The sequence below is a fragment of the Rhinolophus sinicus genome, chromosome 15 (genome assembly GCF_057876585.1).
Source record: "Rhinolophus sinicus isolate RSI-liver-muscle chromosome 15, RSI-T2T, whole genome shotgun sequence".
Classification (NCBI taxonomy): domain Eukaryota; kingdom Metazoa; phylum Chordata; class Mammalia; order Chiroptera; family Rhinolophidae; genus Rhinolophus; species Rhinolophus sinicus.
Genome location: NC_142515.1, coordinates 129,708,792 through 129,779,260, shown reverse-complemented (window position 1 = coordinate 129,779,260; position 70,469 = coordinate 129,708,792). Strand labels below are relative to the sequence as shown.

General features: G+C 44.1%; 3 protein-coding genes and 1 long non-coding RNA gene across 12 annotated transcripts; 2 read left to right on the top strand and 2 right to left on the bottom strand.

Annotated features, from left to right (window-relative positions):
• The first annotated feature begins 5,038 nt into the window (after positions 1-5,038).
• Positions 5,039-10,193, top strand: LOC141572764 (uncharacterized). The gene is made up of 3 exons (XR_012498245.2): positions 5,039-5,243; positions 7,302-7,483; positions 7,633-10,193. It is a non-coding gene; the product is annotated as an uncharacterized LOC141572764 (long non-coding RNA).
• Positions 10,194-25,118: 14,925 nt separating this feature from the next.
• On the bottom strand, positions 25,119-52,626 carry LOC141572763 (uncharacterized). Of its 9 annotated transcripts, none has more exons than XR_016019096.1 (5): positions 47,353-52,626; positions 44,833-46,882; positions 34,284-34,360; positions 29,866-30,020; positions 25,119-25,995 (listed from the first exon to the last, which is right to left on the bottom strand). XR_016019096.1 is itself a non-coding variant. In XM_074338549.2 (5 exons), exons 1-4 carry the CDS (start codon positions 52,487-52,489, stop codon positions 28,870-28,872), a joined length of 342 nt encoding a protein of 113 aa, XP_074194650.2. In that variant the 5' UTR covers positions 52,490-52,622; the 3' UTR covers positions 25,119-25,995; positions 28,845-28,869. The 9 variants fall into 9 exon arrangements, 2 of the variants coding, with proteins under 2 accessions (XP_074194650.2, XP_074194652.2); XR_012498240.2 differs by lacking the exon at positions 44,833-46,882 and having other exon boundaries at positions 51,017-51,119; positions 52,253-52,586; XR_012498241.2 differs by lacking the exon at positions 44,833-46,882 and having other exon boundaries at positions 51,017-51,119; positions 52,405-52,584.
• Positions 52,627-52,668: 42 nt separating this feature from the next.
• EXOSC9 (exosome component 9) lies at positions 52,669-64,094 on the top strand. The gene is made up of 12 exons (XM_019741403.3): positions 52,669-52,854; positions 53,152-53,246; positions 53,920-54,039; positions 54,144-54,246; positions 55,132-55,269; positions 56,873-56,955; positions 58,267-58,399; positions 59,683-59,771; positions 60,415-60,561; positions 61,158-61,342; positions 63,546-63,624; positions 63,949-64,094. Exons 1-12 carry the CDS (start codon positions 52,789-52,791, stop codon positions 64,031-64,033), a joined length of 1,323 nt encoding a protein of 440 aa, XP_019596962.1. The 5' UTR covers positions 52,669-52,788; the 3' UTR covers positions 64,034-64,094.
• Positions 64,095-64,537: 443 nt separating this feature from the next.
• On the bottom strand, positions 64,538-70,190 carry CCNA2 (cyclin A2). Its single transcript, XM_019741405.3, has 8 exons — positions 69,990-70,190; positions 68,957-69,200; positions 67,561-67,673; positions 67,141-67,364; positions 66,258-66,465; positions 65,715-65,828; positions 65,183-65,316; positions 64,538-64,855 (listed from the first exon to the last, which is right to left on the bottom strand). Exons 1-8 carry the CDS (start codon positions 70,188-70,190, stop codon positions 64,807-64,809), a joined length of 1,287 nt encoding a protein of 428 aa, XP_019596964.2. The 3' UTR covers positions 64,538-64,806.
• Positions 70,191-70,469: the final 279 nt, after the last annotated feature.

The following is a 70,469-nucleotide window of genomic DNA, read 5'->3' as shown; positions in this document are numbered from 1 at the left end:
TTTTGCGGGAAGAGACAGTCACTGCGGCCAAGGACAGCGCGTCTTTGACGGTGGAATAGAAAAAGCGTGAAGCGTTGCGGGCCGTATCCCAATTTGTTTTCAAATTTCGGGTTTTCTTTTTCAAGTGTCCGCGATTTCTTCCTCTCTTAAACGTATAGCCGTTTGGTAACTTACGTGGGAAATTTCAAAACCTCTGCCTGGGGTCAGTTTCTATTTTCAAAACCAGCCTAAAACTTTAATATAACTTAAATTTGATCCGTGCCCTGCATTAGTTCCATAAATATAGGAATATTTCCATAAACACTTAAAATATATGAGAATATGAAAGAGAGAGAGAGAGAACTACAGGATATTGGACGAGGCTGGTGCAGAAAAGGCAAAGCTAGAAAGACAGCGCCCTTCTCAGACGTGCTGGTGTGTGTGTGGGGGGAGCCACCAGGGCCCCGCGACAGGACTAGAGGACAAAAGCTTGCAACGCTAGACACGGTTAAGATATTCTAGGATAAACGCAAAGCTCTGTGAAGATTCGGATTAAGAGAGAAGACTCTAGTCTGCTTTGGGGACTAAAGAGGAGGTTTTGGAGAACTAGTGTGGCTCTTTGCATGGGACTCTCCTTTGCTTACACGGGTGAGCCGCTCGCGCTTGGCGGGGCCTCACCAAGTCACAGCTGAGTGGGTGTTTACTGGCAAGGGAGGCGAAATCGCAGTGTGTGGAGCTTGCTGCATCTCTCTGCCTCCTCTGCTTGCATCACTTCTCCATCCCAGCGGAAGGTAGTGGCTCCCATCCTTGCCCTTTAGATTTAAAGTGGTCATAGTGTCCTTAGGAGAAATACCCGGTAGGTCCACGTGTACTTCACAACCGCATCCTGAGCCAACAGTGTCAAATTACTAGGAGGCTCTTTAATCCTCAGAGCTGTTAGTAAAAAGAAGCCGTAATACTAGTACTGAGCCCACTTATAAAAGGAGAAACGTCTGGTCTCCTGTTTATCGCTGCAGCCGCTGCACGTAGCACTGAACCCAGCACTTAGCAACTGCTCATTGGATGTTTTCAGTGGATGAATGCATACGTTGTGGTGTGGGTTTTTTTTTTAACAATGGTTGCTATTAACCATTTGCAAACCACTGATATTCAGAATGATGAGAAAGATGTGAACAAGAGTTCAAGGAAACCTTGTAAAAGAGAGGTACCAGGTGAATATAGGTATATGCTCAACAGGGATTCTGGATTCTGGACAGGACTCGGGGGGGGGGGGGGGGGGGGGGGGGGGTGTCAAGTTGTATTTTATGATCTTACTGCTGTGTGACCTTGGAGTATAATTTAATTTTTCCTAATTAGGGGCGGTGATTAGGATTAGATGAGCTCACTTGTTTAATGCCTAGAAATAGCAGGAAGACTGGTTTTAATTTCTCATCCCTCTTCTCCTTCCAAAGAGTCTCACCACTAAACCCCACCCTCATCTTCCATGTTGGTGTCATCCCCCACCCACCCCACTCAGAAACCAAAATGCAGTCCCTATGATCGCACTGTTCCACGGCGCAGGCCTGACTTGTCAGCCAGCTTCTCAGCTCTCTGAGGTCAGTTTGTGGTTCTCTCAGCATTGGTTCTTTACTTGGGGTTTTTCTTCCTTCATTCAACAAGTGTATTGTGTGTCAGACCCTGTTATAGGCACTGAGGGTACAGTGATTAAAAAAAAAAAAAAAGATACACAGAATCTGTCCAGTTAGAGCAGTCTGCAGAGCAAATGGGTGACATGGCAGAATTCTGTTAACTTCAGGCTCAGAGGTAAGCGAGTGGGAAGGAGGCTTTGCACAGAAAGCCTTGGGTGGGTGGGTGGGCATGGGTGTACCCATCCCAGAAGTCAGCCTACCAGGGAAGGAGGCGTGTGACGGGCGGAACTACAGTGTTCACTTTTTCTCCTTTGTGCAATCCTGTGATTTGGATGAGATGAGCATGAGGGTTCGTTCAAGGAAGAGGAAAACTGAGAGGAGGGGATGAGCGGGACTCAGTGTCTGAAGGACAGTGAAGGACATTGTGTAATAGTCACTCTCACGTACGCTGGGCACTGTCATTCTCTGAATGGTTCCTCCTCTAAGATCTTAAACAATCTGAAAATCCCACTGCCTGAGTGCCTACAGCTTATTAACCTGTAAGAATGTAATACATTCCAACTCACCAGGACCCCCCCCCACACACACACACACACACACACACACACGGATGTGTGCGTGTTGTATTTTCCCTGGGTGTATTTTCCAGCCTCCCTTCTGGAATGCTGTCCCCTCCCTGTCTGGTCCCGTTGTTTTCTGTCTGCAGCCCTCTCCACATGGGACTCCCCTCACTCTAACCCTACACATAGGATGGCCAACGCGTCCCAGTCCCAGGGACAGGCCCAGTTTTAAAGCTGAAAGTCCAACATCGGGCCCCCCGCAAGCCCAGGCGGAGTGGAACGACTGGTCAAGCTGCCTGGACGTTCTTTTGTCTCATTCCTGTTTTAGGTCCTGTTTCCTGGATCTTCTTTCTTCTCGGTTTATTTCCTTATTTTGTGGAACTAATTCTCTAGTATTTTCCTAAAAGGAAGGTAAATTTTTTTTTTAACTTGCCTGTCTGAAATGTCTTTAATTTGCCTTCACTCTTGTTAGAAAATTTGACGGAGAACAGAAAACAAGATTTGAAATCATTTTCCATCTGAATTTTTAAGGGATTTGCCACTGACTTGTAGCTTTTCCATGTGGGCGGTCAGTGGTCTGGTGCCCTTCTGATCTGGAGCTTTGTGTTTTTAATCTCTGGGAGTTTGTAGGATCTCTCTGTATCTCAAAGGTTCTGAAGTTTCACAATGGCATGCTTTAGGGTGAGTTTCTGTCTGTGCATGCATCATGCAGGGCACTGAGTGAGCTCTCTCAGTTATAAACTTGGGTCCTTCTGCTCAGGGAAATCTTCTTGATTATTCTTCAAAAATATCCTACCCTGTCTTTATGTATTCTCTCTTTCTGAAACTCCTGCTTATCAGGTATTGGGCATCCTGAACTCTTAATATTTTCCTTTTCCATTTCTTTACATTTGATTGAGTTTCTGGTAGATTGCCTCAAATTAATCTCCCAAACTTGCTTCTGGAATTTTCTGTTATATTTAACTCCAAACAGCAGTATTCTGCTCTCTGAATAGTTCCATTCTATAGCCTTCTCTCGTCATTTCCCAGATGTGCATTTCTTGTTATCACATGAGAATGTTAACTACAGGGTTTCTTTGATAGTTTTTTAAGTTTCCTTCTGCTCCATATATAGTTTCTATTTTCTTCAACTGTTGGTTTGATTTGGTTCTATCTGTCATGGCATAAGCTTTCCATAAATGTCTGGTAGTCCTTGGCTATCTGCTCATATATTAAAATAGAGTAATAAAATAATAATAATAAAAAAAGATGAACAGACTGGTACACATCCATGTAGGGTAACCTGGCGAGATTGTTTTACTGCTGCTTGTTTCTTTGTTTCTATTTTCAGCTAGCTTCCCATAGGAGACTCAACCCCTCTCTCACCTGGAAGGTAAAAGCTCGTTTATTTCTCTTACAGACCTGAAACTAATCAGCTCTCCCAGTGTCAGCACCATGGCACCCTACTCCAATATTCCTAAATATTTCTGAGACCCTGTAGTTAAACTCAGCCTTCTCCGCTTTCCTTACCGCCAGTTTCGGTTTCAATTGTTAAATCAGTTTTGCCACTAGTCCATCTGCTTCCAGTTCCCAACATTCCATCGCTTACATGCGCTTCATTTTTCTGCCTAAAAAAATCCTCTTTACAGTCACTTTTACGTCATTTCTGGAGGGAGGTGAGTAAACGTGTGTTTGCTCCGGCATATTTAACCCGAAGTCTTGAAATCGCCTTTCTTTGTGTGCGTTCCCCATTCGATCTGGAAGCCGTATCTATCCATCATGACTGCCAGTGTCTGACGGGCGTACATCAGAAGCTCAACGAGTAAGTGAGGGTTTATTGAATGAATGCACAGAAATTCTAATCAAGGTTTTGCTTTGTTTTTCTCGCCAGTGTTTCATTTTCCCCCTTTCAGCTAGGCTAATCTGTTATCATTGCTTCAGGGGATGCATGAGATAACATGCAGCAAACTATTCCTGGATTTTGAGCTTCAAAAACCTAGGTATTTAGTAAAATTGAAAGAACTTGTGGCATAAGCAACATGTTGGAGCAAAACACTGTGAAGCATACGTCTATGTCTGCCCCAGGACTCGAAGACGGATCCAAAAGCCAGTCAGAGCTCAGCTCCAATGAGGCAGCAAAGCCCTACAGAAAAACATAATGTTCCTGGACACATGGGACCATTTCATCCAGCAAGAATGGTTCAGGCGCACTGGAAAGTTCCCTTTGCATTAAAGAACGGAGGCAGGTACACAGAGAAGCCAGTGGATCGAAAGGGGCCTTGCAGATAAGACGGTCAAAAGGTGCTGGACTGGACCACTGCATGGGGAGGCAGGAGGATGCCCAGGGGACTTGTCAGGGGCAGATGACACTGGACGTTAGATCCCTCCCCAGCCCTGTGCCCTGCGCTCTGTAAGTCCCTCCTTACTTAAACACAATTCTAGGGAAATCCCCAAATTCACCAAGATTAAGTTTCTGCCATTTAAGTAAAATCGGAGCTCAAGATTGAAATTGAGTTATAAAAAAGTAAAATTACATTTCCCCAAATCTCTATTGGCAAGTTGAAATTCACATATGCTACACAGATATGGTGATTATGACTACTAAATATTTATTTTAAAATTCATATAAAATTCCTAAGTATTTACACGACAGGTGATCAAATACATTAACTAGCAATGTGCTAAATTGAAGTACAGATTTATGTTTGTGAAGGACAAATCATCCACAAAGTCAAGCCTGTGGAGAGTGGAATAGGCAGATGGTCGGCTCAACTGTGTCTATTGTTTGTTAATCTTAACAGCTAAATAGGGAAACACAGCACCTCTGTCAGGCGCGTGTCAGGGCCTCCGCCCTCCCGCAGATGAAGGGCAGTGAGTGCTCTCACTGAGAATGCGTAGTGAAGCTGGTCAGAGCCCAGAGCAGCGTCTGTCGGAAGCACAGCTGGGGGACGTGGGACTTCAGTGACAAGACTGCAGCAGGAAGCAACGTGGAGGGGAGAGGGGGCGCGGTGCAGCTGGTTTTCCCTTGGGGGATGTGCCAATTCTGAGCACTGGGCAAGAAAGAGCCGAGAATCCAGGCCACAGGTCTGGGCAGGAGGTCAGTAGGGGACAGAGAAGCAGCAGCATTTGGCATTTGGGGGAGCTGGAGAGAAAAATTGGACTCTTGTAAGCTGGGCTGGGCTGCCAGTGAGAGGGGTGGGTAGGAAAGCAAGTCTGACACTTGACCTCTCTTCCCCAAATTCTGATGCTGCGTGGAGCAGGGTACTAAGAAATGAAGCAGAAAGTCTGCAAACTAAAGCTGAGGTGTTGCCCCCTGAAAAGACTCACCAGGAGGGAGGGGCCACAGTGGGCCCTCAGGCGGGACCGACCCTAGGAGGCTATTTTAGCTGGGCCTGGCTGCTGTAACGAAAATATCCTCGACTCGGGCGTAAACAACAAACATTTATTTCTCACACTTTGGGAGGCTGGAAAGTCCAAGATCAAGGTGCAGGCAGATTCAGTGTCTGGTTCAGAGAGGACCATCTTCTTCCTGTGTCCCCATGTGGTGGCAGGGGCAGGGAGCTCTCCCCAGTCTCCTTCATAAAAACAGGAACCCTACGCAGGAGGGGTCCTGAGCAGGAGGGCTCCATCCTCAGGACCTCTTCCCCTCCCGGAGGCCCCGCCTCCCAGTACCATCACAGTGAGGGTTAGGATTTCAACCCTATGAATTTGGGGGGACATAAACACTCAGTCTGTAGCAGAGGGCTACTCTCCAGGATCAGATGGCAAAGAGCCTCACAAAAGCTCTTATGTACTACGTGACGTTCTAGAAAAGGCACAACTACGAAGACACTAGAGATCAGGGGTTGCCAGGGGCGCTGGGGAAGGGAGGGCTGAGTAGGTGGGGCACGGGATTTTCAGGGAGTGAAACTGCTCCGTAGGATGGGTCCATGTCATTATACACTTGCATGTACAACACCAACAGTGAACCCTAATGTAACTACGGACTCGGGGTGATAATGATGTGTCAACATAGAGCCATTCTTGGTTAAAAAGAAAAAACTACCATTCCGGTGAGAGACGTTGAGAACGGGGGAGGCTGTGTGTGTGTGGAGGCAGGAGCATATGGGAACTCTACTTTCTGCTCAACTTGTCTGTGAACTGAAAACTGCTCTAAAAATTAAGTCTAAAAACACCCCAGTGATCAGCCCCAGTTGGTTCCATCTCTGAGTGTGTCAGAGGGATCAGCTCCCTGGGGAGGAAGAAGTAAAGCCTCTGCAGGAAGATTTCACCCCGAAACCTCTATAATTTCTAAAATACAATGCCTGGTATCGGATTAAAACTTACCAGGCATTCCAGGAGACAGAATCAATTACTAAAAACCATAAAGAAAAAATAGAAACGGACACACTGATCCAGATATTTTAGTTACAGAAAAAAAATTAGAATAAGCATGATCAATATACTCAGGAGAAACAGATGAAAAGCATGTATGCTATCAGTTAAAACTAAATACAGATAGGAACTGTGGAGTGCACCTACATCACAAAAGTCAGAATGATCGCATTTCACACGCACTGGGTGCTTGTTTTGTGCCAGGTATTGTTCTAAGTGATTATTTGATTTCTCACAACAATCCTGTGAAATAAATACTACTATGGACCCCCCCCCCCCCCGCAACTTTACAAATGAGGAAGCATTTGTACAAGATGGTTAAATAATAACCAGTAAGTGGCAGAGCTAGAATTTGAACTCGGGTAGTCCAAACTCAGAGCCCTCACTCTTACGAAGTATGCATCTGTACAACTACAACAGCCATAGATAGATAATGTTTTGGTTAAAGAGATTGGTTAAAAACCTGCACTGTTCAAATTATTTAGGTCACCAAAATGTTTTCTGTTTGCTCGTGGCCCCAAACCACGAGAATGTGAGAGTTCAGCCAAAACTGCACAGAGATGTATTCTGGAATCCATGCTGCTCCAAAACGTTTGCCTGAAAGTATGCAAGACTGAGAAGAAATGTGTCTAATGTTAAGTAGACTGAAAACAGAAAATGAAAACAAGTATGCGAGATTTGACCCAAAATAGCGTTCAGTATTAACTACCACCTAAGCTACTTTGTAAACTTCTTCCTGGATACTCTCTAATTATTATAATTGCCATGTGTGAATTTTTAGCTGCAGAACGACAGTTAATTCATTTATCCCATCGGTGGCTACATAACTTCGTCGGAAAATTTCACCACATGCTCAGGGCTCAGCTCTTCCCAGCAGCGCTCCCTGAACATAGCCAGGCTTCGTCCTCAGATGTACCCTGTGCTCGCTGACAGACACACACCCCCGGGTTACCATCTTCCCAGGTAAATGGCTAAGAAGCGTATTTGAAAGGACAGTGGCCTCCACAGCGGGAAATCCCAGCCTGTCTCCAGTACCCCCTTCCCCAATAATGACTTTTCACTGCCAGAAAATTCTACCACTAGATTTGATTTCTCCAATCTCTCTCATGCAGAAAAACCAAGCATCCGCCATCATCTTTACCTTTGTATGAGTTAATGAAATGACTCAATCGCAGCTGGAACAGGGACGTAAGAAGTTGGAGTTTGGACTGAGATGCAGTAAGCAGAAGGCATGACGGTTTTTTGCGTGTAAACTACAGAGTTGTTGTTGTTCTCCTAATTACTACAAAATTAAGATAATAATGTAATCTACCTAACAGAATTGCTGTGAATATCGCATGAGAATGAGGAGCATAAATGCGCCTAGGATACTATTAGGCACAATATTAGGTGCTTAACAAATATCAGGTGCTTCACAAATGATGGCTTTTGTGGTTACATAGAATGATTTTGGCTGTAATTGAGAAATTTAAAGGAATCAAATATATTTCAAAAGAACTGGCAAGACAATTATAGTAGTAGATCCGAAGTTTAATAAAAGAATAAAATTAACCCTCAACTCACAGAGATAGATTGCACTGTCCCACATCATTTCTGCTGCTTTGGATGATGTATAAGACGTGGGAGCATCTTGTGAGCTAACTGTCTAACATACAGGCCTAAATAGTCACAGATTTACAAATCCACTTAACATATTTAAGAAAGTTTGTGGGATCAGAATGTCAAGTGTACAGTTAAAACCTTGTCTCCATTTATTGAGTGACCCCTTGCCTCTTTATCGGCCTATTTACTTGAGAACAACGTGGTCACCTAACGTCATAGGCACCACACAGGGTTAGGTGCACCATTGTTTCTCTCAGGTGAAAGCTGTCTTCCGACTCAGTTCAGCAGGCTCTGCCCACTGAGCTACCTTTTCCAATAACAGCCGTGGCTTGTATGTACATACGACGCCGGCATTTTCTCACTGAGTTTCTTCTGTGACCAGAAGCAAACCTTTCCGTGCTTATTAAGAGGTTTTATAGGAACAGTTTGGCTACAGATCAAACATAAGCCCGTTGCCTCCTGGGACAAGGACTCGGGAGTTTGCGTAATGAGCGCCTGGCTTCTCAGAATCATTTCCCCCGGGCTGGTTTTCTGCTCGGCCTGGTGGGTGATAACACACAGTCACCTGAGAAGTACGGTAGCTACAGATTAGTGTGACTGGAGAGGAAGATCTAAAGAGGCAGAAGCCTCTGTTTAAACTAGGCTACGATGTGGGTGGCAGGCCTGGCTGGAGTCCCTGATGAGTAACTGAGGTCACTGGCCAGTGGCTCTATCACTTACTAGCTGTGCGACCTTGAACAAGGCATTCGTGGACCTTTTCTCACAGGATAGACAATATTGTTAGAGTGGAGGGTTTCTAAATTCCCTTTCTCACCCCCATAGTCTATTAGTCTCACCCATGGAAGAGGAAAGTGAAGTTGAAGATTTTTGTTTCTTTTTTAGAGGTACCACTTTCAGTAGCCAAGATGATAGCAACATATGTGGAGATATAAGATGTCAATGAAAGTAAATGAACAGACTAGTGCAAATAAAATCAAACTCAACTAATTTTCTCAAGAATCACTCTCAAGTGAACCTTCAGTGTCAAATGAATTGCCCACGCAAATATAGTCAACTGATTTTTACAAAGGCACAAAGGCAATTCAATAGAGAAAGGATAGTTTTTAGACAGAGCTGAAGCAATTAAACATCCATATGCAAGAGAAATAAACAAAAGTAGACATGGACCTTACACATTTCACAAAAATTAACTCAAAATGGGTCATAGGAGGTGGAGCATAACTCCTTACCCCTGAAGTGTGGCTACGTGTAGTGACTTCCTTCCGAAGAGTACAGTATAGAAAGGGGGAAAAAGGGAAACTTTATAGCGGAGAAACCGGACGGACACAACCTCAGCCAGGTGACTAAGGTCAACATCAACAGCTGTACGTAATGCTGATAGCATTACTCCTGATACAATGTGTTGAGAACTGTGCTTTACCTCTGCGGTCTTCTTCCAAGAAACTCGGGCTAATCATAAGGGTGAAAAAATCAGACCAGTCCCATTTGAAAGATAAAAATTTACCAATAATTCTCAAAATTGTCACGGTCATCAAAAACAAGGAAAGTCTAAGAAACTGTCATAGTCAAGAGAAACCTTCTGAGACATCATGACTAAATGTAATGCCCTGTTTCCCCGAAAATAAGACCTAGCCCGACAATCAGCTCTAATGTGTCTTCTGGAGCCAAAATTAATATAAGACCCGGTCTTATTTTACTATAAGACCGGGTCTTATATAATATAATATATGATATGATATAATACCGGGTGTTATATTAATTTTTGCTCCAAAAGATGCATTAGAGCTAATTGTCCGGCTACGTCTTATTTTCAGGGTGTTATATCCTGGATGGAATCCTGGAACAGAAAAAGGACATTAGATAACAACAAAGGAAATCTGAATAAAGAAAGGACTTTGGTCAATAACCATGTGTCAATATTAGTTCCTTAACTGTGTCGTATGCACCACACTAATGTAAGATGTTAATAATGGAAAATTGGGTGTGGGGTGTATGGAACTCTCTGTACCATCTTTGTGGTTTTTCTGTAAATCTTAAACCATTCTAAAATTAAAAGTTTATTTTTAAAAAATCATATGAGTTTTTGTGCATTTCCTTGCAAAATGGTCACACCAATAATACTGCCTTGAATTTTTTCTCACTCCTTCCTTTATAGTAAATGATATAGCTGCTATGTAATATACTACCACCCTTTAATATTATTTGTTCCTTTAAGGATCCTTTGGTTTTGGAAATAAGTTACATCCACAGAATTACAGCTTTGAAGGTAAAATACCACCAACCAAAAAATAAGGAGAAAAACAGCTCCCGCTTAGTGTGTGAGCCTTGCATCACAAAACGAGAACAACAACAAACTATCATCTTCTCATACGAATTAAGATGCCTCCTTAGCATCCTTAGGTGCCCTGCTGGTTTGGGGAGGGTCTCCTTCCATACAATGCAGCGCTACAGAAAAGGGGACAGCAGGCTGCCTTCTGCGATGCACGGTCAGTTTATCCTGGTTCCTGTTGATTTGCTGCCTGTTGAGACGTTTCCCAGGACCGGGATCTGGCGTAAGCCCTGCCACCTGAGTGTTCAGAGACTTGCATTTAGTCCTCACTTACCCACCACAACCTGTGTGACACTGAGCCCCACTCTTGTCCACGTGTACATGTGGACTTGGGTTGAGCTGACCCCTGAAACCTCTTCCTGTTTTGTGATTACAGACATAAGAGATACATTGGCTGACAGAGTATCATGGATTTGTTTTTCAGGTTACCTGGCCTCACCTGGCACAGAGTGGGGTCCTGGGGGAAGAGAGTGTAGGATGGGTAAGAAAAAGACAGCTGAAGTTTAATCTAGAAAAGAAAAGTCTTAGAGGGAATCCGACTCTAACAGTTACGTGGGAAGGGAGAGCTGACATGCTCTTGGAAGTTCCAGAGAATTTGGGGCTAACAGACATGTAGGAATGGCCTCCGCCTCAACTAGCACAGCCTTTGAGGGGTGGTGGCAACGGTCACAGACGTCCCAAGAAGAGTGGCCCACTGAGGCATGGCTGGGCAGGGAAATTCCCACTTGCCTGGAAGGTTTGCTTTTAAACCTGCCTTGCCTCCCTTCCTCACCTCATCCCTTTCCTGCCGCCAGCCTCCCAAGCTTCTGATACCCGGCCCTGCAATCATTTCTACTACAAATATTTTGTGTCTGTTTGGGGCAGATTCAACAAAAAGGTTGGGAGGCACTGACCTAAGTCCTTTAACAAGCCTTTGCAATGCTGAGCCTGTGAGGGCAGCAGAAAGCCTCGGCTCTGCCTACTTCACCCCTCAGAAGGCCTCTTGTCCCCAACAGCACCCCCTTTCCAGTCTCTCCATCACATCCCTGCTTATTACCTCCTTTCACAACACACAGCATCGTTCCATGATAAAGGGGATTTCTCCATGCCTGGAATTAGCTCTTACTGGGTTTTTAAATTCTCAAACTCCTACACATCTTAACCCCGCTACCTAGGAGGTCTGTGTAAGAAGTTTCCCCTCAATTCACAACCTTTCTTGGTGGGGAAAGGCCTGTTTTGCCAAGTTGTGACGTCAGCATCCAGGGGCTTATTTCTCCCCTTGGCTGGGAAGCCTCGGGTTACCAGCCCTTAAGTGATGCACTGGCTGAAAGCCACAGTGCATTACAGACGGCCGTTCCTGGAACAAGGGCCGTTCCTCGTTCTCCGAGACCGCGTTCCTTCCAGGCCACCTGTGACATCGAGGAGAGCCACACATGCTTCGTGGGCAGCCTTCCTGAGAAGCCCTGCCATGTCCCATTTCCCCTAATGACTCAGAAAACCAGCGCTCCACCTCACAAGGGCCTCACAGAGGAAGGGGAGGCTCTGAAGCGCTTCTTCCTAATTTCCTCCTGCTCAGAACAATCCTGCAGTCTCCTCAGAGAACAGACACATCAAAGCAGGGCGCTTCTTCATTTTCTCACAACCAGGGGAGTATCTGCTTCACCGTTTGTCAGTTGCCGATAACAAGATCACATAAAAGCAACTGCCGAGCTTCTAAGCCACAGAATCTTTTATGGTTCTTTTCCCTAAGAAGATAATCCAGGCAGTAAAACCATGGGCTGAGTGACTAGTGACAACCTTATATCTCTAGTAGGTTGCGCACTGTTTATCAGGGTTATTGGTGTCTGAGCAGCCACGCCAGCTGCTGTAGACGGCTGGCTGGCTGCTTCATTCATTCAAGGGGGCCCCTTTCTCTGCGGAAGACAAGCCCTCGAGAATCGAGCACCCGCACTTAGGCCTTCCGCTGTATCTAACACCGACCTCTCCTTGTGTTGTTATTCTTCTCACAGTACACAGCAATCATCTGCTTACACATCTGTCTCACATACTCGACTGTGAACTCTTGGAGGACAGCACGTATGTCTGCTTTATCTTCAGAGTTTCACTGCCTGGAGGAAAAGAACTGTTCCATGTGTGTTTGTTAAGCGAGTGAACAAACAATGCACGGCCATCCAACAGTGAGGTGCAGAGGCTGCGCTCGGCTCCCTCAGCTGTGAGTAGTGGGACATGGCGCACGTGACCCGTTTGTGCTTCACTCCATCCGCGAAGTGGGGTTCACAATAGAACTTCCTTCACAGGGTTGTTGAGTTAGCACATAGGAAGCATGTAGAAAAGTGCAGGCACGCTAACGTGGTGGATGTCAGTCATATGATTATTCTTCTAGGCAATGATAACACCCTACTCACAACACTGGAAGAATTTCAGTTCATGGTTCTCTGCACCAGAGCCTTTGAGAGTAAGGAGGCAAGTCAGACATATACCACATGGTGGACGGACAGCCGAATGATGTGTGAACGCACGATGTCATCTGTGCACAACACGTAGGTCGTGCTGGGCAAGTAGGCCCCACAGCCCAGGCATGTATCAGACGTTTTCCATAGATGACCTCTTTTTTACAGACTACTTTCTAGAGCAGTTACAGGCTCACAGAGCAATTGAGGGGAAGGGAAGGCGAGGTCCCGTATCCATCCTGTCCCCTTGCACGTAGAGCCTCCCACTTTACGAACGTCCCCACCGGAATGGGACACGTATTACAGCTGATGAACCTACATGGACACATCATCATCACCCAAAGTCCCTGGGTTATTTCTGGGTTCGCCCTGGTGGTGTACACGCTGCGGGTTGGGACAAATGCACAATGACATGGATCTACCATTATGGGACCACACAGAGTCGGTGCACAGTCCGAAACATGCACTGCATATGACCTTTCCATTTTCAAAACAATCTGAGAGAGGCATTATTATTACTACCATTTGTAAAAGATGAGGAAAATGAGGCTCAGGGACGTTGAACAATTTGCTGATGATCATCCCCTAACAAGTGGGTCACCTGGCCCCAGAGCAGGGCCCATGATCTTTGTTCTAAGCTGCCTCCCAGCAGAACATGCGAGAGCAGATGAAGCTCCGGAAAGTGTTAAGTGTTCCCCAAGGAGAGTCCAGCTAAAGAGGGTGTGGGTCAGTGTCAGCTGCCCTTCAGCCTGTGGTGCCACATACATGCAGCATTATTAAATGATTGCATAGTCATAATTAAATAAGTAATAATGCATGAACTTACCCCTGAGAGTCCTTAGTCAAAGCTGTGCCATGCCTTCAAAACTCTAAGGATCCATTTCATATATTCCAGACCACTGTCAGCTCATTTCCCAAAGAGGCACTAATATAATGGGGTGTTTTTAAATCACAACACTGCCCATAAGGTTGGGTGAAGAAGCCAAATTTTTGAGAGTTAAATGACTTGTCTAGAGTCTTAATAAGAAGCAGAAGATTGAAACTCAGATTTTTCAGCTACCACAGGGGCTCTCTGACAATCAGCCCTTGGCCATTTAGTGTGTAAAACTTTGCAACAGGCGCTACACTGAGTAAGACAATCCCTACCCTTCTTGGGGAGGTAGACCCCTAAATAATTACAATACAATGTAACAATGGTGATAGGAAATACAGACAGGATGCCACTGGAACTCCTGGAATCCTCTACAAAGGGCGTGACATTTGAGCTGGGTGTTGGAGAGTGAGCAGGAGCTCACCCGGAAGGGCAGTGCAGGGCAAGGAGAAGCCACTGCTCGTGCCGAGTGTGCAGGAAACACGAGGGAAGTCATTTCTTGATCCTTGCAGCATTTTACAAGGTGAGACATTTTAAATTATAGTATTCATGATGCAACAGTAATAAACCTTGCAAAAGTGTCCTTTAAACACGTCTGCTTGCTAAGGCTTAGTGTGTGTGTGTGTGTGTGTGTGTGTGTGTGTGTGTGTGTGTATGTGTGTACTAACGTCACGTAAGTCTGGTGTGCTTTAGGACTATCATCTTGATTTGTGTCTTTGTGTGTCTCAGTGGTTCCTGCTGGGGCCATTTTGACCCCAGGGGACATTGGGTAATGTCTGAAAACATCTTTGTTACAACTTGAGGGGACTGGGGGACCCCACTGGCATCTAGCGAATGGAGGCTATAGATGCTGCTAAATGTCCTGCAATGCACAAGCCACCCGCCCCACCCACAACAAAGAAGTATCCCACCCAGAATGTCAATTGCACCGAGGTGAGAATCCCTGCCTGCTGCGTGGAAAGCCACGGATCCCTCTCCAACCACCAGTGGCGGCCAGAACAAGGGCGCCATTAACCAAACCACACGTTTCCATTTCAGAGGAAGCAGCCCTGAGCTAAGGAACCCACTGTGACCTCACAACCTGGCAGGAAGCCTGCTCTGCATTATCTGGGCACAGAGGCCCCACGGAGAAGACAGCACAAAGCAGGTGGGCCAGGGGTCCTGAGAACCATGGTGTCCCTTAAATCAACTCCCTGCTGGTTTACCTAAGAAGCAGAGCCTCCACGCCAGGGTGAAAGGCCCTGCCTCAGTCTGTGAAGTGACACAGGAGCCAACAGTTAGTCCTTTTTCCTGTGTTTCTCTGTCTTTACCCCGCGTACTCCTATGCAGCAGTAACCCCAATGAGTGGCCCTCACTGAGAGCAGTCAGTGTCCCCGTCCCCGCGCGGTGCTACTGCTGCGTGAGAACTACTGACGGCCCCCCCTCCCCCATTGCAATACTACTTTCTCCTGCTGGACACTCGTCCTTAGAATGAGGGAAAACCCTGCAGCAGTCCCTCCGCCCGGGACACAACACAGGGCCACCAACTTTCAGTCATCACACCCGCGAACTGCGGTAACAGTTACTGCGGGTCCCTGTCTGTCAGGTTTGGTGCTATTTTCTCGGGAGGCTCTTACCCCCAAGAAGCCTGCAGAGAAATAATATGTATTTCTATCAGCTTCTGTTCCACAAACGCTCGCAGTTACACATCGTTATAATAGACAAGCCGCTTCCGTTCCTTAGTGATTCCAGACAGGGAAAGTATTATCCTACAAGCAAAGACCTCATGTTCTGGGGAGCTTGGCTTAGTCCAGGCCCACTGCGGGGGCTCAAGTGGGCGGACCTCAGTTGTAAGCGTTGCTTTGTGTGAGAGCTTTAGTTGGGGCCGGAGGCGGCTGCAGCACGGACAGCCACCAAGAAGGAAGCGTGATGACTTCCCAAGGTCCTCACTGTAGCCTGGAAGGTGATTTTCAAGAATTTTTGTCCTTGACTCCAGTGAGAAATGTGTTTTACTAGCTCTGAGCAGAAGTTTCATAAAACACTGTTTACACTCCCAGTATGTGACACACGGCTTTTTCTGTGCTGACTCCCTTTCACTGTCTTTAATCCTGACCTTGAACTAGTGGGTGAGCACATGCCCTGGTCTGTCCAGGACAGTCCTAATTTATGCTTGTTGTACCATGTAACTATATATAATCTCCGTCTTTCACTCTCTAAACTGATTTCATAACCCATCAGCTCACGTTTGGAAAAACACTGCTATAAAAAAAAGAGGCCGCAAGCAGCAGAGGAACGGTTTTCACAAAGAAAAAGAGCTGTTTCAGGGCACACATGGCAAAAAAGAATCAGCTTTGCAAGGAGCTGGCTTCTCCCAAAGTCTAAACCGAGGTTTGGGGTTTGGGGGAACCACCCCTTTGGCGGGGCACACAGGCAGCCGACTGCGGTGCGATGTCTCCCCCACGTGGTTCCTCGTGGGATCGCAAGTAAAGGAGAATCATTGCTTCAATCAGAGCCCCTGAGACACTAGAGAAAGTTTGTGATGGGATTGGGACCTATATAGTATGCAGGTGGGGCAATAATGAAGTTACATCCAGTTATTTCTGGTAATGTTTAAACCCAGACTTTCAAAACATTAGTTACCATTAAGTTTCATAAATACCTGCCTCACCAAAACTATGTGAGAAATAAATGACAAAACAAAGTTGCCTATTTATAACAAGCTATTCAAAAGTGAAAATACAAAAATTTTAGTTTCTTTTAACTTTAAATTTTTCTTATACGTACAAGGTTTTCAATAGCTTCCCTGTGAATAACATTTAAATTAGACACAATTTTAAACACTTTTAAAAAAATGTATTCTCCTATGGAAAGGGGACCTTTTAATTTCCCTAAAATGCTTTGGATATTCTTTTATTTAAGTTCTTCTCCATGTTTGCCCTATCTTAGGATATGTTTGAAATGAGTGAAATCATACAGAAATTATTATGCTGCTGCAATTCAGGAGGAAGTTTGAAAAGCGAACTGACCTATATCCTTCCCAAATATTGTATTCTTATCAAGAAAAGAGTAATTTTTCATTACATTTTTAAAAAGTGATTCCACATTTCTACTTGAAATGACTAACAGCAAAGTATGTCAATCCTTCTGTCTTCCGGAAATATGACTTTTGTAATTCCTGTTGCTGCGTCTCTCTCCCTGAAGTCTTACTTCAGAAAACAGAAAGCCCAGCATAGGCGTGGATGGGAACACATGGAGTTGCCAGGTTATTGTACTTGCTGCTGCTTCCCAGCTGGGCGTGAGCGGCGCCCCGACCTGAACCCAGCGCGGCCACACATTCCTCTGACGTGCTGTGCTAGGCCGTGGGCTCAGGAGAGCACACAGCTTCTGGCTTTGTGTGGCTCTCCAGGCTGGCGTCCAAAACCAACGTGCTAAAATAGGTGTGGTAAGAAAGATAGAAATGGCAGAACTGTGGTCCTGAGCGCTCTGAAATGGCTTCAGGACCGTGGGTCCGTCCTTGCTTGGAAAAATGATAAGCCGGACCTTGACTGGCAAAGTTCCAGCGGGCTGCGGAGGCCACGCGCCTGGCACTCTGCCAGCCGCATTCCGGGCCGGGCCAAGCCCAAGACCTCAGCCCGGGTGGCTCCTTCCGCGTCTCCTCCTGAAGCACTTCCTTCACGTGGCTTCCAGGACTGCCCTCTGCCTGGGCAGCTCCCCTCTCCTGACTGCGGGGTCCCCCTCACTTCCCCACACTCTGAACCCAGAGTGCATAGGTTCCGTCTCTCTCTTTTCTCCCCACGCTCACACTTCAGGTGACCTCATTCATTGTCACCACTCTCACTAAGCCACCTCACTCAGCTCATGTATGTTAATGGTTCCCAAATGTGTAACCGCCAGTGCCTGCCATGGTTTGCAGGCTCCCGGTCCTAGCTGCTGCCTGGACGTGTCACCGGCAGCCCAAGCGTGATGTGTCCGCAGCTGCTCCCACCCCTCCACCTGCGCCTTCACTGTCTCCACCTCCGCCGCCCAGTGGCTCAGGCCTCGGAGCCATCCCTCGCAGCTTCTGCCTGTCGCACTGAAGATGTCGTGACTGAGGCCTCTGGGAGGCCACCCCCACTGTCACCGTCCGGATCCAACCATTGCCATCTCTTCCCTCATAACTGGTATCTCTCTTCCTCCTCTCCCCCTTCGGTCTGTCCTCAACAGGATGGCAGAGATTCTGGAAAACTGTATCACATCATAGCACTTCTCACCTCAAAACGTCCCAGTGGTTTCTCAGTTCACTCAGAGAAGAGCAGACATCTGACAGTGACCTCTAAGACCCTGCATGAATGGTCACCTGTCACCATCTGACCTTATCCACCAACACTCAGCTTCTCCCCCATCTGTGGCATGCGGGCCACTTGCCCGTGGCGTGCCAGGACGTTCCCACCTCAGGCCTGGGCACTTGCTGCTGCCCCGCGTGGGACCATCTTACCCCAGGCTCCTCTCTTCCTTTAGGTCTTTACTCAAATGTCACTGCGTGCTGAGGCCTGCCCGCATCTCACGTCCCAACCATGCCGCCCTCCGTGCGTTATTCTTCCTGTTAGCACATGGCACTGCCCAGAGCTTTGTGAAGGTGGGGCCTCATCCTCCAGGGCCTGCCAACAAACATTCAGATGACATTTACATGGCGCTGTGCCCCCAACAGGTAGATACATACATCCAGGAAGCAAGGGATGGAGGCAGGAATGGCTCGCTGACTCACTCCCAGTGATCTACTTGGAGAATGTGTTTCCTGTCCTGTCACTGGCTTCTGGGCGCTCAGAGGTCCCCCAGGGGACACAGCAAGAGTCCCATAAGCTACAGCTGCCACCCGGGCTCTTCAGGCTGCGTTTGCCAAGCGACCCGCAGACAGGAAACGCAGTGCCAACCTGACTGTGAAATGGGCCCTGATCCTCACAGGGGGCGCAGGAGGAGTTTGTCCCCATCTGGTGACTCAGGCGGGCCCTCTGCCAGGGACAGCTATACGAGCCACAGGCTGAGAAGGGCACAGTTACGAGGGGTGAAACCACGACGCGAGGCAGGCCACGGACAGCAGCGGAGATGCAGGGATGAGCTCCTGTGTCAGCCACACTGACAAAACCTTCAGCAGCCCCGTACCTGCCGTCGTCCGCTAATTCCAGCATCTCAACTTTAGCAAAGAAAGCACATGGGGGTGGGGGGAGGGAAGGGGGGTTTAAAATAAAACAGTAAAACAGTCATGCACTTCTAAATTCACCCAAATGTGTTTAGTCATCACAGTCATTTCTACTCCAACTCGGGCAAAACTTCAGGACCTCTGAGGAAAGACAGGGCCTCCTAGCAAGACCATAGGAACCGACACCGTCCCTGGCTTCCGCTCCTATTTACCACCATTAGTCACCATCACCATAATTATTCACATGATCGTAAACACTACTAGCAGCATAATTAGTATCAATCATGCTTTTCTCTTTCACTCATTGGTGGTGATTTTGTATGAATGTATAGGAGCCATTTTACATTTCTTCTGGAAAAATATGTGGGGCTGAGACATACCTATATCTATATCTATATCATCTATATCTATCTATAGGGGGTGCCAAAAAAATGTATACCCATAACTTGCATTCATCTTTTGTTAACGGTATATATTGAGTATTACAATTTTCATAGTTTTTTTCTGTATATATACAGAGGGTGCCCAAAACTGTATACACATTTTAAGACAGGAAAAAACTGTATTAATATATACCGATAACAAAAGATGAATACAAGTCACGTTTGACTTCCGCAATGGCAAGAGGCGCTCAAAGTGGTTCCCATCAGCGTCCACTACTGATTACGGCGAACTGCTCCTTGAGCAACGTTGACCAAAGTGTTAACATCTCTTAAAATGTGTATACATTTTTTTGGCACCCTGGTGTGTGTGTGTGTGTGTGTGTGTGTGTGTGTGAATAATTCATTTATAAAGTTAGTTTTAAAACAAACAAAAAACATCTTACAGAGTAAACAGTCTTGAAATGAGAGAGTGAAAGAATTAAAATAACCCGGGTTGTCTAAAGGAGTCCGGGCTTTATGCTGACAGTAAGAGTGAGTGGTAACCAGGAGTGGATGAAAGGACACACAAGACCACACTTGTTTGAAAAATAACTCAAATACTCATCAAAACAGATATGAAGGGCCAAGATGCAGAATGAAAGACAACCTAAGCAGCATAAGTGGTCAAACACCAGAGGAGAACACCACACATGACCCCCCCCCCCAGGGAAAAGGATACTGGCCTTTCTAATCCCCTCCTGCCCTTCCAGAAATCATAAAGCCAGGCTCCCAAACTGGCCACATTTTTCTAGCCATAGCCATGTTGCTTAAGGTTATTTTTGTAATTTAAAACACCGATACGTATTACAGAACAGAAAGCAAAATCCGCACACTGGTAAAGTGAAACCTGAGACTTCGAAGGCACGGTTTCACCCATGGGGACGTGTTAGGCCAGCCCAACATGTACACGTTTACTCTTTCCTCTGCCCCTGGGAGCAAGCTGGAGAAGCACCTGTCTAGGAAAGGCTAGTCTCAGCCTTCATGGAAACCATCAGAACTAGTAATAACTGTAAATCTAAGATGAGTGCTAAAGAATGGAGATGTGATTTCTAGAAAATCTTCAAAACAATGCCGTGTTCCTGATATTGCCAACTCTCTGGTATCTTGGAGTAGCTAAAATGTGCTTCTTACGAAAGAAGTTCAGCTTCGATTTCGATAAACATTTTCACTCATTAAAATCGCCAGCCACCTGTTCAAGGTGGATCTCGCGGTCACTGAGTTTATTTTCTGGAGTTTTTTACCGTCCTGTACTGCCACCAGGGGGCCAAAAAGCTCACGTGCCTAACAGAGTTTGGGTCAGGTTGGCAACGTGTTCCCCCAAATGGGCTACGGAGTCCTCTGGTCACAACGGTGGACCCTGGGGCCCAAGGTTAAGGCTGAGTTGGGGACGCATTTTCTGTGGGTGTGAAGCGTGCAAAGTAGGCGGCGTAGGGAAATGCCGGAGCGTGTAACAGCGCCCTCCCGGGGCCTCTGAGTGGAGGAACTAACTGCACATCAGCACGGCGCCTGCTACGCCGGAAACCGTACTGCTATTACAGGCGTTTGTCATCATTACTCCAAGATGAAGACACGTGGTGGGTGCCGGTGCAAACAATCAAAAGACAACCCTAAACCCCACTTTTAAAGGGACCTGTGATGTCTGAAGGCAGATCTGAGAGGTCAGGTGAGATCCTAAAGTTAGACTCCCTCTCCCAGGACAGAAGTGTCACCTAACACAAGAGAGGCTGTGAATTTAAGGAAATGTAATGACTGTGGAGAGAAGCTAGCTCACCTCTGAGGTCTGAGCTCACATCTTGTTACACATCAGACCTTCCTACAGGAGAAAGGACCCACTTAGTATGACATGACACATGTGGCAAAGTTTCAATCATAATTCACTCTATCACAGAATAAAGTTTCTGGGTGTAATGAATGTGAAAACACCCAGTGCCTGCTCCCCTCACTCTTTACCGCAGAACCCACGCCAGAGAGGGAGCTGTGCAGTGACTAGAGCACCTCCTGTCACCTTGCTGGCCAGAAACCTCACGGACAGAATGAGTGTGCAACGCTTCAGACCATGCTGGACATCACAGAGCTCACCTGACATATTTAAAGTCCAACCTTGCCTCTCTCTGCTCCCCAACTACTCAGATACTCATGAGCTCCGCACATGTTTTGGGCTCTTGATTATTTCTAAGTTAGGTCAAGGGGTCTCACAACATCGATCAAATCCTCTCAGGATGACTAACTTCTAATGGTTCAACTGGGCAGATGGAACATAGTTGGAACTCTCCAAATGTCTCCGTATTTTGAGGTTCTGGGCAGGAAGCTGAAGGACCCCAGAGCACAGGAAGTGTTTTTATCTTTCCTTCCAGAAAAAGGCAGTGATGTTGCAAAATGAAGGAGGAAGTGAGAAGTCACCCTACCCTGGCTTTGTTTATGGGACGGCTGAATTTGGATTTCTGCAGAGGCTGGAGAGTTCTTCCTGGCCTGGAAGGGATACACTAGGCCGGAAAGTGCCAACCTGAAATGTGCCTGGAGGGAACGTGCCCAGATAAAACTACATGTGCAGAGACCAGGTATGGCACGAGAAGAACGCTGGCATCACAGTAGACCAATTCGTCCTGGCAGAAAACAAGAAAGTGGGCCAGGTACAGTACTACGAACTCACATGTCTATATATGAATTAAGAAAATATAGGTTATGAAGATGTGAACTTGAAATTTTAGCAAAATGGGATGAATGCTGTGTCCGACAAAAGAAGATACTGTGAAATGGGATGAACAGCTAGAATGCGGGGATGGAAGACGATACACCATGTCGAATAGAAACAGCAGCTAACATTTATGGAGCACTTACTCTGTCCCATACGGCCATGTAAGCTCAAGGTATCCTGTGTTATTATCTGTATGTTTCAGACCGTAGACAGAGGCACAGAGAGAAGATGGAACTAGGGTTTGAATGCAGCCATCTGGCTCTGATGACCAAGACTTAAGCACCACCTCTCGGGCAGATTCGAGCTGCCAACAGAGGCAAAGAATGGGCTTCTTGTGAGATCATTTCAGTTGGGAATAAAATGAGAAAGAAAACTCAGATTCTTGTGTGACAGCCATCCCGCAGGCATCACTTATAATAGAGCAGTTTAACTTGGAGGGAAAATTGGCAGAGACAAAAGTGGTTGTGATTGGTGATTTCAGCTGCCAGGAACTGCTGTCCACACGTCCTCCCTTTCACAGTTGGGTCCTGAGAAGCCACGGCTGGCCAGGGGTGGGAGGAATCACGGGAACAGGGTGGAAACTTTGAGTTTGGAGGCAGGCAAATGGTGCTGTTTTCAAAAAGCAGGCAGAGTGGGTGGAGGTGAGGAGTCTGGGAATTATGAAGGAAGACTGGATGTCAGTCCACATCAAAATTCTCTGTTTAAAAATACAGTTTTCAAATTTAGAAATGAAGCCATGTGAAAACCACTGAATCATACTTCATATTTTGCAGGGGTGGAGAGAATATTCTACATGTAGGTCAGTGGTTTCCAGTTCTCTCAACTCCAGCCTTTCCTGGCTAGAATCTACTGTGCCCGCCAGGCTAGACAGTATAGTTGCCCTTGCTGCATGCTGGGTTGTGTCGGCAATGGGGAATCTGGACTCACTCCTGTCATCGACCAGACACCCAGTGAGCCTAAAGTGAAATTCTGACTCACAGCCTGTTTCTGCTCATCACTGTGTCGGCCTGGACCACATGACTCGGCTTCCAGCTCAGCGTCTCTGCCTTGCTCTCTGGTTCCATGTGTCCTGGACGCTGACCCTCACTCTGATCCACGGGGTGCAGCTTCCCTTCGTTCCAGACACCGGCCTGTTGTAAATGGACTGATTGCCAGATGCCCAGTGCCACCTACTGCACGTCTGCTTGCTTCTCTAAGAGACAGGAAAAGGCAGAGCCACTGCTTACGTATGCCCGCTTAACTGCTCGAAGAAACTGCTAAGTGGCCACGCAGTGTGTCTGCTCAGATCCCCACCCCTCCCAGAGTGGGTGAGAGGACTCGCCAGCCCACGCCCATGCCAACAGCACCCCTTTCAAGTGGAACATTATCACATTGGACGGCATCCAGAGGAGAGCAAACAGAATGGCAGAGTATGGCATCCTCTGAAAGAAACTTCAGATGTTTAACTTAGAAAAGAGCTCTCGTGTGAAAGAAGAACTCGAGTTATGCTTTACCATCTCCAGCGTGGGTGAAGTGCTGCTTCCCCACGTGTGTCCACAGGCAAGTCAGTGCACTCACACCTAATGCTCAACTCCACGGCACCACTCGCCCCAGAAGATGCTACTGACTTAGTTATTTGTGTAACGAAAAGATCAAGGGGCAAAATATCAACTGTGAACCATCTTTCTTTTTTGGTACCATGTTTGCTAAGGAGCTGACTACATCCCATAAGGTAATTGGAACAATGTAACAAGTTCTCGTTTTTTGTTTGGATCCCAACATTAAGACCACATATACTAGATGAAAATTGTCTAAGGGTCAATTAACTTATAAAAAGATGTTCAATCTTATCAATAGTTTTAAACTATAAGTAAAGAGCTTTTTTTATCTATCAGATTAGAAAAGATATAAAAGGCGGACAAAAGCTTTTTGCAAAGGTTTGAGGAGTTGAACACTTTCATGCATTGTTGGGTAGATTAAAAATTGGTATAAGCTTTCTGGAAATAAACCTAACAATGAGAGAAACACAAGGTGTGCACATGCTTTAGCTCAACAATCCTACTTCTAGGAATTCATCCTAAGGAAATAATTCTGGATATACACAACACCTTAGCTGATAAGGACTTCCAAAAAGGTATTCCATTCATTTACACTAGTGAAGACTCGGAAACAAATGAAATATCCACCTGTGTGGGGTTTGGTATGTAAATTCCCGTACTAGGTACAGCGGAATGCGGGCAGCCATCGACGCCTTGAAGCAGATCTGTGTGTGGGTTATTTCCCTTTTGACCCTCCACATCTAGTTTTCACCTTGTTCCCCCGCCCCCCCGCCTTGTGCCCCCAAGGGGCATCAATGAGCTCCCTCGTCCTCTGGCTTCTGGCTGGGTTGGCCACTGGAAGGCACTGGTAAGAAATGAGGAGCTGGGAAGATTGTACCATCTATTTCTTCCCTCTGTTCCCCCACTGCTGACTCACCGTGGTTGGTTGGCATCGGCCCTCTCCTACGTCTACTCCCCTGGGTCCTAGAACCACACTTCCTTTCACCCCTTTAGACCCGGAGCCCTGAGAGCTCCAGCTCCCCACTGCCGCTACCTAAGTTTGCTCAACGAAAGTAGGGGCCTGACCTTACTTCCAGTGTTTCCACAGCATCTAAAACTGTCTAGAACGAAGTTGATACTTAGTAAATATGTTAAGAAAATGAAAAAGCTAGCCACAAACTAGGAGAAAATGGTTACAAAGCCTATATTTCATAAATAGTGTCTAGGATATTTCAAGAATTCCTACAACTCGATAATAAAAGACAACTCAAAACTAGGCACTTGTAAAGAAATAAGATCCAAGTAATGCTCAGTGTAAATAAACAACCAGACATTTGATAAAAGAATGATCCCACTGCCATTACCACCCTCCTGTTTTACACTCACTCTGAATACAATGAAAGAGTCATTTCATATTTTAAAAAGATGCATTAATTGGCATACAGACGTGCCCATTTAAAAGGAAATCTAATATAAAAATAAATATTCCCTTCTATCTACTAAGCTCATCCCAATTAACTCTTTAAAAAATATAAGTGTATGGGTAATAATAATTCACACACACACACACACACAAAGTAACATATAATTATTTTTTTTTTATTTCACAGCCATTTAAAAAATATAAACCACTAAGTATTTTGAAAAACCTACACAAAATAATCATTTAGCAGCAACAATACAACAAAAATAAAGTAACACAGAATGAATTGCACAATAGAACAAAATAATCTCTGCTGACGTAATCTGACTAGGAACGTACAATGTTCTCTAGGAATGCTACGTGGATCAGCTCCACCATTTTCCCATTATCAATAATCGCTAAAATCAATCACAGGACCGATTCCCAGGAGACCCCTCTGCATTATGCGTGCAATGAACAGATGTCAAGTGAACATCTTGAATTTAGTTCCATTTTTTCCTTTTCCTCTGGAAGACAAGTTCAACGGCAAGGCGGAATAGCGAAGACCTGGCCGGGATGCCTGGCGCAGGGCTGGCTCAAACCCCTCCCAGCTGGCTCTAAAGTGCAAGAAAGACGACGTGTGTGCCCCGCTGTGCCACACCACAGCCACCAGCCACACGTGGCCACTTGCATTTACATTACTTACAATTTACTTTTTATGTAAATGTCACACTAGCCACATTTCAAGTGTTCACTGGGGCTAAGGACTGCCCTCTTGGACAGTGCAGACAGAGAACATTTCTGTCATCACAGAAAGTTCTTTTGAACAGCCCTGGACGTGGGAAGTGTTTCCTCTCCCTTTGCTTAGCCAGGGTGTGGGCTGCTTATGGAAGCAGTTTTGAGAAGCAGTTTTTCACCCAGGAGATTCCTAGATTGGTAGTGGATTCACAAAAGGGCGTAAAGCAGCTTTCTTTACGTAAGACCCTTCTCTGGGCACGAAAGGGATGATCCTTGTATGAAGATCACACACACAAACGAGACTCCTCCAAAAATCTGTCAGGAAAATTGGAGAAGAGAGAAGTGAAGCCGATGAGGAAGCAGCAAGGTAGGAATGTTCTTCACGCCATTCCGAACCTCCATGAAGAGAGTATGCCCACCAAGGGAGTGTGCACGTTCCCAGGGTCCTCCTCGGGAAAATCCTGCTGTGGGCAAGTGTATTGGCTAAGAGCCCAGCTCAGTCCTGGCAAGTGCTGGCGAGAAAGCCTAGCCCGTCTTCACTCTTCTCTCTCTCTCTCTCTCTCTCTCTCTCTCTCTCTCTCTCTGTCTCTCCTCTCTCTCTTGGAGCAGAGCAGCAGTGCTGGGTGGGCTGCCAGCTGTGAAGGGCTAGAGTGCTGATCTGCCCCGAAGCTGTGCGCCTTTACAGCTGTACTTTGTAGCCAGGACACAAATTAGTTGTTCACTCCAGATCCATCATCATCTTCCTTATGACGAGAACTCAGATTTTTGTTGAAGGCAGTTATATGCCCAGCTACCAAGACTATATTTCTCAGGCCACTCTGCGGATAGCAGTAGCCAGTGACACAGTCTGGCCGGAGATGCAAGCAGTTGTTGGGCGGCTGAGAAAACTCTCTAAAAGGGAGCAATTTGAACTGGCATGCCCCTTGGCCTTCTCCAGCTTCTTTAGGGGAACTGCAGCCACCTGAGGGAAAGGCAAGGGCACCCCAGGGGCCACCCTGACCCTGACATCTGTGAGCTGCTGAACCAACACAGCAATCGCCTACCCCAACCTCCTTGTTACTAGAGAACAAAACCCCTGCTTTGTTTAAGCCACTGTTCAGTGCAGTAACTTCGAGATAGCAATCCACCTGGATTCCCAATAGGAAAGCAAGATTTCCATCTGAAAGTAGAACATATCTTGCCTGAAGAATCTATACATATTCAGTAAGTTCAAGTAACTTCAGAGTCATATAAATAAAACAAAAGCTGAATACAAAAATGTCAACTTGAACCCACCCATGTCTACACAGATCAAGAATGGAGGAAATGGTTCGGCTTATATAAAATAGCTGTTATTAATGAAAATAAGCATTTTTAGCTTAACCCATCTGGAAGTTTTCTGAGTGCCCATTATGTTCTGATTGCTGTTCGAAACACAGGTCTGCCCTTCTGATTACCCAAATTCTTATAGGGTAAGATGCTAACTATTAAGATGGTTAATCAGATCATTACTTAATGCGTAACTTTACTTTGTGTACACAAAGTGAGAAATGGAGAATTGAGCATTTATTTCACTGATTCAAACAACAACCAAAAATCAGCACCAGACATCTACCACTCAATCCGCCCTGCATGTGACACGGACACCGGGCCGAGATTTCCCAGTGATCCCAGAGCAGACTTAACTGTGGATTTAGCGTACGTCAGCCCCAGTGCCTCAGAGCAGCTGTGCCAGTGACGACCTAGCACAGTACATGCTGATACTTACTGCATTAGTACCATCACTATCCTAAACGTCCCTAGATTAGAAAGGACGAGTTAGAAAAAGGAAGCATTTCCCACAATCCTAAACGGTTTAACCATTCCACAATGTTTAAAATTTCAGCCATTTAAAAAAACTTAACTCTTTTTGTATTTATTTTGAAACTACAGACAGAACTGGAAATATAAAATGCCAGCCTAAAAACGGGGTACTGCATAGTTTGCACTCATGTAATTCCAAGTTCTCACCCCTGCAAGTGAATCCAAAACAAATCTTGGCAGCACGTCTTTCCCAGAAAAGCCAGCGCATGGCCCACTCTGGCTGAATTCCCTCTGATTCTGTGAAATTACACCAGATGGCACCAGTCCTGTATCTACAGCTGTGCCCTAAAACTGAAGTAGGAATGTACTAGGAATCTACTTTATTAGACATTTTGGAGAACGTGTGAGGTCATTCACCTTCAACTTGGAATAGTTCTCTTTCCAAGGTGAACTGCAGATTCATAGCACTTACAAGTTCGGAAATCAGAGAAACAACCGAAATTACCCTAACAAGAGTTGAAGTCATTTTAAGCAGCTGAAATTTAGAGACAAGAGTGAAAGAAGAATACTTGAAGGAAAATGCTAATGTTACATAATAATTGAATTATGGCCATTTCATTAGAATGCAAGAAATTCCCATGACTTCTAACATTGCCGAAGAGTCACTAAAAACCTTTTGTTGGAAATCAAACATAGGCATCGTCAATAATCAAGTTATATGTGTATAATGAGCAGTTGCTTTAAATGTTCCTGGCTTTTCAAATATTTCAATGTCAACCTCATACGCACACTGTCGTCAAAATTAGATTCAGTACAGTGATTGTAAGGACCAGGATGTGGTCAGGGGATGGCGGAGCCATCACGTACAAGCCTGGGACCTAGACCACTGTGGGCATCAGAGCTTTTGATCAAGAGTGCATGCAGGTAGCAAAAACATGGGTTCAGAAGTAGCCCTAACCTGGGAGATCAGTCTATATCGGGTTTTGGGAAACGATGACGCAGTAAATGAGTAGAAAAAGCCAGCTCAAACACAGGTGTCCAAGTTTCAAAAGCCACGTCTAACAAAGCAAGAACAAGGCAAGAGACCCAGGGCACCAAGTTCTGAGTGCCAACGTGAGGAACCTGAATTCCCAAAGGCAGGGCCAAATTCCAGGCAGACACAGAGTAACAGCAATAAGTATTCGGGTTTTTTTGGTTGTTGTTGTTTTTTGGTTGTTGTTGTTCTGGCTAAAAGGGAACTCAGTAATTCATTGGATTGCAAGGAAGTTATAAAATGGCACTGGTCACAAGAGAGAAAGGCAATCACTCCTTTGGTAAGAAACCAAGTCGGTGGAATGAGCAGAGAGATGGGCTTAGTACTGGGGTGGCAGCAAACTACTCACCCCAGTGTCACAGTGTCAGGGGTGGTTAGACCTCTGGACCAGTGGCCCTGCTGGGAAGAAGAAAGGATGACAAACCAGGGAGTCACGCAGGAGGTTAAAAGAAGGTGCATCCCAGTTATTAAAGTGCAAAGTGACTGCTTTCCATCCTTATAAACAACTATAATTGCTCATTAGCACCCCCACACTCATCTACAGCGTCCCTGTTAACCACACACCCCTATAACTGAACGCCCTGCAGAGAGAAGTATTGTTCAAAGTACGATATGCATTCACCGCGGTTGATTCTGGATTCAAGGTGGGGATTCAGATCAAGCCTAATGAGAGCTCTGACCACGAGTGGTGTACACATAAGTGAGGACTTGCTCATGACATTATATTGAAAACAAGCCACTTACTTCATTGACCTGACCAGGTCTGTTCTAGCAAAGTGAAGCAGAAAATGTGGGAAACTATCTGAATGTCTCAGGCCAAAACCTTTTCTCAAAATTAGTCCCCAAAGTGAAACTATTTTTTCCTTCCCTTGAATTATCAAAATAATTGTCTTCTACTCCACTTTCATATTCTCAACTTAGGCAAAACTTAGTATTTTGTTGTTTTCAGCCTCTCAACATGGTCTTTTTTGTGCCAAAAAATTAATAACTATTTTCAGTATTACAGTCCTGACATGGACAGTTTATCCCACCCTAACATGACTGAACCCAAGTTTTCCCTATTGAAGGGAAATGATATTTGCATAGCCTATTTCAACGTCAAGAGCGGACTGATGATTATAACTGCAGCCGCCCCAGCTTCCCATTCTAACTTCTATGATCTCCCTGGCCACTGGTGCTTGCCTTGAGTGAGGGACCAGTCTGGCTCCTTGGTTCCAGGAGCAGTTCACCGGTTCTGAGCGGGAGAGAACCCTTTATTTCATTGCACCCATTTCCTCCATCCTAACCTTTCACTTATGTTTAGGACCTGGGTCTTCATACATTCAGCCATAAACAGGGACACAGTAAAACCAAGGGTGGTCCCCGCTTACCATTCGCAGGAAACGTCCACCTCTGGTTGTTTGGGCCCCCTCCATTCAGGTCCCCTGTTACCAGGCTGTAACTGAGGGTTCCATCCTCCGTGCACCCGCCCAGGGCAGCAGCTCGGCTCCAGAGCTCCAGATGATGTACATCTAAGGGAAAGCATCTGAAAGATAAAGTTATTTCCCAAATTAACTATGCCCAGATGTGCTCGGAGCACACCGGTGAGGTCCACTCCGCCTGTCAATCCTCCCGCGAACGCTCTGTGCTGTGCCCTGGAACACGCCTGGCTCCTCCAGTCCTTTCCCCGGTGGCTCTACAACGTGCAAACAGCTCCTCTTTCGACAGCACCCCAGCCCCGTGGCAACCCCACGGCATCTCCAAAGGACTCTCATTAGCGCTCCAGCGGTTCCAGGTTCTAAATCCACGAGCGAGGCAACCCCAGGCACCAAGTGGGTCGGCGGCTAGAATAGGACGTAGGGATCAAGGGGAGGAAGAGACTCCCCATAAAAGACGGGCTAGGGAATCCTGTCTCCCCAGCACGGCCAGTCGCGCCGCATTTAGCATCCATCAGAGCGCATGGATCTTTGAAGCAGTGTTTCCGATACTTCAAGTGCGCCCTGCCTCCCGGCCCCAAACCCACATTCTTTCTCAATAATCTGGATATTTAAGTTGACATTAGGTTTTGTTTGGAAGTGCTGTGCTGAATAATCTGAATAATTTCGTTTCGCACCCCTTGGGGACAAGCGAAAACGCTGTTGGACTGGGTAGAGGAGCTTGGAGGCGCCCAAAGCCATTCCGGCTCCAAAGGCTGAACTCCGGTCTTTTCTGCACCTCTCCCCGTAGCGCCAGCCCAGACAGGTGCACCCGCTGTCGCCGGCACCCGAGTGAGGGAGCCGGGAGCCCGGAGCTTCGCGGAGGAACGGAGAAGCTCGCCTCTTCGCCCACCCCTCCCACACCCGAACCCACCTCCCGGCGCTGCAGCCCAGCCTGGCCCTGGCACCCGGGAGGCAGTGCCCACAGAGAATCGAGGCCGAGACCCAGCGTAGCCCGCGCAGCTCCGCGTCCCCCCGCCAGACCCACGCCTTTCAGGTCACACTGCCTGCTCGTGGGAGAAGCCCCAAGGCTCCCGGTGCAGCGAGAGGCGCCCGGGCTGGAGCGCCCCGCCCGTGCTGGCCACAGAGTTCTTCAGCTGCTTGATGACCACGAAGAGCAGGAGGAAAAGTAAGAAGAGCAGGAAGAAGAAGAGCGCCAGGTAGAGCAGGAAGTTGAGCTCCCACTCCATGCTGGAGGCGCCGGCGCTGGGCGGCGGGGTGCGCTCGGCGGCGGGGTGCAGCGGGCGGCGAGGCGCACGGCCGGCCTGGCTCCCGCCTCCGGTCTCCTGCAGCTCGGAGGAAACGCGCCTGGGAGCTGAAGGGATCCCGGCCCCTCTCTCCCCGCAGGCAGAGAGCCTCCTGCTTCGCTGAGCTCCTCTCCTGCGCGGGAGTGGGCTTTTCTAGCAGCGGACTTCAACGGGCGGGGACGCCAGCAGAGGAGGTCACAGCCTCCCAGCGAATGTTGGGGCTGGTGTTTTGCAAATGATTTTAAGATTTCCAGCCCCAACTCCAGTGGGGTCCCCCGCCCTTTCTCTTCCTAATTCATTTCTTCCGTTGTTCCCCCTGTCCTCGCTTTTCCAAAGGGCAGGCGGTGCCATGGCGCAGGGAACCAAATGAATGAGAGGCGACCGTGAAGGTGGGGTGAACCGGCTGTGGACGAGGTGACTCACGCAGCCGGAGCGAATCCCCGCTGAAGCGGCCGTGCTCTTCAGGGCGGCACAAGAACTCAGCCTACAGGTGCTTTTCTACCCACAACAGGTCATTTAGAAAAGCGCCTTCCAAAGTTGTATTGTACAAAGCTTTCAAATGTGACTTGAAATTCAATTTCTTTGGTGGGAAACAAAACCAAAATGAAACAGAAAACAAGGGACTCCTTAAGTCCCTTATCTCTCTGTATTGCATGAGCAGCCGTAGCCCATAGGGTGCAGGTTGGAAAGAAGCCCAGCTTACCTACCCTGTTTCCCCGAAAACAAGACCTAGCTGGACAATCAGCTCTAATGCGTCTTTTAGAGCAAAAATTAATATAAAACCCGGTCTTATTTTAAATATAATATAGTACAATACCGGGTATAATATAATATAATATCGGGTCTTATATTAATTTTTGCTCCAAAAGATGCATTAGAGCTGATTGTCCAGCTAGGTCTTATTTTTGGGGAAACATGGTACTACTGTATAACAAATCACCCCAAAACTTATTGGCTTAAAACATAAACACTGGTCATCTCTCACAGTTTGTGGGTCAAGAATTTGGGGGCACTTGGGGTGATTCTAACTTAGGGCTTCCCATGAGGTGACAATCAGATGTCAGCCAGGCTACAGCCCTCTGGAGCTGAAGGACCCACCTACAGGATTGGCAATCGGGCTGGCTGGTGACGGGAGGTCTCAGTTCCTTCCCACCGTGGGCTCCTCCACATGGCCGCCTGGGTGTCCTCATAGCACGGTGCTGGCTTCCCCCAGAGCTAGCTCACCAGGGGAACCAGGCAGAAGCTGCAGCGCCCTCTATGACCAGCTTCAGAAGTCCTGGGACATCCTGTTAGTCACACAGGTCAGGCCTCCGTACTAGTCACTGCAGGAGTCCAAGGATGTGAACAGGAGGGGGGGGCGGAGTGGGGGCCAACTTACAGCCTCTCAGAGCTGCCAATACTACAGGTTATCACTGCCCACTCTGTGGGCTTCCAACTTTATTTCATTCTTTATTTGTGAAGATACAGGAGAGCCCCCTGGGCTGAATTCAGGGTGAAAGGCCTGACATACACATTCCAGATCATTTAATAGGCTGCCTAAGAAACGGCTGCTCCAGGGATGGCAAGGGGTTCAAAGAAGCAGGATGGTATGGAAAAGGCCGTGAATGGGAAATCTCAGGCCCAGTTCTAGTCTCAGCCCCACCTGTCAGTGGTCACTTCAGGTCTCTGGCTCTCAGTCCCTTCCCTTGTAACACACCTTGCTTACCTTTCCTTGGGTTCGTTGTGAGGATAGAAAATGAGTGGGGTGTTGAATAAGAATGTGTTTTGCCAGGTCCTAGGTCTCACCACTAAGTATCTTACTGTGTAAGGAATCGCTCTCTCTTTCTCTCTCTCTCTGTCTCTCTCTCTCATACACACACACACACACACACACACACACACACACATTATTGCAATGGTGTGCTTGAGCTGGCGCTCATAAATTTTTCCCCCCAAATTTTGCAAGCCATTTGTTAAAATATAGCTGTTATTAAAAATTAAATCATATAAACTTACAATTAAATAAGTTATGCTAACAACAAAAGTAGCACTCAGAACTCATCATTTCCTAATTATTTTAGCACACTTCACTCTTCTCTATGCATCTGAGGTTATTTACATCTGCTGTAGCTGCATGGCTGAAACAGCATCAAATCACATGCTTGTTATCGCACATCTCTTCCCAACTGTGTTCAGATGTCATGTGAGCGGCTTGGACGTGGCCACAGTGGGAGTGTTTGCCCCGTGGAAGTGCACAAATGCTACAAGTCAGGGCCAGACACACCACTGCTCACGAGGTTACTGAGGAAAATGTGAAGCCGTACACAAGGAGAGCAGACACACACCTCCACTGAAGTGCCACATGTTGCGCTTTACGTCAATCTTGGCAAGAGGACAGGTCCCAGTGACTGCTTCAATTGCCACCTCCCGTAATGGGAACCAAGGGGGTCTTTTACCCTCTCCTGATTCACGACACAGAGCCCTCTCAGAAACACAGCCACATATCCTTGGTTCCAGTGCTCTGAGGCCTGGGATGGACCGAACAGGAGGAAATGTTCACAGGTCAGATGCATCCTGGTGGTAGAGGAGCTCCGAGAGCTGGACAGACCGGGAGTGACCTGGGCAGGCAAGGCCCTCACTGCCTGCCTCCAGGGAATCCCTGCCTCCTGCCCTTTTCCATTCTGGGAGCGCCCACTGGCTTTCCAGTAAATCTCCTTGCTGCAGCAGGCACAGCGGTGAACGGCAGCTCGCATGTGGGCACAGTGACACAGAAGGCACGACCCGCACACTCTGCACATGGGAAGCACCCACAGTCACCAAGGTGCTTGGTGGGAAAGGCAGATGCCATTTGGCACATTGCCATCTAGCTATCCAAACCATCAAAGGATGGCAATTGAAGCACAGAGAGGTCACGTGACCTGCTCAAGGCCACACAGCCTGCAAGAGGCAGAACTGGGGTCTGAAATGAGGGGTGTGGCCCCAGAGCCTGTCCTCTCAACCCCCGGGTATAATGCCTCACAGGCTCTTGTGCACGACCATCAAATTAATGACCACCTGTTTTACTTTTGAGTGTCAAATTTGAAAGAAACAAATGTCAGAGACACATACCTTCTGCTTACAGACATCCCAGGTCCTCCCTTTGAGATCGTGAAGGTTCAGATGAGCCAGTGCTTGTCTGCAGAACGCTGGGGAAAGAGGCCAAAAGATGAAGGCTTTGTTGCCAAGCTCAAATCCATTTCAGCCTTCCTAACCATAACTACTTATATTACCCATTTATCAGAGCAGCTTAAATGGATTTATAAATATTAACTAATAAATCCTCATATTCACTCTCAATAGAATTTGTATTTAAAATAATATTGCTGCCACAAAAATAATTTATTACATTTATTAGATGCTCCCAGTGCTTTTCAGCCTCTAGTTGTATTTGTACACCTTATAAGATGGTCTGAATTTCAGTTCATATTGTAAATGACTCCATAGAAATGACACAATCTTTCTCCGCCTAACTGTGCATATTAATAGAAATCCACAGAAGAACACCCAAGCGTTTCAGAAGGCAGAAAGGACACTCACTATAGATAAGAGCCTGGCTGGTTCCAGCATCTGAAAAGACAGGCTTCGTGTACAAACAGGAAAAGTGGAGGGAGGCTGTGCCGTCACCACCCCCAAGCCCATGGCCCTGCCACAGAGCGGGCCCCACGTACGTTGCCACTGGACACAGCGAGCCTCGTCCACCACGCATGTCACACTTCACGCCTCAGTCCTGTCCTCACGTCTCTAGCAACCGGTTGTCGCCTGGGGCAGCTCCAGGTCCGGCCTATGGCCGACAGACTCTATAGTGGTCCCCCCACTATAATGGGGTCCCCCCACACCTTGTCTGCTTTGTCCTCCATCCTTACCTCTGACTGGGGAGGCGGTCTTTTAATCATGTATGTGATAAGCTGCTTAAATCTCATCTAACCATTTAGGAATTCCAGTGAGAAGGAAGGAAGGAAGGAAAAAAGGGAGGGAGGAAGGAGGAAAATCTAAGGAAGAAGTTTACTGGAGGGGTATGAGAAAGATGGTCCCATGTGTGTGGCCTCTGAAATGCAGAATTCACCGCTAAGAACAATTCTATGAAACAAACAAACAAAACAACTCTGTCCTGTCCTTGGTTTAGAATGCCTTAAAACACAACAAAAGATGCCGAAGTCTAGTCAATACTGAAAAAGAAAAATATTCAGTGACAGATGTGGTAATGGCCAAACACGATTTCTTTAATTTAGCCCCTTTCCAGTAAGTTAGCAGGAACCCTGGAAAAAGTCGATGTGACTGTGGCTGACTCCAGACTCGATCAATATGATGTCATGTAGCAAAAGGAAACATCTGAGCATTACAGAGCAGTACATCCTGTGTTCGGTAGCACTTTAGCAACGGCAGTGGTGAAGCTGACACCGCTAATGGAAGGTCTGCAAACCTCTGTACGAGCTGGTAACGGTCAGAGCTGGGGTTTGCAGCGGCGTGTACACGTGCAGGAGGCTAAAGCTGGCCGGCCCCAGGGGAAAACGGATTGCGAAAAAGTAGAATTTGTCTGTAACCCACACTCCCTAGTGAAATGCCAGCTTGTAAGATCTGGTGAGCCCCACAACTAGGGCCTGCATTCCCCGATGTGGGGACCCAAGGCGTCCCCAGATGCACGTAGGCAGACACAGTGGTTCAGGCTGGCCATGACAGACCTGGGCCCCAGCCCTGCATACTCTAGCACACTCTACTGTACAATGCTGCATTTCAAGTCCTAGGGACTGACAGGGCCCCGGCCTCACCTCTTGCTACCTGGTGACCTTGGACAGCTTTGCTTGCCCACTAAGCACCTCATCCATCTTTCTTCCTTATTAATAGAATCCTGCTTTGCCAGGTATTTCTCTCTTTCCCACGTATCCCATGTAACTCAGGGGAAGGAAACTGTTCTGGGGACGTGGGTCCCAGTGTCACGCAGAGCCCTTGTCTCTGTCCCCAGCACCCGTGATCACCGTAACTACACCATCAGCTCTCTGGGTCTCCAGCCGGCCGACTGCAGGACTTGGAAATTTTCAGCCTCCATTATTGTTGTGTGAGGCAATTCATTATAAGAAATCTTCTATGTCCTATTGGTGCTTCTATTTATCTGGATATCCTTGACTAATACCTATTCCATTGTCTGTATGTACCACTCTTCCAGACATCTTTTAGTTATTTTGAGTAAAACAGGAGCTTTCCATATGACCTAAAACATTCAAATAATCTATGTTGGCTCTAGGAAGGCATACACATATCCCTCCTGAAGAACAAGTTTGTGCAGAGTGTAAATATGCTAAATGCAGAAGAATACAATGCTATGTAGTATATATGAAAACTATGTCTCCTTGGGGTCTTCTGTATTTACAGGGGCCAATTCCACTGTGGTTAAGGTATAGGATGCCATTGCCTCTGGAATGTGTCACACTAGAAGGCCCATTGTCATAAACACTGGTTGGGAGCTATAAAAGAAACTCTTGGTAGGAGACTCCACGTCCTCCACTTGGAAACATATCTGGATATTCCTTCTGTCATCCCCACCATAAACCAGCTTCACTCTGGCTTCTGCACCAGTTGTCTGGAAGCCACTGTGAATCCATCCAAGGAATCTTCTAGCCCTCCCCACTGAAACCATTACTTCAGACTAGCGACTGCTGGCTCAGGAGAGCCAGTCTCTTTTCATCGCCTCACTCATATGTGCGTTCTTTTAGCTTAACGATTCTGAGCATCTAAACACCAAGAAGATCGGCACCATGGAGAGAGCAGCCTATAAAGAAAGCATTTTTCAAGAATGGACCATAAACCCAGCAACAGAGATTGTCCTACCATTTTCTATGACCCGTGAAACACTGTAAAAAGGGAGTGTTCAGGGTGTTTTTGAAACTAGAGGTAGCAGAATACTAACACCATCCGGAAGTTTTCTTTTCCGCCATCTCGGATACGTTCGTTGCCTAAGTGATGCTGTTACAGCCATCACTCAATACCGACAACGAGGCTGTGACATCTGAAGAAAGTGCATATTCCTCACTGGCTGACGCACACCTGGCCCTCTGTGGGGGCCTCGCAATCACCATCTCTTCATGTGTTGTACGGCGGAGCTGGTGGCTGTGACTCCATCTACCACCCCAGCACTGCTTCTCCACCCACCCAGCTGGTGGCTGCACCGTTTCTCACCTAGGAGCAGAGACGCACACACAACTCATGATACAAAACTCAGCGCCTGCTGCCTATATTTTCTATCTTGTGTATTTTGTCAGATGAAAAGTAAAAAGTCTGTTGCAAGAGGAAAACAGCTGTATCTCAGTTTCATCCCTTTGCTGAAGCCTTTGCTATATTTACCAGCATGATTTTTCCTCCTTCTTCTCTGAATTTCTTCTGATTTTCTGGTGCTGTGGAAAGAACACTGTCTAGAAATGAAGAGGTCTGGGTTCTTACCGTCCCTCATGCCCCGCTAGCGAGAGCCATATAACATTGGGCATTTCTCTGTGCTTCTCTTCCCTGAGTTAGTTCCTTGTTCCTTCTAGTTCCGAAATTCAAATGACTTATCAGTTTGACTGCCCAGACCGGGGGCAGTGGAAGAGTGAGATAATCTGGGTGAACTGCTCCCAGCTGCCACGATGACCGGGTCGGCTTGGAACCCAGAGCTCCTTTCAGGAGAGCAATTGGCTCCGGGAAGGGCCTCTGACGCATTAACAGAAGAGGTTAGTTAACCACTGCTCACTGCTCAGCCCCAGCCGCGACATTTTTCTTTTTAAAGTAAGCAGCTATTCATGTGTAACCTACGTTATCCGCGGTTCCTGAAAGCAAACCCCTTTCCGCTATGTGCAAACCGTAAAGCAGAACTCAGCACAACACAGGTCCCTCTAAAGAGAAAATCACCCCACACAGCACGGCGCATCAACACAGAATTTACTGACGGGAGATGAGAGGGAGAGTTTAGACAACAGAGCAAACAAATATCCAGTAGATGTTTCTGTTGCTCCCAAAGGCCCTGCGTGGCTGTTGGGGTAAATTCAGGCGTGTGCTCCTTTTAACTCTTTCTTCCCCACAAAATTATTATGTCTCCTCCTTTGCTTTTTCTGTTATGTAGAAAACCTGAGCTCCAACCTGAGACAGCTTCGACCTGTAGCGACCTGTAGGTTTATCAAATTCTCTTTTAAATTAAATGGACTGACGCACAAGGAATTCTGCCAGCTGCCAAGAAGATATACCGTATAACTCTTCAGCTTCTCTGATCAGGCCCAAATCCTTTCTAAGTAAGCAAGAGTGTGAGAGGAAGACTGCTATTAATAAGCCCTTCCAGGTGGGCTGCAGAGGACAGGACCTCATGTACAGTGTAATTGCACGCACTGCTTTTATTCTCTTTCAGATTAAATACAACTCCATTGTACAGGCTTGCAAGTGAAGCTTTCTACTTTCCCACTACCCCAAGTAAAAGGCTTTAGTAGTCTTCATCTCATTTTGAACAAAAATGGATGTCTTCTGAAAGATTACTTAACACAAAAGACGACTGAGTATTTTTGTTATCAAGCAGTTAACAATCTATTATTTTATATCTTCTTTAACATCATAATAATTATTTCAGGACAGTATTATAATGCTAGTGTATTTGGTGTACTGTTTGGTACTCATGCTTTTTTCTAATAAGGTTTGCAGGTTTACTCTACTATGGAAATAATGTGACAACATTTGCTTTCAACTTCAACACAAGCAACATATTAATTTAAAGGACAATTGTTTGCCCATCCCTCCATGGTAAACTACTGATAACCATGCTTGCAAAACATTCATGCATAATGGCAGGGTGTTTGTAAAGCTATTCTACACACTGCAATTTTTTTAAAATACCATGAAATTAAATTGTGAAATAAGCCTCGAAAAGATGTCAAAATTATACTCTCCAGTTAGTAAAATATGTAAGGGATAAAATAATCTTATGTTTCTTCAGTGAACTATTAAATGAAAAAGTCTTTCTCTGAAATTTTTCTAAAGTAAGGGCACAATTGTTTAAACGTATCACTGAAGATACAACATTGTCAAGATGTACTATTTATTGACCTATATAGCCAGCATTTAAAAAGCACATAGAATTAGCACTGCTTCACAGCACAGCGTTCTACTTAAGTCCCTGGGCTCTGGAGCCAGGCTGCTTGAATTCATGAATCTTGGCTTCCCTCCTAACTAGCATGTGACCTCATCTATCTGTGACTCAATGATCTCATCTGTAAAATGGGGGTAATAACAATACCCATTACATCGGTTTGTTGTGAAGATTAAATGGGTTAATACATGTAAAGAGCTTAGAACACTGCCAGTACTTAATGAAAGCTAACTATTCTTCTTCTTATTATTTCATAAGTCAGATGTTAATGGATCAAAGACAGTGCCAACCTCCGAGCCCTCTTGTGACTACGCAAACCAGCTGTAAGTTTAATTGCCTACCTCACTAATCAACACCTACTACTCTCCAGGTCATGTTTCTGCGATTAGATTTATAACTTTTTAATATTTAAATTTTTTATACATCCAGAATTTAAGCTTTGATGGGTGTAGGTAGAAATCATCCTTTTTTTTTTTCCATATGACTACCCTGTTTTCCCCAAACCATTTATTCAGTGAATAACTCAACTTTCCTACTACATTTCTCGTCTATGTGCCCTTTCATAACCTTAGAGCAGAGGTCTTCTAACTAGGTCTCAGACATGTCTGCGGGTGTATGAAGACTTTCCAAAGGACACATGAGCGTGCTAAGTTTTATGGTTACGTCCAGATCTTCAACTTCCGTGTACTTTTTCCCAAAATCATGTGCCTAAGAAGATGCCAATCATCAAGGCTCTCTCTCTCTCTCTCTCTCTCTCTCTCTCTCTCTCTCTCTCTCTCTCTCTCATTTTTAAGCAGACTTTATTTTTTAGAGCAGTTTCAGATATACAGCAAAACTGCGTGGAAAGCAGAGTTCCCATACACCCTTCACCCCTATACACCCACAGCCTCTGCCACCATCAATGTCCCCACCCGATGGGACACTGGTTACAAATCATGAACCTACACCAACCGAAACAGCATTATCAACCAAAATCCGCAGTTTACAGTAGGGTTCACATTTGGTGTTGTACATTCTATGGCTTTGGACAAATGTGTAATGATGTGTACTCACCACTATCCTGTCATACAGAATAGCTTCACTGCCCAAAAAATCCTCTGTGCTCTGCCTGTTCACCTCTCCCCCAACCCCAACCCCGGGCAACTGCTGATTTTTTTACTATCTCTGCAATTTTGCCTTTTCCAGAATTTTATATAGCTGCAATCATACAGTATGCAGCCTTTTCACACTGGCTTGTTTCATTCAGTAATACGTTAAGGGTCTCTTCTCATACTCCTCTTTCCAAATTTCTTCCCGCTTTAACAAGAAAGACATCTCTCTTACCTATTCCTAATCACAATATTACGCATGGCCAAACCAACAAACAACCCTTCCAGCAATTCCTTTGATCAAGGCACCATAACACATCCTCCCCTGTCCATCTCATTAAGAGATACATTCCCAATACATTTTATTTTCTAGGTGACAAGAAACAACCCCTTTGTTGGCTGAATGGCTTCAGCGGCTCTTCTCTCCCCACCCCATTAGGCAGCCCAGCAATGAGCCACATGAAAAACACAGCGGCGGCGGCGAGGCTTCCAGCTGCTATCAGCCTCCCAAACTCCAGCTGCTCCTTTTTTCTCAGAAAGTCATCTCGCCACCAAGAAGCCTCTATTGTTACAGCCAAATAAGAGCTCCCTGCCCCTCTCAGCGCCTGAGGTTTACGGAAGTGGGGTCCGAGGCCTAAACCCCTCTCACTGTGAGACGTGAGCCTGACAGACTGTGTGCTCGTTCGCTAACTTGGACGGAAGACCCCAAAGCATCTCGCTCTGGGCCTCTTCTGTGAATAGTTCAGGGCGTTTGTGCCGACTACTAGTCATAGGATAACTGTTTATCAAATACATAATTTATGCTGTTCTAATCAAATGTGTATTACATATTTATAATGATGGCAACCCAAACATTTGTTGTACACATATAGTCAGAGGATATATATTTGATATGAGGAAGCATTATAAAGTTGCCAACAAAAGACTTTAAACATAAAAGCCTATTACATTAAAACAAAAATCTATAGGACAGATAATAGAAATGGAAGTTGAAAGAGAAGTAGGAACGATGAGAAATTTCTGACTGTTGACAAGGAGCTTGTTTACTGATGTTTTAAATGGGTGATGAGGGGTTCAAATCACTGTGTTACATACACTGCCACTGAAGAGCGACAAAACAGCTTTATTTTAAAATATAGATATTTGCAATATGCCATCACAACTTTTGCTACGATTTAAATAATAAAAATGTTTCAGATGTCAATTTAAATTATTTTAGGGGGAATACAGTTTTTCAAAAAGCTTTAGGGGGATTGTGATCCAAAACGTCCTAGGAAGCATCCTCGACTGCTTGTCTTCTGGCGCGAAACACCCCTCTCCCCCGCCCCATCCTCACACTCGGTTGGAATTATTCAGGTGCTCCTAGGGGCTGTGTGTGTTCATGTTTAGGGGTGCAAAGTACAAAAGTTATACAGTATGAGCCCAACTAGCCTAGTCGTTGCTCAGGAAATGTTTCTTGAAATCAATTGAATCGAAAAATAAAATGTTTCAAATTTAAAACAAAGGCCAATAGGACATAAAGGTAAGATGATGTCTCTGTCTCTCTCTGTTTTCATATGTTTGCTGTGCTGGTGGATTACGGGCAGTCTGCACTCCAAAGGACATCGCTCTTGGCTTTATCCGGTTCTCTTTTCCCTGGTTTTCTAACCAGCACATTTTATGAAGGCTTAAACCTTTCTGCTCAAAGTGTTCCCTGTGCTCCGCAGGCGGCATCACCAGGAAGCTTGTTAGAAACTAATGATACTAATGACATATATTTATAGACCAATGAACAGGGCACTTTCATAGATATGATCTAATTTGATCCCAATTACAGCCTTCAATTTAGAATGAAGTGCTTTCTACAAAGTGCACAAATTCCATTCCAGCAAAGTGAGAGACATGACTACAATTTGCTGATTCGTTTTCAAAGATGAGCACAGCACACTCGACGTCCAAACAGTCATTTAGAACTATTTTCAATTTAACTGCATCAATTCTCTTCATTCAAATATATTTTGTTGTTATGGTCCAGAAGATTTCAGGAAAAAAACAAAACCCAAAACAGAATAAAGTAGTGATTTGGGGGTGAGCTGGTGTTATTATTATCACATCATAAAAATCTAGATCTGGAGAGCATGTTAGTAACACTATGCTGAGAGAAGTCAGACAGCCTGTCCAGGACTGAGTCTGTCAAAATACGCTGTCATCTAACAGATCAACACAAAGTCTTTATGATCTGAATGCACATGAACTGTCTCAGGCACCACGGAGGAAAAATAAAAACCCTTGGTATTAACTCTGTACTGTCCCCAGTTCACCCTTTATGCATTAGATGGAACATCAAATAATAAAAGATGCGTCTTCAACTGTAAGGAGTTTTTATTTTCTGCTTAAGAAGAGACTGCATTTAGAGATCAAAGAAATAGATAACAATTATGGTGCAAAATATAGAAAAGAGCTATATAATTTAGTATTCTATGTATCAAAGTGACATAAAACAAGCAGAATGGAGATTAGTAAAATGAAACTGCGATAAACACTGATTTCAAGGCTTTCTAGTTGGTTTCTTTTGGCCTCACTGCTTTTTATTGGGCAGCCGAGAAAAAGGACTGTAGTGGGTGGTGGAACGAAAAGGTAAAGGATCAAACAACGCCCATTGCCAAGGAGCGGTGGGAAAGAAGCGATGGAGAAGGTGTCTGTGACGAGGTGACACTTAGTGGCAGATCTACATGGAGGGTCACAATCTGTTAAGTGAACTACTGAAAGGAGTCAGTATACTAAATACTGATATTTCACTTTTCCTAGCAGGAGGTCGCTCAGTCATATTTAGACATGGCATTTCTTAGGAATCATATCTGGTAAACTGCACTACTTCATGTGCTGTGGCAAGCTTAGTGGATGGATCCCTGGGGTTCCACCACCATGTCTCCCTGAAAGTCAAGACTCTTCTGGACCTGAAGTCACATAAGAGCCTTGCCGATCTAATGGGTTCCTTCTTTGTGCTGAGAGTGTCCTGTTACAGAGATGCTAAGAGCCCTGTACTGGTCTCTACACGTCCTGTGTGGAGTCAGAGTGAGCCCACAAGCAAAGCCCATCTTGGAAGTTTATCACTGAGTGTCAAGTACACAGCTCCTCAGGCACACCAACCACACCTTCTCTGTACTTCACTTATACAGACTGTGACACCCCCTCCCACACACACAGAATAGCCACTAATGTGTCACAGTCTGCAGGCATCTTCTCACTGCGTATTTCCGAGCCCTCCTTGGGAATGGGCTTGCGTTGTTCACTTGGTCTCCTGTCCTCCCCGCCCACCCACGGTCCTTCTCTCCTGGCAGCTGGGAAGGACCTGGCACTCCTGCTGTAACTGCCAATGGTGCTCTGTGTTGCCAAATTGGGTTCTGACACCAGCTCTGCTGCCAAGGGCCCTGTCTCGCTCCAGCTGTTCCCGTTTCTTCCCCCAGCAGTGTGACGCCCACAGTGAGGGGTGGGGAGAATTCAGCCCCAGCATCGTGTTTCTATCCCTGGGCTCTGCTGGAAGCTCTTAAGTACCCCACAGACTATGTGCTAGAAGCACAGGGCTTTTATAGTCGGGGCCAATCAAATGAGCGCGTTTGCTTTGTGCTTAGGGACAGGATGAACCTCGCTGCCTGGTGTCACAAGCCTAGAGCCAAAATAGACGTCATAGCGAGAGGGGACTGGCCACAGGGTGAAGCCACCCAGTGCAGGTCTGCAGGCTGCCTTCTAAGGGTTCAGACAGACATGAACCTGATGCTTGAGCCCGCTCCCAACTAGTTGCTAGGCAGACTTTGTTTTTATTGCTCCCTGGTTTTTATCTATGGCACATACAGCATCTCCATAAAATTAAGGGGCAAACTCCCGCTACGCTAAGATATTCACTGGTTTAAGTTTTATGTACTTCTTTCCTGGGATTATTGCTGTGGATTTCTTTTTACATGACGTTAATCAACTGGCTTGTAGTTCCTTCAGGATAAAGCTGAAAGCACTGCCATTTAAAACCTCTCCATCTACTGATACACCTTCTCTGTGAAAAGCAGTTTCAAACTGCCTTCTCAAAACCTGATTACTGGGGAGCATTTGAGATCTTGCTTCCCAGCACGTCATCAGCTTGGCTCAAATAAACTCATACAAATTCTCTACAGGTTGAGACGTTTCTTACTTTGACACACCTTTCAAGAACTGTTTGGTCTACATAACTGTCGATATGCATAGAGAAAGGTCTGAAAAGACAGAAACTGGTAAGTTTTCCTTTGGGATTGGGAGCCTTTTAAAAGATATCTGAATTGCTGGAATTTAAGCACCAAATTCAATGTATTTCTGTAAAAGAAGAATGTATTCCTGTATTATGTACTTGAAAGTTTTCCACAGAATAAAAATGATTACATGAGGTAGGCTTTCTGCAGCTCTGGGAAGTTGAGAAGATACCTACCTTGTTTTCTCCCCAGGAGAATGGACATGGCTTTGCTGATTCCAAGTCTGAGTGAAGATCTAAGAGTCCAGTGTTTCTAAACAGTCAGATTGTTTCATCCGAGCTCTTCCTGAGCGGTGGTGTAAACCTGATATAGGTATAGCAGGCAGTGGCAAGAACTGGCTTCCGTTTTCACCTTTCACCTGCAGCAGGCTCTTGGAGACTGTCAGTGGCAGCAGCGCCCTCTAGAGGGAACTCGGGTCAAGTGGGTCACCTCTGCTCTAGCTCTAGGTGGCTGCCTTGCCTCACTTAAGCTAAAGCAATCACTCACTCCATCAAGTATTTATAGCAGGTAATTGTGATCTCTTCCCGTCAATGGATTAGTAAATGTGCAACACTGCAACTGTACTTAAATTGCATTTGTTTTCATACGCTATGTACATAATTACATTCCTTCAAAATCAGCTACACAAGGAATCAAGAATGACACCCTGGTTTACTGGCTACTGGTCTGTTGTCATTCACTAGAGGGAACACAAAGAAGAACAAGTCTGGGCAGAAAGGAGGTGAGTGCAGTTGTGGACACAGTGAATTTGAAATGTCCATAGAACACGGGAGGCCTCCGGAGCCCAGAGAGGTCTGGGCGGTACAGGATGTGTGCGAGTACTCAGCACTGGCTGGAAACTGAAACCATGGGAGCGGAAACCCAGGGAGAGCGTATAAAAGGAGATTGTTCTGGTACAGACATTTCAGAGAATAAACTGAGGAAGACGGATCCTCAAAAGGGACTGAAAAGGAATGGCCAAACAGGTACAGAAATCAGGAGAATTAGACGTCACCAAATTCAAGAGAAAAAGGTATTTCAAGAAGGTCATGCGAGTCATGGGGGAAAAGTATGTCAAGAAGTTTAATGATATCAAATGATACAGAAAAACCAGGTAAGAGACTCAGTTTTCATTGGTTTTAACAACAAGGAGGTATAAGTCCATCTAAATTCCACCCCCGCACACAGAAACTCTTACATGCATCTACACAGCCTCACACACTTTATCCTCAAATAAGAGGTTAGTGTTCCCTAAGATCACCTAGGTCTGCTCTGTTTTCCTTCTCTTATCACCCCATCCTTTGCGGTTGCATTGCAGCTCATCCACAGCCCTCATCAGGCCAAACGTAACAGAGGAAAGAGAGCAGGGGCTGGGTGCAACGGAATGTTCTGTGGCCCAGGCTGAATCCACTTCAGTGCGACCCTGATTCTCCTTTGTAGCCAAACTTCCCCATGGAAGCAACTTATTATCATGTTAAATGTAAATGATAAAGACAAAAGGCTAATTGACCAAATGAAGTTATGAAGTTTAATTCTCAGCTTCCTAACAACTCAATTGGCCTTTGAAATTGTAAGACCATGGACTATACAATATTTCAGAGCTTTTTTTACTAGCTTTTGCTTTCGACATTGCAACTAGACAGAAAACAAAAGTATGCATAGCTTAATTTCCTTGCTATACTTAAATGATCAGATAATATTAAGGAAAAAGTGCAGTTAGAAAGGTTTGCTGCAAAGAAAATGACTGACCTATTTTCAAAGTCCAGCTATAATTTAGAAATTCAAATATATAAAAGATCTGATTGGTTAAGGGTTTCAACGTACAAAAATTTTACATTTTCTTTTTTTCCACTCCTTTAAAACATATGGTTTAAAGAAAAAGGATTTATTTAGATAGCAGAAGAATGTCAGATTATATGACTCATGTCCTACCTAAATTTTCCTGTTGGAAAACTTCCTAACGGATGAGTAATCTTATTTTATGCTGGTTCAGCCCACAATTTGAAACAGTTATAGATTTGAAATAGGAGTTGCTAGTTGCATGATTGAAGTGCTTTTTGAGTACAATGTAATCACCCCATTACTTTAATAAAAAACTAATTTATGTGACAATTTCTAGTGGTCTCCATCACTAAAGAAGTATACCAGTAATGTAAATCAGATTTTCACCACGGAGAGAACTAGTAGTTCCCCGAATTCCAAAAATGCAAAGATGTAAGTGATGGGCAAGTGACATTCTAAAAGACTCTCCAACAGACGGTCTGTGAGCATTTGGAAACGCCAGAGGTGACCAGCAGGGGCCATCACGGGCTCAGCACTGACACGGTTTGCCAGGTAATCCAATGTCCTCTCAGAATGGATTATTAATAGGTCATTAGACTAATGGATTTACCAAGCTGATGCAATATACACCAGGGAAACTTTAAGATGAAAAATAATTGAATTATTCAGCCATAACAGAGTATGCAAGTATTCTATTTACTGTGATATAATTTGGTATGAGTTTGCATAGTCAATCATTCAGCAAATATTTATTGAGCACTTACTTTGTGTTATAACCCCCTTTTTTAGTACAGTTCTACCTCTGAGGCAGTAGAGTATACGGCTTAAGCACACAGACTTGGAGCCAGACAGCACCCATTCAAATCCTGACTCTGTCACTTACATGGCTTTATGACCTTGAGAAAGTCACTTGATCTCTGCCTCATGTTGCCCACCTGTAAGATGAGGATGGTAACATAGCATCTACCTTAAAGGGGTTGTGAAGATTAAGGGAGCTAACGTATGTAAACATCTTAGAAAAGTATCTGGTATATAATAAGCGCTAATGAGAGTCAGCTATAACAGCTCCTTGTTGTAGAGGTAAGATGATGTGACTGAGACACCAGTTTCCAAGCCAGGATCTAAACTCAAGGCTGCCTGGTGTCAAAGCCTATGCCTGATCCACCTATAAAAATTACATTTTAAAAAATGTGTGACATTCTTAGATGATTTCAAAGAACCCACCCACTTCTTTATCCCTTTGTTTTAACAATGTATGTTATACGTAGTGTGTCTCTGAAGCAATTTCTGGGTTCCTGTGCTGAAACTTTCCCAGAAACCAGGAAAGCTACTTAGGAAATTGAGCTTGCCAATGTGAAGGCTAGAGCCCTTGCGTTTTAAAAGGTATATTGTTGTATCCCTGGAGAGTGACATGTGTTGATCTCCCTTAATAAAGAATAAGTATTGTAATGGAGGAAACTTAGTAAGAACAGTCACTGTAACTAATCTTTATTATTGCTAAATGTGGGCTGAGAGCTACTCCAAGCGCTTTGCACGTAGTATTTAATCCTCAGCACCACTTTATGAGAGTATTATTAGCCGCATTTTTTTCCAGAAAGGTTTACACCTTGCCCAAGGTCACCCAGCTCGTAAGCTGCAGTTGGAAGTTCATCCAGGCCATTGGCTCTGGAGCCTGCGCTCCGTATCCATTAAACTCCTGCTCATGAAACCACGTCCACATGTGCTAAGTACGTGCTAAAGAACCTCAAAGAAGTCGCCTTATTTGTCTCCAGCAACCTTGCTCACATCCTATTTGATCATCTTGAACGCCACAGTCCACTTACGTACTGCTTCGTGCCCACTTTCTCAGGCCTCCTCATCGGAGACGCTCCTTCCTGATTATGCCCTCCTGACCCTCCTCTTCCCCTGGCCTGGCTTTACTTTTCTTTATACCACTTACCACTGTCAGCCATTATTCATGTGCTTGTCTGCAGATGACTGGACTGTCCACCTGTCTCTATAACATAAGCTCCAAGGGACTGTGACTAATGTGTGTATTGCATTGTCCCAGTGCTTAGAATAGAGCCTGGCACATAGTGGGACCACAGGAAATACTAATATAAATGACTAGATTTTTACAGATTTTTACTTCTTTCACAATCCAATTTTTACCAGTGGTATCAAATGATAATTAAAGAAAAATACCACCATCAAACATAATATATAATCTCTGTAATTTCAATCTTCCCTCCCAGTCCATTTATAAGCAGATACTGATATTTCTTTTACAGATAAGTACTCATAACTGAGATTCTAATATACATTCTGCCTTTTCAGATAACATTATTGAATCAGATTAAAAAGTCCATAGCTGGATGGATTTTTGTCAATGACTTTCAACAAACTACATTTTCAGGCTCAGTTTATTTATTTCCTTTTTAAAGTAAAAGCAAAGTTGGCCAAGGCTTTTCCATTTGCGTCCTAGAAGTCATTTTTTCCCCGCAATTTTTACTACCAGTGGTAGAGATTACAGTTCTAGTCCATTAGTACTTAAGTAGAACAAGATTCTTGAGATACAAACCAGGCTTTCCTTTCAGGCAACTCGTTAGATCATTAAAAAATGTCCTGGTCACTAAAGAAAGCACACTTCAGTGACACAGATCTAGCATTTTATGTACCACAAATTCCTTCGCAAAGTGTTTCAGCAGCCTTTTGATAAACTCAGAAGTTGCAAAGAATGTCAACTGGAGATTTCTTTGCACTATCAACAAGATGGAAACAGGCCAGTGAAACATGAAAGACAGAAGTAGTACTTACCTCAGAGAGTTGGTTCTAGAAATTGCTTTATCTGCCTACTGCTTCTTAGCAGCTTAAACAACACACATTCATCACCAAGTTTCTATGAGTCAGGAAACTAGGCAGAGCCCAGTGAGGTCTGCTTAACGGCCTCTCTCAGGGACGCAATCAAGACATCAGCCAGGGCTGGGTCTCATCTGAAAGCGCAACTTGGATGGACCTGTCTGCAACTCACCTACGTGATGGTTGGCTGTATTCAGTTTCATGTGGGCTGTGGATTGTGGGGCTCAACACCTACACGGCTGTTGGATGGAGGACACCCTGAGTTCCTTGCCATGTGTGGCCCCCTCACATAGAAACTTGCTTCATAAACCCAACAAGGGACTGAATCTTCTAGCAAGATAGAAGTTACATTCTCTGCAATCTAATGACAGACGTGTCATCCCCTCCACGTTGAGATATCTGTTGGTTAGAGGCAGGTCACTGAAAGGGGGAGGATTACATAGGCCCCGAATACCAGGAGGTGGGCAACACGGGGGCCATCTCAGAGGCTGCCCACCACTGAAGTTCTCTCTCAAAATAATGCTGCATTGCTCGCTAAAGAGATGTGACACCTACCACCTTCTGGCCTGGCTGTCCACTGTTACCGCACATAGAGTCAGCATCGTCTGGGGTTCTCCCACTTCTCCTGAAGTGGCTGCTTCTGAAACAACCTAAGCCTCCCTTCCTAGGCAACTTAAGAAGGAGGAAAACAGGAAATAAGGTAGAAACTTTCCCTCTTAAATCATTAACTTGAGTAAAGAGTCAATCAATGATATAGGTGCAACATCCCTGGGCTTTGGGGCTGAAAGAGTGGCTAAGGTTGTACAAATGACGTATTCTGTGTCTCTCCATGAAGAGCCAACACCACTTTTGCACGTCCAGCTTCTCCTCTGGCTCGTTATTAGCAGCTCAGTGCCAGTCGCATTCTCTCCCGTGTGCAAGCTATGGAATTACAGTTGGACCTCCTCATGTCTCTGCATTAATGAGCCCTACCTACTTCATCACTGTACTTCTAATTGCGTGCCAAGCCTAAGCACAAGAAACTGAGTTCAGATAATCTAATAACAGCAGCTTTCTTCTCTACATAATATCAACTGTAAAGTACTCAAGAGAGGAAGTCAAGATCCCCACAGAGACAGCAAAAGAACTGGTTCAGGGCTAAGGCGAAGATCACCCACTTGGCACAGAAATGGGTTCCCATTTACGAGACGCAGTGCAGCGCAGCGGTTACGAATACAGTCTCTTGAGACAGACCGCTTGGGTATGAATCCTGCTCCTAGGATTCACTAGCTGTGACCCTAGGCTGTGTGACTCTCTGTGCCTTGGGTTCCCCCCCCCAAAAAAAATAATACTTTTATCCACCTTAGAGAGTAATTATTAGGATTAATATTTATAAGTGCTTAAATTAGGGCCTGGCACATGGTAAGTGTTATATGCATGTTTGCTAAAAGGAAACGGCTATAGGTTTTCACGTCATGTGACTTCCAGTTTCTGGTCCAGCAGTAGTAAGCTTGGAAGTGATCACTCCACACAACATGCCAAAAACTGAGCAAATGAAAACTCTACACCTTTTCCTAGATCCATCACAGAAGTGAGATCACAGGACAAACTACTGCCACTTGCTGTGGAGAGGCAGGCGGGGGTACAAGAAGGACATGAACATCTGAAGAGCTACCGTGTCCAGAACATTGTGTTAGGTGCTTTCATCCCCACCACTTAACACAAAGCAATTATTATTTCCAACCTAAAGAAGCCCTCACTCAGTAGGATTATTTAACTCACCCAAAGTCCATTTGAGCTGAAGGATATCTAAAGCCAAAGTCTATTCTTCCACAGCCAAACTGCCTCCCAGGATAGACGGTTTCAATAAAGGCCTATTTCATTTCTGAAGGGAAAGAGAAATGACTAAATGTCCATAAAAGAATCCAAGGACTTAAATGATGAACTTAGCCAGGAATTCTGTTGTGAAACTGTACTATAAATACGAACTTATGTTGTTAAAGAACTTAAATGGCCTGTACCCTGTATTCTCCTTCCTTATTTTGAAAACCAGTCAACGATCTGAGCTCGTGGACGTGATTTCTGTGCACTTTCCTTTTACTTCACAATTCCCGTCTCCAGAGAATGTCGAGCTCATCCTATCTCAGTCTTGGCTAATGTTGCTCCCTTTGCTTGAAACACTTTTCCTTTCCTCCAGATAGTATCATGGCTGTTCCTTCTCATCACTAAGGACTTACTTAACTCAAAGGTCACCTCTCCAAAGTGACCTCTTCCTGCAAATACCCCTATTAAAGTAGCATCCCCATTCTCGGATAGCACTTAGTATGTGAGCTTGTTTTATTCTGCTTGCTTGTCCCCTCCAAAGAGAATATAAATTCCTTGAGGGATAGGATCTGTCCGCCCGGCTTATCCAGCACTTGAATTAGTCTTGGAACACAGGAGGGCCTCACAGATAACTGCGTACATGAATTGCAAGTGTTCCAAAGTGAGACTAAAATGTATCACTGATAGAAAACAAAACAAAACAAAACAAAAAAACCTGTGAGAAGAGACAAAAGAAAGGAATAGAGCCGCCACAGGCGTTCCAGTGCCCACGCCTCTGAAGCAAATAGAAACACAATAATACTATGCAACATGTCGGTAACAGCGCCTACACCGGGCTGGGCACTGTCCTAAGCGTCGTACAGACGTCTGTCAGTCCAGTTTTGCAGGTAAGTGAAATGCAGCACACAGGCTAACTGGACTAGGGTCACAGAATTAGAAAACGGCCGAGTCAGAATTGGATCCCAAGTAGTTGGGTTCCCTGCATTGAACACTCCTTGATGCTGCCTCTCCAAAGAAAGCTTATTGGCTGGCAGCGGGGACACGCTGTTTCCTCTGTACCCACAAAAATAAGGCAATGGGTTTAAAACAACTGGAGAGGCTGTAAGAAATCAACAGCACATTTTGTTTCAGCCAATGGTAGTTACACCACCATTGGTTACGAAGTGGGACAGTCTCAGTCTCAGTTTTTGTCACCTTCTCAGGTCTCCACGGTTTCACTGCGGCTCGTGGCTCAACTTTCTTCCCCCTCCGCTCCACCTGCGCCCCTCCATCCAGTGTTTCCCCACGGAATCTGCCGGACACTCGGCCTCCGCAGCGTCCTGGGGGCCAAACGTCGCCTTCCTCACCTGCAAAACAGCAGTAACACCCGTGCGGCACACCCGCTAGAACTGAGGAAAGGGCGCGGTGTGAGGGCGCCATACGGAGATGCATCTCTACACTGACGCTTACGTCGGGGCCTTCCCGCCCCTACACGTCAGGAGACAGCACACAGGCCTCCCGCGCAGCGCGGCGCGGCCCTCGGCAGCCGGACTCTTCGCCGCCCTCTCGGCCACGCCCTCCTCGCCCCGAGCTTGCGCACTAGCGACCGCAGCCTCCGCGTTCGCACCTTCGGCCGCGAGCCTTGATGACGTAAAGGCCCTGCGCCTCCCGGAGAGCGGGGTGCGCGTGGAGAGGCTCGGTCCCCTTCCCCGCGCGGATTCCGGTGCCCCAGGGTCCCGGGACCCGACATCATGAAAGAGACACCACTTTCCAACTGCGAGCGCCGCTTCCTCCTCCGCGCCATCGAGGAGAAGAAGGTAAACGGTGCCGGGGAGCTTCGGCTGCTCGGGTCTCCCGGCCCGCGGCAGTCTTCCGGCTCGGACACAGCCTGGTCCTCGCAGGCCCCGGGAGCCCCTGGGGGACAGCCGGTGCGTCCCTCGTCCTGCAGGCTTTAGTCGGCTACAGTGGGTTCTTTGCCCGGGCACCTCGTTTCTACTTCCTGGGGCGGAGGCGCAGGATCCCGCTTCCCTCCAAGGGCTTCGCCCAGGGCCCCGGCTCAGAGTAGCTGCCCAGTGTCTGTTGAGGGAATAAGCCGGTGTATATTGTGTTTCCAGCGCCTGGATGGCAGACAAACCTACGACTATAGGAACATCAGAATCTCCTTTGGAACCGATTATGGATGCTGTATTGTGGAACTTGGGAAAACAAGGTAACTAGCTTCAAATTAAACATGAGCTCGATGGGGAAGAGTTTAAAAGAACCTAACTGACTTAGTTTACAGAGCAGCTAAGAATCCTGCACATTATTTTGTTTAGCAGCGAAAATAAGTATATTTTCTCTAATGCAAGGTGCTTTGTAGTCACGTTTTAAATTTTAAATCATAAATATACATTCTGTCACATGAATTTGTTTCCTTCAGTTGTCAGTAAGTAGGTCCTACTTTTCCTTTTTTCTGAGTGACATGAGAATTAGACTTTTAATATTCATTTGGCGGTTGTGAGGACATTGGTCAGGTAATATTGGCCAACTATGCATGCCATGGGAAAACTTAAGAAATCTCAAGTTTTCATGCCATCTTGTATCAGTAAATATTCATTTTAGAAAAGAGGAGTTAAGGGCATTTGTTTTTTTCTTAAACGATCTGTGGAATAGTCAGTATTGTAATGAGATGTTTTTTCATGTCATCTCTTTGGGTATGCCAATGTATATCTTACTCCTGTATATATTCTACCACTACATATGTAATATCAACCTCTGATATATCATGATGAGTATGTTATTACTCAGAATAAGATTGAAACTTAATTGGTATCTTTTTTAGTTTTTTTGTTAATTGGAAAGGAAATATATTTAGTTAACAGATTTGTACTTTATCTTTGCAGAGTTCTTGGACAGGTTTCCTGTGAACTTGTTTCTCCAAAACTCAACAGGGCAACAGAAGGTATTCTTTTTTTTAACCTTGAACTCTCTCAGATGGCTGCTCCAGCTTTTGAACCTGGCAGGTATTTAAATTTTCTTCTAAGCTGCTTTAACCAGAAGAGAATATAATAGCAGTGAGGTATTGTTTTAATGCTTGGTTGACATTAGCCCATTCCTATTTTCATAGGCAGTCAGATCTCTTGGTGAAGTTGAATCGTCTCTTGGAAAGATGTCTAAGAAATTCGAAGTGTATAGACACTGAATCTCTCTGTGTTGTTGCTGGCGAAAAGGTGGGGGATATGCTCAAAATTCTTAATTTTAGCATGAGTATTGTTGATTACGTTAATTCTTAGAGCTTCTTTAACTCAGTTTTATACTGGTTTATTTTACTTCAAATGTTCCTGAGTGCCAGCCATAAAACTTTGTGTCATTTCTCTGTGAAGGAACAAAAAACATTGGTGAAAATAGCTACTTGGATTTGTGAAAAAATGTCTTGCTCAAAGAACTTGTGGTTTTTCATATGTCTTTATTTATTTTCTTATGTTATTTGAGTTGATAAGCAGATGTTTTCCTTTTTTATGAATGAAAAACTTAAGGATAGATTAAATCCTTCATTTGGATAGGTTTATTGACTTACACAAGGCTGCACAGTGAGTCCGTGGTAAGCTGACATTGGAAATCTTACTCTCAATAAATTACTCTGCGTGATGACATTAGTACTTTTTTCTTGATTAGGGTATTTTGACCATCTTTTGTGACTCCAGAAGTCACTTAGCCTTTCTACATTCCATACTTGAATATGACAATTCCTATTTGCATTACTTGTAAGATTATCATTTGTCAGGTAAAACCTAAGGGTTTGAGTTTTTTAAGTTAGACAATAAAAATATAATTAGTTTTGGAGTTAGGGAAATCTCAGTATTAAATATAGAATGGCTCTATATATTTAGGGCATATATTTTGCTGTTGTGAAATGACTCATAAAGGTGAACTATTGGTATTTCAGATATTGGTCAGGCTTAACATTTTTCTAAATACAGTTTTATTGATACAATAGAAGGAGTAACCACGTTTTAACAGCAGAAGAAAAATTTGCATACAGTGTTACTTTTCCTTTTAAAAGGCCACAGGTTGTGATCAGTTAAGATTTATTTTTGTTTTAAATTCACATTCAGGTTTGGCAAATACGAGTGGACCTGCATTTATTAAATCATGATGGAAATATTATTGATGCTGCCAGCATTGCTGCCATTGTAGCCTTGTGTCACTTCCGAAGGCCTGATGTGTCTGTCCAAGGAGATGAAGTGACACTGGTAAGCTCCCATGATGTGAGCCAGGCCCCTTTCTGTGAATGAATGAATATCCTTCACGTGCAGGCAACCTGTTATTAGTAAAGGCTTATAGATGGAAACAAGGTATGTTCTAAAATTTGTTCGTAAAGAAAAACTACCCTTGAAACTCTTAGACCTCCTGTATTGAAGTGTCTGTCAAAAAGCACACCCTAGCCTGGTTTTCTAGAATAGAACTAGATGATTTCTTCTTTGGACCAAGCATTAGATGGAGTGTTTCGGGGCCACATGTGAAAAATACACGCTTCTCAGCACAGTGAAATAGTGAAATGGTCGTGCTTACTCTGTGGCGAAGTCCATCAGAAATACGTGGCCGGTTTGTTAAAACATTGCTATGCTCCACCCTCAGTAGGAAGGTTAGTAGGATGTATCAGTTTGTACTTCTATCAGCTCCCAGGTGATACGGATGCTGCTGGTGCGAGGACCACATTTCAAAAACTGTTGACCTATGTAGTTTACATTGTCTTTATGTTGAGTACGTCCATTTCAATTTAAGTAAATTACATGCTAGAATAATGAAAGTGTACTGTGGTGGTAGTTTGAGTCCTGAAGTTACAAAAGGAAACATCAGAGGCCCATATTCTTTAAGCAGTCATTCATGATGCTGCTTTTAGGCATCAGACTGGAACAGACTCTTTAAATACTTAAGTAGGGACAAAGGTTTATTTACAATAGAGACCTTTCTTTTAGAGAAGGGAGTTGATATGAGGAAGTAAAAAGAAACAGAGCAATTAGTAGACAAAAATATTATCAGTTAAAAAACACTATACAGTTCTTGCTGGTGGTAATGTAAAATGATGGTACAAACACATTGGAAAAGTTTGGCAGTTTCTTAAAAAGCTAAGTGTAAATGTATACAGCTCAACAATTCCATGCCTAGGGATATACTCAAGAAGAATGAATGTAAAGTATATTTACTCAAAAAGTTTTATGTAAATGTTCATAGCTGCATTATTCATAGCAGCTAAAACCTGGTAGCAATCCAGATGTTCACTAACTGGTGCATGGAAAATCAAATGTGGCCTAGCCATCCGAAGGAACACAATACATTGGTAAAAAGGATCAAACTACTGACATATACTACAAGATGGATGAGACATGCTGAGCTGAAAGGAGGCAGGTGCAAAAGACTAAAAATTGTTGAATTCCACTTACATGGAATGCCCAGAACAGGCAGCTTTCTAGAGACAGAAGGCACATCAGCGGTTGCTTGGGGCTGGGAGTAAGAATTGACTGACTGAAAACAGGCTCGAGAGAAGTTGGGGGAGGTCATGTAAATGTTAAAAAATTGGATTGTGCTGATAGTTACATAACTATGAATGTACTAAAAAGTGAGTCCTACAGCAGTGAGTGGACCTTTGGTCTGTAAAACACCTCAGGACAGCCTTTGGACAAATGCAGTGTTAAGGGACAGGAGTGCAAAGTCAAGTAGGTCATTGTAAAAGAAGTTAGTTAGGGCCTCACTGACGATTAAAAGAATTCCATTCTTAATTTTCCTGCTTGATGTGCACGATGCCTGTTTGTGTATTCATGCCTTAGTGACCAGTGGTTGACACTTTTCACACAGTATGCCCCAGAAGAGCGTGATCCCGTGCCATTGAGCATCCACCACATGCCCATTTGCGTCAGTTTTGCCTTCTTCCAGCAAGGGTAAGTCTCATGCTTGTCATGGGCTGAACGTGTAAATGCGGCTGGGCACTGGTGTGTTGTGGACAAATGACCAAGCCTCCTTTTACATTAAACCACCTGATAGTCCTTTTCTGTCTTTGTGAGGGCTTTACTTGGAAGAGCTTTCTCAATAGAAGGGACAAACTTCTCTAATGAAGACTCCACATTTTTCTTTTAATGGCGTATCAGAAATTCATGACTTTACTGCTGCACATAGTGTTTTCTCTGTCCCAGAGATGTACAGGTGGTAAGAGAAGTGTATGTGAGACTCTCATCGGGGGTGAGAATTCCTGAGGATTAATGAGAGCATATTAGGTCCTAGGAGCAGGTCCCAAGGAGGCATGGCTCACAAACGGGAGGAAACGCGTTCAGCTTTCCAGGAGTTGCTTCACAACTCACTGCTGTAATAGTGCCTCCCACAACTGCAAACCCGGAGCCCTGCGTCCATGCGGTGGTGCCTTGAAATGAAAGCTTGAGCTTTCAGTCTCTTTAAAAACAAAGGGAGGTATAAATAAGATATTTTAACAATTTTATGAGTAAGAACTAGAGAAAAGCTTTCAAGTTTCAGTCACTGTGGTGTAGAATTTCATTAGAGGGAAATAGAGTGGCACCGTCAGCTATATATGGAATTTAACATTTTCCAGTAGCCACATAAAAGGGAAAAAGAATAAGATAAAATTAATTTTGATGTATTTTACTTAATATATCTAAGATATTATTTTATATAATCAATCTTAAAAATTATTCATGAAATAGTTTACATTTTTGTTTCCAGTAACTCTTTAAAATCCAGAGCTTTATACTACAGTTACATCTCTGTTTGGAGTAGCCACATTTCAAGGGCTCAGTAACCACATGTGACTAGAGGCTAACATTAAACGGTGCAGAAATTTTTTAATGAGCCATTAGCAGAACTTAGAAGAACTTCAGAGTACAGGACATTAGGGAGATTTTAAAATTAACCAAATTAATGTTATCTGAATTTTCACAATGAGCCAGTTATTTAACCAAAGTGATAGCATTAGATTTAGACTATATATTATTTAAATAAAACCATTATGAACCTGATGTGATTTTATTGTTATAGCTAGCAACATCCACTTACCATTCATTTTGTGTCCGTAAAAACCATCATTTTCTTGTATCTTTTCCCATTAAAGTGGCTGAAATCCACAGGCTCGGGCCTTCACTGTGTTGACTTTATTAATGCCATCTTGTAAAAATATCCATTATCTTAAACTTGTCCATCAGTCAGCCTCAGATTTGGTCAGGTCCGCTTCCCGTTCATTTCAGCACCTACTTATTGGTGGACCCCCACGAGCGAGAAGAACGTGTGATGGACGGCTTGCTGGTGATCGCCATGAACAAGCACCGAGAGATCTGTACCCTCCAGTCCAGTGGTGGGATCATGCTGCTGAAAGAGCAGGTCAGTGCTAATGCAGGTTCTTTAAGAATGGGCCTCGTTTTAGAAGCATTTTCTAGTTTGTTTAACGAAAATCCAACAAGGGTATTTTCAGTGATTGTAGGATGTGTCAGCATCTGGTTTCAGCACTGTCGTTAAGCTGTTGACTGGTGGCAACAAGCTGTCTTCCTTCCTGCCTTGCTGCTCCCTGTATGGCCCTCCTGAGTCTAACTCTTCTAGACAGAGCGACACTTCCCTCCTGTCAGTGAGGAAAGGGATTCCTATCCCTGTCCCTCCACCTCTGAAAGTGTCAAAAAATAGAAATGAGGTAAAAAGATAGTTGTACTTTTAGAATCTGGGTACAATAAGTTCTCCAATCCAGCTACCTACCTGACTCACAGGGGGCGTTTAGAACTAGGTTGCCATCTAGCATAGAGAGCAGGTGGTCAAGAGCTCGAGACCGCTGTAGTTGGAGTTCCAGCTCTGCCTTATACTAACTGACCTTTGGCAAATGATTTCGTATCCTTTATCTGTAAAATAAGGAGTAACGTTACTATTGACTTGTTGGAAGGATGTAAGGATAAATAGATACGGCTGTATTGCACTGTACAGTGTAGTAGATTGTGTGCAGTAAATGTAGGTTTTGCTTATCACTGTGACCACTACCAGGTCCTATTTCCAGAGATACTGATGTTAGTTCCTTGAGGCCTGAGAACCTTTGCTTTGTGAAAGCTTCCAGGGATACTGTGCAGCCATGTGTGTCACTTACACAGGAAGAAAGTGCAGCTTGAGCACATAATGCGCGCGTGTGACCTCTTCATTGTTGTCTGCTAGTGTCTAGGGAAGTTTTTGAGTGTTCCCTTAATGTGATCGTCCTTCAACTATTTTATTTTTTAATTTTTTTAAATTTTATTGGGGAACAGTGTGTTTTTCCAGGGTCCATCAGCTCCAAGTCGTTGTCCTTCAATCTAGTTGTGGAAGGCGCAGCTCAGCTCCAAGTCCAGTCGCCATTTTCAATCTTTAGTTGCAGGGGGCGCAACTCACCATCCCATGTGGGAATCGAACTGGCCACCCTGTTGTTCACAGATTGCGCTCTAACTAGCTGAGCCATCCGGCCACCCCCATCCTTCAACTGTTTTAAAACAACTCTGACACCTTGCTTTAACTTGTTTATATTATTTTCATATTTGAAAAAAAACAGTCAGGCTTAAATTGTAAAGTTAGAAAAACTAATCTCACGTTTTTAGTTTTGTTAGAGAAAGCTATTTGATTTGTTATCTTTAGTAACAGTTGATTTTTATAAATAGGTTTTGAGATGTAGTAAAATTGCTGGTGTGAAAGTAGCGGAAATTACAGAGCTAATACAGAAGGCTTTGGAGAATGACCAGAAAGTTAGGTAAGTTTAATTTCTTTTTAGAACTAAATTGTCTTTTTATAATAGATTTTTTTTCTGTTAAGGACCCTTCTGGCATAGGGTAGCTATATAATTTTCACACGGATCTTTCCTTAGTTAATCTCAGTTGAATGTACTAGTGTTTTTTAATAAAGTTGATTAAACTGTTGTATTCCAATTTAAATAATCTGTATTGGAAAGCCACATTATTCTTTAATAAAAATTAAGGGTTGGGAAAAAAGACTCAAGTAACTCAAATTAACTGAAAGAACATACTGGGTTGATTCCTGTCCTCTTACCATGTGACATTGAATAAGATCTATAACCCAGCACGTCAGTGTCTTCTGTAACATGGGAAGTTAATGTTATAGAACCCTGGTAGGGCTTGTTTGAGGACTAGAGAATAATCTGTTTTAAGCCCTTACATGTGCCTGGCACATGGTTCAATAAGTGGTAATTATGGGAACTTTTTATTATTTTTCTTGATAGGCATAATAAATCGGTGAGATTAAGTTAGTCATTCACTATTCCAATATTTGTCATCCATTGAAAGGATAAAATAGTTAACTTTTTTTCCTCTCATGTCTTCTCTCCCATTTGTCGTCCACCCCCATCCCATCCCCACCCCTCCAAAAACCCCACACAGGAAAGAAGGTGGGAAGTTTGGCTTTGCAGAGTCTATAGCAAATCAAAGGATCACAGCATTTAAAATGGAAAAGGCCCCTGTTGATACCTGCGATGTAGGAGAGAAAGCAGAAGAAATCATTGCTGAAGCCGAACCGCCCACAGAAGTGTATCTTTACTGGGTGGTTTTGTTTTGTTTTGTTTTTTCTTTCACTAACAAGAAGATTCCTAACATTGTGGCATTATTAGGGCAATGTGAAGGGTGTGCACGCTGACATTTGTCTTGTGAAACACTGCTTTGTTAGAGAAAACATTTAAGACACGACAAGATGGTGATGAGTCCTAAGTCGGTGGTTTAACAGCCACGTTCTCTTCAGCTATCCTCAACAACCCAGAAAATCCTCTATTTTAACAACCATTTTATAACATTTCATTTTCCTTTGGAAAATTGTTCTTTAATTTCAATGGCAAGGTCAAGCACTCTGTACACTGTTACACATTGTTCTTCAAATTACTTATTCATCCATTCACCAAATTTATTACAACTAAAATGTTGATTATCTCTTGATATTTCTCACCATCATGATCTTGAAATCTTACCTGAGTAATTTACTTTTCTTCAGTTTAGCCATCCATAGAACTATTAGTAAATTTTTTTCTTAAGAATTTGAGGCACATTTCAGTGTTAAAACTTTCATTCTCATCTTTTTCAACACTGCATTCAATAGCACTATTTTTATTATTCAGTTTTCTTGACTTGTTAAGTGTTTCTAAACCTGTGCTCTGGACTCCTGGAACTGCCCAAATTGGAGAAGGAGTAGAAAACTCCTGGGGTGACCCCGACGACTCTGAAAAGGAGGATGAGGATGAAGGTGGCAGTGATGAAGCAGTCATTTTCGATAATACAAAAATGGACACTGAAATAGAAGTCTCCAATACTGGAAGCCAAGGTAGATGGTACTTTATGACTTTTAATATATGTAGATATATAAATTAGTTATATGTGTACATAATCCCTATTTATAGATTAAAATATCCCTAAAATAGGGATCTTATTTTTATATTAGCAGTTCCTTTCTTTAGAGAGGCTCAATATTTTAAATTTCAACTAAGGCTAACTGCAGTATTAACTCCAATTCTTTTCTAAAAGAGTGTGCTTATTTTTGTGTAGTAGTGGTACTCTTTGGTATGTAAATGTAGTGGCATTTTTAATTAAGACATGTTCTGTTCTTTTTTCTTTTATGTATATATATATAGCTGGGCCAGTTTTAAGGTTTTTTTTCAAGATCTTATTCCTGCATGCTATGTCTGTGTAGTTTCTAGATGAAAACATACAGCCTGCAACCTTATATATATTGAAAAGTGCTGTCCAAATAGAACTTTCTGCACTGTTATAAATGTTCTTTATCTACATGTCCAATATGGTAGCCACTTGCCATCTAGCTGTTGAGCACTTGAAATGTGGCTTGTGTGACCAAGGAACTGAATTCTAAATTTTAATAATTTTGGTTAATATAAAATTAAATAGCCGCATACAAGTATGGCTACCATATTGAATCAGAACATACAAAATTCTAGGAATACCTGGGATACAGGTAAGCCTAGATGATCCTTGCATTCTGAAAGCCATAGAACTGGAGAGATTGTTTTTATCTGTGGGTATTTTTACTTTTAAGAAAACCAAATTCTTGACTGGCCCATACCAGAAAATGAGGTGGTTTTTTTTTAATGTAGTAAAAACAGAAATCATACAAAGGATCTAGGAACTAGGCTGGCGGAGAACTAAAGGATGTACTTACGAGTCTGTGTGATGCAGACCTGCCTCCCTTTGACGAAGGAAAGAAATTACTGCCTGTAAACATGACTGAGTCTGCTGGGGTTTTTGTCGGGGGAAAAACATCCCCATTGATTGGGACCCTTGTTCAGTTTTCCCAGGAGTTACTTCTACTTGGGATTTTTCTTCCAGATCTTGTCCCATGTATTTATTTAATGTATATTTACATCCATATAAGCTGCTACACACAGGTACTGTGAATGAAGCTTTAGAATTTTTTCCATGTCATTATATACATATCAGCCACATTCTTTTAAAATGCTGCATATAATGCTTCAGTGTTGAATTTAACTAATTGGTTTAATCATTCCCTTCTTGATAAATGCATGTTGATACCATTTTTTACCTTTTCAGTGCTACAGTGAGCATCGCATCCTTACATAAGCCTCTATATATTTATGGACTGTTTTTCTAAGATTAATAAGGTTAATAGCTACAATATTCAATTGCTGCTTGAAGCAATTATTTCAAATGCTAGTATTTTCAAATGAATAATAAAGATCTGAGATAATTGGGAGGATAGAGCAGGTAAAGCTTTTCTAAAATATATGGACAAAGGGAGAAACTAATGGAAGACTCAAGATAGAAAGAACTGATATACCAACAACTGGGAAAAGGATTAATTCACATTTTATATATATCATTAACAAAGGCTAAGGAGAAAAATGGGTAAGATACAGACGTAATTTTCAAATACAAATGGCCAATAACATATGCCAACCCTAGTAGTAATAAAGGAAATAAATTAAAAGCAAAAAGTGATAGCATTTTTAATCTTTTAGAATGTATATTCCTTTTGACCCAACAATTCTGCTAGTGTCCAAATTGGGTCTACAAAAAATGCTATGTATATCTATAAAATATAGTTTCCCTCTAACTTTCCTATAATGGCATGTACCGAATGATTATGTAATTAAAGAAATCTTTGGGAAATAAAACCTCCACCCAGAGTAGCTTGGGCTCAAGTTTAGAACCACTGATATAAAAACTATGTGGGAAATTTCCAATAGATATAGGCATACCTCAGAGATAATGCAGGTTTGCTCCAGAACATGACAATAAAGCGAGTCACAGAATTATTTTGGTTTCCCAGTTCATAAAACAATGTACATACCTTAATTAAAAAATACTTTATTGCTAAAAATGATAACCATCATCTGAGCCTGTTGGAAAAATGGTGCTGATAGACTTGATCTACTCAGGGTTGCCACAAACCTTCAATTTGTAAAAAACCAAATTACCTTCTAAATGCAATAAAGCAAAATGTAATAAAATGAGGCATGCCTGTACTTACATTGCTTTCTTAACTTTTCTTGAAGATGCCCCTATAGTGCTGTCAGACAGTGAGGAAGAAGAAATGATCATTTTAGAACCAGACAAGAATCCAAAGAAAATAAGGTAACAAATTTCTGGTTTATTTCTCTGGTTTTATTCTCATCTTGCCCTACTGTAAACAAAAAGATGTTCCTTTCTCATTAGAAATCCATCTGTTCTTTCTCTGGTTTCTTCCACCTGAGATTTAAAATATTAGGACCTAATTTTGTAAAACTGTTTGGATGCCTTTCAAAGTTACTGTATTTTACTCAGTTACAGGAAAACAGTAAGGCCTCCCGTGTGATGCAAAATTTAATACACGCAATGGTGTAAGTCTGGTGAATCACCCATGGGATCAGCTTCTAGTACTGATACTATTAGTAAACTGTCGATTTACTTTATTCACAGAATACAGACCATCAGTGCAAAACAAGAAAAAGCACCAAGTAAAAGGCCAGTGAGAAAGAGAAAAAAGAAGAGAGCTGCTAACTGAAGCTCACATGGTTGTATTTGTGTATATAACTATTAAAGGATATTTATTTAAGTGATAGCAACCTTGGGTATTTTTTATTCACAAATCCAGTATAAAATCTAGTCATTTCTTTATACTTTTTTACATTATGCTTTGAAATAAACCTTCTGAAGAACTTAACAGGTTATGAATAATTGTCACTTCAGTACAGTGTAAAAGTTGATGAGGAATGAAGCATTTTCTTAGTGTATACAAAGGGCTGAAAGAGTCTAGGGTTATTACAACTTATAAATAAGCAGATTTATGCCAGATGTGTTTTGATTATTATGCCCAAATTTGCAAACTGGTCCAGTTGCTTAGGAAAGCAAATGTCAAAACTTATCTGTTTTCCTGAGATTATAGTTAAAATTTAAAAAATTTTAGAAGCCTTCCCAGTCCCTGTTATACTGTAAGAGACCAAATTAATCTTTCTGAGTGAAATCCTGAAGTCAAATTTTTGCCTCAAATTAAATTTGACTTACAAACCAAGTTTTCCAAATCAATTTATTAATTCTTATCCTGGCAGTTGGCATCAATACTTTAACAAACGACTTAAAATTAGCCAAATATCTAAGATAGTTACATGTACAAAAGATATACAAATTAAAACCATTTAAAAAGTAATAGATACCATAATTTGCACTTGACCACAACTTTTGTATTAAATGATTGTAAAATTAAAACCTAAGATAAAAACTGTGCACAATATGCTTTGAGTGATTTAAATCTTAGAAAATACAGGCAGTCTTTCACTGTTACACATTTAGTATCTCTGGTGGGTTGAGGAGGGAAACACCATGATACCTGCAAGTAGGGGGAAAAAAACATTTTTAGTAAACATTCATTGAGAGAAGGAATGATATGTATACTAGGAACTCCAAAATGCTATTTCTATCTGTTTGAGTTAATGATTATAAAACCATTGCCTGGTCCCCAAAACATGCGCATGCCCCATTCATCTCCCCTCATCTTCAAATGCAGGACAAACACATGGCCTGCTAAGAGAACAGCTTCTAAGTAGGCTGTGCCCAATTTGTGAATCCTTTAATCAAGTTCAAGTGTCAAGGATCTCTGAACCATACGATAGCCTGGAAAAGAAGCTTCTTAAAATCTATTCATGTTAATTCTTACTTTGAATTTTTGTACTTTTCTCTGATTGACTGTTGTGCATGCTGTGGTGCTCTGAGGTAGGTTTGGTGAAGGTCCAGGAGACAAGGCTTCAGACTCTCCAGGGTATATCCAGTCTTTTGTACTAAGGATTCAGGCTAGAGGAGGGAGAAGAAAACCGCTGAGTTGTTTTTAGCGGCAGACACTAGTACAATAGGACTGAGCTTGAGTTTTGTTCAATTTCAGTACTAACACCTCCAACTAAAAGACCTTCCAGTTTTCTCAAGCCATTCCATCTCTTTTATGCTGACTTTGATCAATTCTTACTACGTTCCCTGCTAGTAGCAAGCCATGAGGCCCGAATTCTTTAAGCACGCCTTTCAAATCCAAGTAATACCTGAGCTTTGTACCTAACAAACAATGTAGATAGTTGAACAGTTTTTCCAGGTCAGTACATCCAGACAACCATCAGCTGTACACGACGGTTACTAAACTTAATGTGGCACAAGCATGTAAGTGGCAAGGTAGCTGTGAAGACATCGTAGTACATACGTACCCAACTTTGTCCCGTGACTGTGTAGAGGGCTAGATGAAAGGCTGCTCCAGCGATAACTGATGGCAAATACTTAAGGTATGGGTCAGCATCTATCAAACTTAACTCTCCCAAAAACTGGAATGAAAAGTAAATATACTTTTGATCGCAAGAGCTTTAGAATTCAAATCCCAAATCCTGCCTTCTGACCTAATTTTTCCCTCGCTGTATAGCAACCATAGGAAAAAATTCCCATAGCCTCATCTTTTAGCTATATCCATTAACTAGTGTTTTGTCCCACTGTCTTCCCATATTTTCCTCCTTTTAATAACTTTTAAAACAACTCTTCTGGCTACCCTACCATTTCCCCAGACTTCATCCTCAGATCACTATTCCTAATGCTTTCCCAATTTCTATTACCTTTTGCCGATGGTAGGCTCTCTGCCATACTGCAGCATTAATCTGTCCCCGAAATACTAAATCCCTTGGCCAAAGCTGTACAGAAACTAGGACTTGCCCTTAATTGTGACCTAAGAATCTTGATTCAACCAAATGAAAAGAACTTACCATTGCTAAACTTTCTACTTTGCAGTTTGCAGGCTGCTGGTGCAGAAAGTACTGGGTAAGAAACTGATTCACTGTCGGTGCTGCTAAGTCGAAAGCAAGGACTTTGAGCACGAGGTGCTCCATTCGCAGAACCTGTTTCTTGGTGTAGGTGTCATCTGTAATGTACACAAACTCTGCTACTTCTGGGGGGTAGATTTCTTCAAACTTTCTACAATGAACAAAGTTTCAAGCAATCAGTCCTAAAAGAGAAGCTTGTTCATCCCAATTCTGAAACCCAGAACAAATCCACAGAATACACAGAACGAATCCAAAACCTATTCTCCACCCATGGCCTGTTTCTACTGATAACTGACTGGTAATTCACCATTTCTAGCAGAGACTGGGTAAATGCTAATTAAAAGACCCAGATCAATAAAGGACATTTGAGCTATTTCTCCCAGGGCAGTCAAAGGAAATAAATGAGGCACGAGTCTTGCCAACATGGGAACAATACAGAGTTCAAGTAAATGAAAATTTAGAAACTTTTCTTAGAAAAATAAGCGTTTTATGTTTTAGTTTTAAAATTTAGTTTTCATGTTTTAATGGGGAGAAGATTTTGCTTATGTGTCAGAAAGCACTTTTTAATGGAAGGAACCACACTTTTCAACTTTGTACCCTAGTCCTGGTGTATTAAAATGTAGCCAGTCTCCATGCTCATTCAGCAAGGTACCCTGGAATCCAGACCTGGAAACTGTCCTAAATGAGAGGTTTCACCCACACCTGTCACCACTGAAGTAGTCACTGACTCTCTGCCTTGTGTAATATTAAAGGTGACACTGTTGAAAATCCCAGTTTCTTCCCTACACAGAAAGGTACTGATCACTTTTTACCCAAGGTGACTTACGAGGCCAACAGCATAGCAGCAGTGCCCACAAGCTGAAGTTTTCCTCTCAACACAGACATGGATGAAAGAAACCTATCAATGTAGTTCACAGCCAAATGCAGCGTCTCATTCTGGAGTTTATATTCTTCTCCTACTTCAACTAACCAGTCCACGAGGATAGCCCTCATACTGTTGGTGATGTCTGGCTGTTTCTTCATGTAACCCACTTTAGGCTTACATTTAATCTGTTGAGAAAGTTACTTAGCGTAGATTTAAACATTTCAGTTAGATTATTCTATCATTAACTATGCTGCTATATGCTAGAAACCTAAGTACTGCATTAGAGTAATTCATTGGCAGTTAAAAAACTTCAAAGCATTTCCCTCTCAATTTCATTTCATGACATTAACAGTATGAAAAGTGGATTCAGAGAGCCTTTACCTCCATTTCCCTGAGGTATGTGTGAATGTCCTCGTGGTAATCTGGTACTTCGTTAACACTCACTGGCTTTTCATCTTCCAGTACAATTGACATGTCCATAGCATGTGGTGACTCTGGGAGAATTCAAAAGTACGATTAAGTTTACTGTTTAATTTAAAAAGTGATTGCCCTTGTAGGAAGTCCCACACCACGAAAGCATGTGTTTCACGTGATGAAAAAGGGCTTCCCATGACAAAGTACAAAGAATATTTATTGCACTCTGGTTTTAGTACCTGTCTACTTAGCTTTATTTAACAAGAAAAAATACTGATAGGCCACAAACAGGTAAATAAATGTGAGGATCATGTATTAGGTATGTTAAAGTATCATTCAACTTCCATGAGACAAGAACAGGTGACATGGTGGTTCCGATAGGACAGAGTTAAAGTCCAGGTTTTGAGATAACATAGGATTTGCCCTAAGAATTTGCAGATCCCAAAGCCCGACATATTCAAAGCACAACCTACACATTAATTGGAAGCAGGGCTAACAAGTGTATTAATGAGAAAATTAGGTTTTTAGGTTTATTATGGGCACTATAAACAAATTAACACTGTAATCAAGTGATTCACCTTTTGTAATTTTATCTTTTGAAGCATAGAAGATCTATTATTCTTTTCACTTCAAGGTTCACTTTGAGGCTAAAATCTGTTGCAAATTTTAAATAAAAATACACAAATTCTTTGAATTCCGAAAGACTTTCCTGCTCCTCCCAGACCCCCACTCATCAATAAAACTAAAACTAAAACAAGATTGGATTCAGTGAGCTGTCCAGGGACTCGAGCCCTCTGGTTAGGCAGCAGCACAAACTGCAGGCACAGCTGTCGAAAGCAGCTACTCTTGACGTGAGGTTAAGACAAAGAGCCACGGTTCGGCTGCTGACTCACAGGACCGTGTTCCTCCCTGGTATCACAGGCTCGCTCAGATGCTTTCACAAAACAAAACTTTAAAGGTCAAGAGATGTTAGTAGATATCACAATATGGAAAGCTGCATACCCATCTCTGAAGTGGTATGAACAAAGCGAATCTGATGAATACAATTGAAACCTATTCTCCCAACAGAGCAAACATTTCCAGGGTCAGATTAAAATCAATGAGCTCTAATTCAATTGATGAGACTGGCAGTGTAAGGGAAGGAACACCGGACAATTAGGATTTTATTCCTTTTTGTAGGTCACTAGGTCATGTACTAGCTGTGAGGTCTGAGATACAACACCCTTTCTAACCTTGTGACATTAAGCCTAACTCATGTAGTAAGTAAGGGTCAGGTAAGATGCCCTAAAATGCAAAATATTAACCCAACTTATTTAATAATTATGATTATATCGATTTGATACAGATGTTCATTAAAACTTACCAAAACTGCCCATCATGGGGTAATCAAGAGGTACCAGTGGTTTTCTTGGTTCAGGTAAAGTAAGAGCTGAATTAAACGCCAGGACATCTTCACACTCTGCTTTTTTAGATTCACCTGGCCTCTTTTGAGTCTCTTCTTCCGCTTCATCCACATGGATGGTAAATGCAGGCTGTTGACTGTTTGCTTTCCAGGGAGGAACAATAATGTGCTCATCATTTACAGGAAGATCCTTAAGAGGTGCAGCCTGAAAAGAAACGGATACTGATTTTGAGCCTATTAAATGAAGTTTTGCTTTCTTCCCCTTATGGGTCTCACCCTCTGCTTTACTCCCAACTACTCTATCAGGAAAATTAAAGTTACTGCGGCAAAATCCAGGCAACGAACTCTGAGTAGTCGAAGAAAAGGGATGTTCCAAAGTGTCACAGGCATTTATGCAAAGGTTATAGAGAGTCATACCAAGTGGAATTATGAGAAACTAATCAAGGCCACAAGAGGGGTGGAGTGACTGAAAGGTGACAAGTTTAGGAAAGAGATGGCAAAAATGCGTTGCTTCACCACTTTCACCCCAGGGTGGAGCAACAGAGCAAATCGGGTAAAATGGCGGAATTTAGCAAAAACAGAGTATTTTTAATATCCTTTCCTAAAGTAGAAGTAACCTCTTAACCGCGTGGGTTGGCGGCAGCAGGTCCAGGTCCTAGAGCCGTGCCGGGGGTTTAAAAACTATGAGAAAGGCACGGAGGCGGGCAAAGACCACAGTCATGCTGTAGGGCTTGGTTTGACCCCATTATCTATAGAAAAATACCCCCAATCGAGAGTAGACAGGCAGCACAATGCAGTGATGGCCAGGAAACTAATGGGAGAACTACGCCGGTGGCATCCCACACGCCACAAAACCAGAGATCAGGGGGACTGCAGGCCCAGGCCTCCCTAACAAAAAGCCGAGAGGATGCTCTCGCCCCTCTCCTCTGCCTGCTAAACCTTTGCAAAACTAACCCTCGGCCCACCCTCCTGCAGATATCGCTCGTCTCTTTACCCGTCTCGTCTTGGGTTTCTGCGGCGGCGCTGGACCCCGCTGGTTCCCGGCCTTCAGTACAGCCAGCCCGGCCCGGGTGCGGGGATGCTGGGCGGGCGACGCCTTCTCGGGGTTGATGTTCTCCTGGTCCTCTTGGGGCGCCGTCTGCTGCAATGTTAGCAGCGCCGAGCCCGCCTCGCGGGCCGCAGAGGTGCCCAACATCACTGCTCCCAAGGACACGGCGGGATCAGCCTGCGGCGCCAAGCAGTGTGCACTCGGTACCGCCGTCGGCCGCGCCAAGCAGTGCTCCAGCCGTACCGCCTGCCGCAGCCCGGGCCAGCCCGCCCGTGCACCCACCCACTCGGATCGCTGAGAACCGAGGAGGCTACGAAAGGCGCAGGCAGGCACCGCCGGGCGTGGAGAGCCTAGGACACCACCGAGACCTAGCGAGCAACCCGCCGGAGAAGCGGCTGTTCATGCAGTTCAAGTATCCCGCGACTA

What these genes read in the sequence shown, in the direction of transcription:
- LOC141572763 (XM_074338549.2), bottom strand. Translation starts at nt 52,489, where the DNA reads ATGCATCTCCGTATGGCGCCCTCACACCGCGCCCTTTCCTCAGTTCTA. An exon ending in GTGTTACTGCTGTTTTGCAG is followed by an intron (nt 34,361 to 52,404) that starts GTGAGGAAGGCG and finishes CTCTTTCCCCAG; the next exon opens with CGTTCTGCAGACAAGCACTG. An exon ending in GTGGACGTTTCCTGCGAATG is followed by an intron (nt 28,895 to 29,865) that starts GTAAGCGGGGAC and finishes TCTTCTTCCCAG; the next exon opens with CAGGGCCACTGGTCCAGAGG.
- EXOSC9 (XM_019741403.3), top strand. Translation starts at nt 52,789, where the DNA reads ATGAAAGAGACACCACTTTCCAACTGCGAGCGCCGCTTCCTCCTCCGC. An exon ending in GCGCCATCGAGGAGAAGAAG is followed by an intron (nt 52,855 to 53,151) that starts GTAAACGGTGCC and finishes TTGTGTTTCCAG; the next exon opens with CGCCTGGATGGCAGACAAAC. An exon ending in GAGAATGACCAGAAAGTTAG is followed by an intron (nt 59,772 to 60,414) that starts GTAAGTTTAATT and finishes AACCCCACACAG; the next exon opens with GAAAGAAGGTGGGAAGTTTG.
- CCNA2 (XM_019741405.3), bottom strand. Translation starts at nt 70,190, where the DNA reads ATGTTGGGCACCTCTGCGGCCCGCGAGGCGGGCTCGGCGCTGCTAACA. An exon ending in AGAAACCCAAGACGAGACGG is followed by an intron (nt 69,201 to 69,989) that starts GTAAAGAGACGA and finishes GTTTCTTTTCAG; the next exon opens with GCTGCACCTCTTAAGGATCT. An exon ending in CATACCTCAGGGAAATGGAG is followed by an intron (nt 67,365 to 67,560) that starts GTAAAGGCTCTC and finishes CTTTCTCAACAG; the next exon opens with ATTAAATGTAAGCCTAAAGT.